This window comes from Rutidosis leptorrhynchoides, chromosome 8, assembly GCF_046630445.1.
Source record: "Rutidosis leptorrhynchoides isolate AG116_Rl617_1_P2 chromosome 8, CSIRO_AGI_Rlap_v1, whole genome shotgun sequence".
NCBI classification, from domain to species: domain Eukaryota; kingdom Viridiplantae; phylum Streptophyta; class Magnoliopsida; order Asterales; family Asteraceae; genus Rutidosis; species Rutidosis leptorrhynchoides.
Genome location: NC_092340.1, coordinates 46,952,217 through 47,024,305, shown reverse-complemented (window position 1 = coordinate 47,024,305; position 72,089 = coordinate 46,952,217). Strand labels below are relative to the sequence as shown.

General features: G+C 36.0%; 3 protein-coding genes and 1 long non-coding RNA gene across 17 annotated transcripts; 2 read left to right on the top strand and 2 right to left on the bottom strand.

Moving 5' to 3' along the window:
• Positions 1–6,979: 6,979 nt before the first annotated feature.
• Positions 6,980–7,491, top strand: LOC139863364 (uncharacterized). Its single transcript, XM_071852002.1, has 2 exons — positions 6,980–7,166; positions 7,283–7,491. The coding sequence occupies exons 1-2, from the start codon at positions 6,980–6,982 to the stop codon at positions 7,489–7,491; spliced, it is 396 nt and encodes a 131-aa protein (XP_071708103.1).
• An 8,641-nt stretch (positions 7,492–16,132) lies between these two features.
• On the bottom strand, positions 16,133–54,143 carry LOC139861841 (uncharacterized). The gene is made up of 3 exons (XR_011763978.1): positions 54,097–54,143; positions 18,140–18,270; positions 16,133–16,222 (listed from the first exon to the last, which is right to left on the bottom strand). It is a non-coding gene; the product is annotated as an uncharacterized lncRNA (long non-coding RNA).
• On the bottom strand, positions 29,522–30,103 carry LOC139861586 (uncharacterized). The gene is made up of 2 exons (XM_071850022.1): positions 29,829–30,103; positions 29,522–29,662 (listed from the first exon to the last, which is right to left on the bottom strand). Exons 1-2 carry the CDS (start codon positions 30,078–30,080, stop codon positions 29,537–29,539), a joined length of 378 nt encoding a protein of 125 aa, XP_071706123.1. The 5' UTR covers positions 30,081–30,103; the 3' UTR covers positions 29,522–29,536.
• Positions 54,144–60,034: 5,891 nt separating the features above from the next.
• LOC139861249 (RNA cytidine acetyltransferase 1-like) lies at positions 60,035–62,736 on the top strand. Of its 14 annotated transcripts, none has more exons than XM_071849576.1 (5): positions 60,077–60,839; positions 61,048–61,076; positions 61,202–61,251; positions 62,073–62,149; positions 62,253–62,732. In XM_071849576.1, the coding sequence occupies exons 3-5, from the start codon at positions 61,242–61,244 to the stop codon at positions 62,577–62,579; spliced, it is 414 nt and encodes a 137-aa protein (XP_071705677.1). In that variant the 5' UTR covers positions 60,077–60,839; positions 61,048–61,076; positions 61,202–61,241; the 3' UTR covers positions 62,580–62,732. The 14 variants fall into 14 exon arrangements, 13 of the variants coding, with proteins under 13 accessions (XP_071705677.1, XP_071705678.1, XP_071705679.1 ...); XM_071849577.1 differs by having other exon boundaries at positions 60,078–60,536; positions 61,038–61,076; XM_071849578.1 differs by having other exon boundaries at positions 60,078–60,536; positions 61,035–61,076.
• Positions 62,737–72,089: the final 9,353 nt, after the last annotated feature.

Genomic DNA, 72,089 nt, shown 5'->3' with positions numbered 1-72,089 from the left:
TTGTACGCAAGGACGTTCGAAAATCCGGAACCGGGACCAGAGTCAACTCTCAACGCTCGACGCAACGGACTAAAAATTACAAATCAGCTATGCACATAAATATAATATAATATTTAAATAATTCTTATAATTAGTTATATATTATATTTATTTATTAAAACGTCGACAAGCTTGTGAACAAAAACATGTGAGCTGGTACCTACCTCCATGCGATCGCATGGCCTGGAGGCACAAAAGCCATGCAATCGCATGGCACACTTTTTCAGCTCAGGTCCTATAAATTTCGCAGTTTGGTGATGATTTTAAACATCTTTTTCTCTTCATCTATCAAACGTATATATATATATATATATATATATATATATATATATATATATATATATATATATATATATATATATATATATATATATATTATAATTTTAATTTTAATTTTAAATTCTAATAATAAGGGTATGTTAGCGAATGTTGTAAGGGTGTAAGTCGAAATTATGTCCGTGTAACGCTACGCTATTTTAATCATTGTAAGTTATGTTCAACCTTTTTAATTTAATGTCTCGTAGCTAAGTTATTATTATGCTTATTTAATGCCGAAATAATCGTGATGTTGGGCTAAATATTAAAATTGGGTAATTGGGCTTTGTACCATAATTGGGGTTTGGATAAAAGAACGACACTTGTGAAAATTAGACTATGGGCTATTAATGGGCTTTATCTTAACTAAATGATACCTCGTTAATTTAATATATAGACTTATAATTTGACGTATTTATATATAACCACATACGCTTGACTGGGCACGGTGGGCGGGATATCAATAAATACCAATAATTGTTCATTTTACCGGACACGGAACTGGATTAATAGTTAATAGACTTGTTGAAACAGGGGTGGATTACATTCAAGGGTAATTGGTGTAATTGTTAACAAAGTAGTAAAACCTTGGTTTACACGCAGTCGATAACCTGGTGTATTCATTAAACAAAGTATTAAGACCTTGTTACAATTCGAATCCCCAATTAGTTAGAATATTTGACTTCGGGAATAAGAATAATTTGACGAAGACTTCCGCATTTTATGATTATGACTGATGGACTATTATGGACAAATCCGTATGGATATATTGAATAATCCAGGACAAAGAATAATTAACCCATGGGAATAAACTAAAAATCAACACGTCAAACATCATGATTATGGAAGTTTAAATAAGCATAATTCTTTTATTTCATATTTAATTGCACTTTTAATTATCGCACTTTTATTTATTGTCATTATATTTAATTGCACTTTTAATTATCGTACTCTTTAATTATCACAATTTTATTTTATCGCACTTTTATTTATCGCAATTTCATTATCGTTATTTACTTTACGCTTTAAATTAAGTTATATTTATTTTTAATATTTTACATTAGGTTTTAACTGCGACTAAAGTTTTAAAATCGACAAACCTGTCAGTAAACGGTAAAAACCCCCCCTTTTATAATAATAATATTACATATTTATATTTTTGTATTTTTGCAATTATAAGTTAAAACTAATATAGCGTTGAACTAGTTTAAGTCTCCCTGTAGAACGAACCGGACTTACTAAAAACTACACTATTGTACGATTAGGTACACTGCCTATAAGTGTTGTAGCAAGGTTTAGATATATCCACTCTATAAATAAATAAATCACTTGTGTAAAATTGTATAGTATTTAATAGTATTTCCTTGTAAAATTAATAGTATTTTATACCCCTTCGCTTTAACATCACTCATCGATAGTGGTGGCATGGCTTTTCTTGCCCATGTTGTTGATACTCGTGATGAGCCACCACCCATTCATGAAATTCCGGTGGTTAGTGAATTCGAATACGTTTTTCCAGACGAGTTACCGGGTGTTCCGGCGGAAAGACAAGTTGAATTTCGCGTTGAGTTGGTTCCGGGGGCTACCCCCATTGCTAAAACTCCTTATCGTTTAGCGCCAACGGAAATGCAAGAGTTGTTAAATCAAACCCAAGAGTTGCTTGAGAAGGGTTTTATTCGACCGAGTGGTTTGCCATGGGGCGCTCCGATTTTATTCGTAAAGAAGAAGGATGGTAGTATGCGGATGTGCATCGATTATCGGGAGTTAAATAAAGTGACGATCAAGAATCGTTATCCATTACCTCGGATTGACGATTTGTTTGACCAACTCCAAGGTGCAACGTATTTCTCTAAAATCGACCTACGATCCGGCTATCACCAAATGTGGGTCTGTGAGGAAGATATCGAGAAAACGGCTTTTCGAACGCGTTATGGGCATTTTGAGTTTGTGGTAATGCCTTTTGGTCTTATGAACCGAGTGTGCCAACCTATGTTGGACAAGTAGGTGATTGTGTTCATTGACGACATACTAGTCTACTCGAAAAGTATGAACGAACATGAACGTCATTTGCGCGAAGTATTGAAGACATTACGAAAGGAGAGGTTGTATGCTAAGTTTTCCAAATGTGAATTTTGGCTAAGGGAGGTTCAATTCCTTGGCCACATTGTGAACAAAGACGGTATTCAAGTAGATCCGGGGAAGATAGAGACGGTGAAGAGTTGGGAACGACTGACTACGCCTACGGAAATCCGAAGTTTTCTCGGATTGGCAGGTTATTATCGTCGGTTTATCCAAGACTTTTCTAAGATCGCTTCTTCGTTGACGAAATTGACGAGGAAGAACGCGAGATTTACTTGGGAGAACGAGCAAGAAATTGCTTTTCAATTGCTAAAAGAGAAATTGTGTCAAGCTCCGGTGTTAGTGTTGCCGGAATGAGTGGAAGACATGACGGTTTATTGTGATGCTTCGTTAAATGGGCTCGGGTGTGTTCTAATGCAAAGAGGTAAAGTCATCGCTTATGCCTCTCGACAACTAAAGGAACACGAAACGAGATATCCGACTCATGATCTTGAGTTGGCGGCGGTTGTGCATGCGTTGAAAATTTGGCGCCATTACTTGTATGGTGTCAAGAGTACGATTTATTCGGATCATAAGAGTTTGAAACACCTCTTCAATCAACGAGATTTGAATTATAGCCAACGTAGGTGGATGGATGTGGTGAAAGATTATGATTGTGAGATACTTTATCATTCGGGCAAGGCGAATGTGGTCGCGGATGCGTTAAGTCGAAAGAGTCATCACCCGGCGTTACGATTGGGATTGTTACGTATGATTATTACTAACGATTTTCTTGAAAAACTTGGTGTGATTCAAATAGAGGCTTACGTTCACAACAAGCATGCGGAACGAATCATGGGGCAATCGGAATTCATTACTATGGGCTCGCATGGGTTGTTGTCTTTTCAAGGAAGAGTGTGGGTGCCTAAGATGGGTGAATATCGGCAAGTGCTACTTGATGAAGCACATAAGTCAAAGTATTCCATTCATCCGGGCGCGACGAAAATGTATCTAGATTTAAGAAAAGATTATTGGTGGCCGGGCATGAAACGTGATGTTGTGAGGTATGTTGAGCAATGCGTCACGTGTTTGCAAGTTAAGGCCGAGCACCAAAAGCCGTATGGTAAGTTACAACCGTTGGAAATCCCGAAATGGAAATGGGAGCACATTACCATGGATTTCATCACAAAGTTACCTAAAACGGCGAGAACCCAATTTGATTCGATTTAGGTTATAGTTGATCGATTGACGAAAAGTGCTTTGTTTCTTCCCATTCTGGAAGTGATATCGTCGGAGACCTTGGCTAAGTTGTTTATCAAGGAAGTCATCTCTCGACACGGAGTTCCTATATCGATTATTTCATATCGAGATACTCGTTTTACATCTCAGTTTTGGGAAAAGTTTCATGAAGATATGGGTACACAATTGAAATTGAGCACGGCGTATCATCCTCAAACGGACGGTCAAACCGAACGTACGAATCAAACTTTGGAGGATATGTTACGGGCGTGTATTATTGATTTTGGTGGTAGTTGGGACGAGCACTTACCTTTGGTGGAATTCTCGTACAATAATAGTTATCATACTAGTATCGGGATGCCACCTTACGAGATGCTTTATGGGCGAAGGTGCCGAACTCCGATTTGTTGGGGTGAAATTGGTCAAAGAGAAATCGGGAGTGCCAATTTGGTTTTGGAGACGAATAACAAGATTGATATTATTCGAGATCACTTGAAGAAGGCTCAAGATAGACAAAAGTCGTATGCCGATAAACGTAGACGAACGATCGAATTTCAAGAAGGTGACATGGTGATGCTTAAGGTTTCGCCATGGAAAGGTATTATTCAATTTCGAAAATGGGGAAAGTTAGCTCCTCGGTTTATTGGGCCATTTAAGATTTTAGCTCGTGCTGGTGAAGTCGCGTATCATTTGGAATTACCCGAAGAGCTTGCGGGGACTCATAATATTTTCCATGTCTCCCATCTCCATAAGTGTCTTGCGGATGATTCATCTTGGGTACCATTAGACGAAATTGAGCTAAACAACAAGTTAGAATATATTGAGGAGCCGATTGCCATACTCGATGAGAAGGTCAAAAGGTTGAGAAACAAAGAAGTGAGGACTTTTAAAGTTCAATGGCGTCGGAGTAAAGGTTTCGAGTTTACGTGGGAGCCCGAAGAATTCGTGTTAGTTTATCTTCCTTCTTGTCATGCGGCTTGGATCGCGAGGACGCGCTCCGATTGAAGTGGGGGAGGGTTGTAATACCCGTTTATTTGTTGCGTACATAAGTGTAATTAAGATACTTGAAGTGGGGTTTTGTTGTACATCTTAAAAAGGGGACAGATTCTGATCTGGGGGATCTGCGTGCCGTGCAAGTATATGGCGCGCCACGCCAGTAGCATGTGACAGATTCCCTTCTCTTTTTAAATTAGATATTTTGAGGGCTTTTGGTAATTATACATGGGGGCCCGAATTAAAGGCTCTAGATCAGTTTTGGAGCCTCATTTACTCCATTTCCATCTACCTTATCACTTTCCATTAAATCCTAGAGAGAGAGGGAGTTCTAGAGTGAGAGAGCTCCATTAAAGGAAGAAGGAGGTTGAATCGGGTCTTAGTGTGAGTTCTAAAGTCGTTCATCTAGTCGCTAGCTACGTGGTGATTGTGTTGGTAAGTTATAAAACCTAATTTCTTACTTTAATTGTATTAAGGGTTAGGGTTTGGGTAGTGTTGCACATAAAACCCATTTGTTAGTAAATTGGTTGTTTTGGGTGAATTTAGGTCATGTAGACCTAAAGATGATTAACTAGGGTTTTTTGAAGTATTAATTGATGTTTATGAGCTTAAATTAGTTAGTTAATTACTAGCACACCTGGAGATAAGTAAATGGACGTTGTGTGGGTTGGTGGATGACCCGAAATGGGTGTGTTGACCTTAATTTGGTCAAATGGGGCAAAATGGACCTAAGTTAGTTAATGTTGTTGTGTAATGCATAAACCTTTGTTGAAATCCGTTTTAAACCTAACTTGGCTAATGATTAGGGTTTTGGGGATGTTAACCCAAATATTAGGGTTAAGGGTGTAAATGGGTCGAAATTGCACCATGGGTCAAGATAACACTAGAGTGGAGTTTTAATTGGTTGACCAACTTGAGTTTGTGATTGATTTATGTATAATGTAATAGGTACGTTACATTGAAGATTTCCGAGCTTGATTATCTTTCACAAGAGATTTTAAGGTGAGTGGAGTAATTATACGTATGTGTATATGACGCGTTTATTTGTGGGTGTTATGGCATGAACCATCGAGCCGGTAGTACCATAACATGTGTGCGATAAGATGTGAACCACGAGCCGGTAGCATCGAGTGTGAACCACGAGCCGGTAGCACTATAAACTAAATGTGAACCACGAGCCGGTAGCATCGAGTGTGAACCACGAGCCGGTAGCACTATAAAATAAGATGTGAACCACGAGCCGGTAGCATCGAGTGTGAACCACGAGCCGGTAGCACTATAAAAGAGTATGACTCAATTGCGTATGGTGTGAACCACGAGCCGGTAGCACCATAGCGTTTATGGTTAACCATATTGAGATTGTCGATTATTTAGCATATTGTTTATATATATATACATTGTGTTGAGTATATGCTAATGCGGTTTTGTGTTAATGTACGACTTGTTAAGTGTTTTGGGTACGATGACATGCTAATTGAGTTACAAGTTCGTATGAGGTATTTGGTGAATGTAATTGCAAATAGATGAGTTATATATATGTATGTGTAATTATTGCATTCACTAAGCTTTGCTTACCCTCTCGTTGTTTACCTTTTTATAGGTTCGGTTGTGGACAAGGGTAAGGGCATCATCTTGGATTAAAGATCCCGTCGTTGTTAGAGAACGCTTTTGGGATATTAGCTTTTGGAGTTTGACCGAGACTTGGGTAGTTTAATCCCAAACACCATGCTCGTAGTGTAGTTTGGTACTTAAACTTTTTGATGGTCGAAACTCATATTTAGTATTAAACTCGTAAAACAGTCGATGTGGGCCCCGCTTTGTAAAACTTATTTTATGTTTGAATAGTGTTAGTTTTACATATTTGAATATGTTGTTAAAAGCGTTTTGTCTAATTATGTCGGGAAGTGGCCAATCTTTTTCGCATTTCAAGGCTTTTTGGATAGACCAGATCGGCGCGCCGCGCCATTAGCTGAACAAACAAAATGTTTTTTTTTTTATATTTTCCGCGGGTTCGATGGTGGTCTGGTTTGGGTTGTTACACTATTTCTTTAATCGGTTTGCGATATAAAATAATTGCAGATATTCTAGCCACTCGTCTAGCTACTGTGGTGGACAAGGTGATAAGCCCGGAGCAATCCGCTTTCATTGTAGGAAGACAGATTTTAGATGGTCCCTTGATGCTAAGCGATATCATATCAATGTACAAGAAACGAAAGAAGAAATTGTTGATCTTCAAAGTTGACTTCGAAAAGGCGTATGATTCCGTGAGCTGGAAATTTCTTGATTACATGCTTGGAGTGTTGGATTCAGATCTAAATGGCGTGAATGGATTATGATGTTTCTCAAGTCATCAAGGTCTTTGGTGCTTGTTAATAGAAGGCTGATGAATGAAATCGCTATTAAGCGGTGTTTAAGGCAAGGCGATCCGTTAAGCCCTTTGTTGTTTATAGTAGTTATGGAGGGGCTCCACATTCTTCTAAAGAATGTGGTTGAAGCTAATTTGATTCGGGGTACGGTGATGGGTAACGGGGATGTAAATATATCTCATTTATTTTATGCAGACAGCGTCATTATTACTACCGAATGGAATGTGTCAGACATGGAAAATGTACTACGGGTTTTCCATATTTTTTTGCAGCTTCGGGTTTAAGATTGAACGTTGCGAAATCACACATTCATGGAGTTTCAACGTCAGCTGATGAGGTAGCTTTCATGGCTACATGTGCGGGTTGTGTTCCGGGTGAAGCTCACTTTCATTACCTTGATCTTTTGTTGGGTTCTAATATGAACTTGGTAAATAATTGTGATGTTTTGATTGAGCGGTTTAAAAATATATTGGCTTCTTGAAAAGCTAATATTTTATCTATTGGCGGAAGGTTAACGTTGGTAAAGTCGGTTCTCGAATGCCTTGGTCTTTTTTTTTAACAGCGATTTTTTGGCATCATTAGATCATTTCTTTCAACGACCCTCATCATTTGCACGTAACACACACATTCAGGTGGAAACCCAAACCCGATCGACGGTACCCGGGAACACATCCATTCGGGCAGTGGTTCCAGGTAGGGGTCTGTGAACGAATCCGGTAAAACCTCCCTAGTATTTATTACTTATCCATCTTTAAATGCCCGGAAAGTGTTCTAAACAAATTAGAATCTATTCGGGCGTCATTATTTTGGGGTGGTTATGGTGCTACGAGAAAAATGACCAAGGCTTGTTTGTTAGCGGATAGGCTTGTTCATGGCTCGTGGAACTGGAGTTCGTCTTGTGAATTGGGAAGTCGACATGAGTCCCTGTTTAGTGCCATGCTAGCGGAAATCTTGTCGACTCGGTTGGTAGATATTGATGATTCATGGTTATGGTCGTTTGCATCGGATGGGTGTTTATGGTTCATATCACTAAAGCTAAAGTAGATGACTTAATGTTGCCTTCTTTATCTCCCGCTACGAGTTGTAATAAAAATATTTCTCGCAAAGTTAACATTTTATTATGGCTTATAGGGGGTGGATCGTTTACCTACAAGGTTGAACCTCTCGGGTCGCGGATTGGAGATTCAAAATATTATGTCTCCAGTGTGTTCTCTTCGTGTAGAATCTCAGGACCATCTCTTTTTCGAGTGTCAAGTGGCGGTACAGGTGTGGACTAAGATTATGAGGTGGTTAAATTGCAGCATGCCGGTATTTAACTCACGGTCGGACTGGATGCTATGGTACAAGCATTGGAGTGGATCAGAAGAAGTCAAGACTAAGGTGTCTGTTATTGTTGTTGTTTGCCTTTGGATTCTTTGGAGATTCAGGAACGGGATTGTTTTCAATAATCTTAATATGAAGAAATCCGAGATATTTGATTCTATATGTATCTTTTCTTATTATTGGATTAGATATAGGGGAAAATGTAATATGTCTTGGATTAATTGGAACGTAATGCCCTTGTAAGTGTTGTGGCGGCCTCTCTAGAGTCTTTCTAGAGGGTTGGGCTTGAATGAAATTTTGGCCGTTCTAAAAAAAAATCAATTTGCTCCCATGGTATCAAATGCAAATCACCAAGTGATTTGAAGATCCGCCATTAATTCCGTCGACCTAAACTTTATCCGGCCACTGCTACATCCAACTCCGATCAACTTTTTCTTCTATCACAAAGTCACTACACTTCAATCCTCCACACTTCCACAAACAACCTAATTCATCTTATTCATCTACGAATCCATCCTAGACCTAATTTTTCAAATTGATTAATACTTGTAACATCAAACATGCACAAAACGAAAATTGATGGTTGATAAAGATACAAATTTACCAAATCATCCACTATTTCTCCATCAACATAATCATCGAGGTTTAATCCTGAACTCGAAGAAACCAATAGCTGGTTCAGAAAACTACAGTACATGAGAAGATCAATGACTATTGCTCTCAATGCTAAAAATAAGCTACAAACTGTAACTAGAGAGTTCATTGAACCAGATGCAAACTCAAGAAATAGAGCATTGTAGATTGAACAAATTTTTCTAAATTCTCAACACTATAACAGATCAAATAGGTAATTCTTCTAACTTTGTGAGTTCTACTGCTGCTTTATGAAAGAATTACACGAAAACTATTCTCAACTTGATGGTCATAAAATTTATCAACTATCAAATGACATTGCAAAGCTGAAACAAATTGATTGTACCGTGGAAATCTATTAGCAAAAACTAAGGTTTTTGGGATGAACGGGATGTTTTGGAATCACCTTATGTCTGCACATGTCAATGCAACTGTGAAAATGGCAGAACAAATGGTAAGAGGGATCAAAGAAAACGTCTCATGCAATTCTTAATGGTTAAACCCAAACAAGACAAACATCTTAACTCATTAAGCTTAAAACTATCTTGGATTAGCACAAATAATAGTAACTTGAAGGTTAAACCCAGGCACTATACAATAATTTACAATCTGCATGTTTTAAAAAATCAAGAGTGGTTTTAATTGTTACAAGCACATAAACGGCCTGTCTCGATTAGCATAAATAAATTACAACTTTAAAGTTAAACCCAGACACTATAAGAATGGATTTAATTTAATTGTCGCCAGAGGCATCAACCACCGTTTCGCTTGACTCGTGACGCTTAAGCACAGGATGCTGCTAGCACTTCATCTGCAATATCAAAATATTTAATAACATAACAATTAACAATGCCCCATTTATTTCTGACTTAACGACTAGCTAGCTACTAAAAACACTTAATTTATTGAGCCATCAAAGACGAACATTGTTTATTTTTTTGCTTTTCAGAAGCTGATCACATAAAAGTAGAAAACAAACAGAACTTAATAAGATGACAAACGGGCCCCCCAAGCCAAATGCGAAATGTAAGAATATGTTGATTCGAGCTCAATTACATCTTTTAACTACAAAAATCTTACACAGAATGATAGTAACTATGAAAACTAGCCAATCACAATGTAAGAGCAGATTAAATGTTTAACTGAAGGTTGTTCGATAAAAGTCACACTTGAGTCGCATTGATACTTACACTTACGGTAGCGCTTGAACACACATGCCGTTAACACTTCATCTGGTAGGCCTATTTTACACCAAAAACAATATGCCATCATGAGCCAAAAGTAATTGCAGATTATCCACAAATTGAGTCTATAACTAAACCACTTTATAAATAAATATAAAATACAAAAAATGCAAAATTTAACTATTACACGAGAACCAGAAGCAACACTCGCCGGTCTTAGGGTTCAAAACCTTGAACAGCGTCTCACGTGGGTCCACACTGACTAGCTTCATATACGCATCAGCTTAAGATATGACATTTTCTTCATATGTTAGTGTTGGAAATAGGAGGTTATGTATATTATTTGTGGAAGAGATGATTGATGATTTAGAAGTTTTATTGATCTTGAAAGCTTTTCTTTTATTGCTTATTGAATTGCTTTGTTGCTTATTTACAAATGAGGGGTGAAGCCCTCTATTTATACTACTCAATGGAGTAGTCTAGAACTCTTCATCAACTAATATCTAGATATTTCATAAGTATTTTCTAGACTTAGATATTTTTACATGATTATTCTACACACATTAACTACTACACATTACATGAAGTTTGTAGATATTGGACTACAATCTTGATCCATATACTTGTATACTTGCAAGCCCATATCCAAAACAAATAGCCCAAATCAAGTTTAGTTTCCAACAGCCCCCCTTAAACTTGATTTCTTCACTCCGAGCATATTCCGTATTCTCTGAAAAGTCTCGTGTTTTAGAGGCTTTGTGAAAATATCAGCAACTTGGTCATATGACTTCGCGTACTTTATTTGCACCTCTTTATTTGCAACACACTCCCTGATGTAATGGTATTTCGTATCGATGTGTTTGCTTCGATCATGGAAGACTGGATTCTTTGCTAGAGCAATCGCAGACTTGTTATCCACATATATCTCTGTAGCTTTCTTTTGAAAAAACTTAAGCTCATTTAGTAACTTCCTGAGCCATATTGCATGACAGGTGCACGATGTTACTGCAACAAACTCGGCTTCACACGTTGATAGAGTCACAATGGGTTGCTTCTTCGAGCTCCATGTGAACGTCGTGTCTCTCATATAGAACACGAAACCACTCGTACTCTTACGATCATCTATGTCTCCAGCCCAATCACTATCACTGTATCCAACTAACTTGAAGTGATTAGAAGGCGAATAAAATAGACCATAGTCAATCGTACCTTTGATGTAGTGAAGTATCCTCTTGGCCGCCTTCAAGTGATTTATTGTAGGTGCTTCCATGTATCGACTTACTAGTCCAACTCTTAGAGAATATCTGGCCTCGTATAGGTTAGGTACCTCAGACTTCCAACTAAACTCTTATATTGTGTTGGGTCCACCAAGTATCCTTCATCATCTTTTGACAATTTGAGATTGCAATCCACCGGTGTGTTCATTGACTTGCAGTCATTCATCTTAAACTTCTTGAGCACCTCATTTGCATAACCTTCTTGGGATATGAATATTCCTTCTTTCTTTTGTTTTACCTCGATCCCAAGATAGTAAGCCATAAGACCAATGTCGGTTATCTCGAACTCCCGAACCATTACTTTCTTGAACTCCTCAAACATTTTGGGATTACTACCGGTGAATATCAAGTCATCCATGTATAGGTACACAATCATAACATCTCCTTCCTTGCTTACTTTGGTATAGAGAGCATGCTCATGTGGGCATTTTGTAAAACCATTCTGTTGGAAATACTTGTCTATCCTGCTATTCCATGCTTGAGGCACTTGCTTCAACCCGTATAAGGTCTTTTTCAATTTTAGCACCTTATTCTCTTGGCCTTTCACGATGTATCCCAAAGGTTGTTCTATATAGACTTCTTCTTCTAAGTGGCCATTAAGGAACGCAGATTTGACATCCATTTGATAAATCTTCCAATTATGTTGAGCCGCAAGTGAGATTATTAATCTTATAGTTTCTAGACGAGCGACGGGAGCAAATACCTCGTCATAGTCTATGCCGGCTCGTTGACTATATCCCTTCACCACCAACCTTGCCTTATATCTTCTACTTCACCTTTGGAATTTTTCTTGGCCTTGTACACCCATTTTACACCAATAGCCTTATGTCCCTTTGGTAGTGTGGCAAGATTCCACGTAATATTCTTCTGGATTGCTTGAATCTCCTCGTCCATGGAATGTTTCTACTTTTGACTTTTTACTGCGTCTTCATAGCTTATTGGCTCACAATCGGCAAGAAGGCAGGACAATGTTAGATTCTCTATAGGCTGTGTTACCTCGTACAACTCCTCAATGCTCCTTGTGTGATGTTGTAGCCTACTTGATTCTCCTCCTGATGTTGGTGTCACTTCATTAGGTGTAGTGGTTGGAGTACGTGGAGAGTGCGGAGATGATGTACTAGAAGGTTCTTGAACTTCTAGATATTCTTCGTTCCTTGCAGTACTCTCGAATGGATAAGGGAGAAAGTCATAGTTCTCCTCTTCGGGAACATTCCAATCCCATGTTGCTTCTTCATCGAACACCACATCTCGACTAGAGATTACTTTACCGGTCTTGGGATTGTATAACTTGTAACCCTTCGAACTTGAGTCATAGCCCACGAATATGAGTTTCTCGCTTTTATCATCGAGCTTCGTCCTCTTCTGATCTGGCACATGAGTATATGCCACACTTCCGAACACTCGAAGGTGTGAGATGTCGGGCTTCCTTCCACTCCAAGCTTCAATGGGCATTTTGTTCTTGACGCTTCTAGTGGGCGAGCGATTTGCAAGATAGATCGCACAGTCTACTGCCTCAGCCCAAAATTCCTTAGGAATCCTTTTGCTCTTTAACATACTCCGGGCCATATCAAGAATGGTCCTATTTTTTCTTTCTGCAACACCATTTTGTTGAGGTGAATACAGAAGAGTTAGAGGATGTCGTAACCCATTGTTGTCGCAAAATTCCTTGGATTTGAACTCTCCTCCACGATCGGATCTCATCGCCTTTATGGTGAGACCACGTTGATTCTCCACAAATGCTTTAAACTTCTTGAACATTCCAAAAGCTTCCGACTTCTCTTTTAGAAAATAGACCCATGTCTTTCGACTAAAATCATCAATGAATAGAAGAAAATATCTATTTTTACCAAAAGATGGTGGGCTTATGGGTCCACACACATCCGTGTGAATAAGTTCTAGAGGTTTCTTCGCTCTACTAGAAGTTTCTGTTGGAAAACTGTTTCGGAAGTGCTTTCCTAGAAGGCATCCCTCACATATTTGATCCGGATGATTAATTGGAGGCAAACCCTTTACCATTCCTTTACTTGATAATAATTTTAAGCCTCCAAAATTTAAGTGCCCGTATCTCATGTGCCAAAGCCAAGAATTATCTTTGAAACAAGCTTTTAAACATCTTGGAATGTCATGTTGAATATTTAGCATGAACATCCTATTCGTTGACATTGGCACCTTAGCAATCAAACCTCCTTTTTGGTCTCTCAGATAAAGACTACGATTTATCATGTGAATATCATAGCCTTTCTCTAAGAGTTGTCCAATACTCAGTATATTTGTCTTCATATTGGGCACATAATACACGTTAGAGATAAATTGATGCCTTCCATTTTTCAAGCGGATGAGGATCTTACCTTTGCCTTTAACTAGGACTTTAGAGGAATCTCCGAAGGTGATATTTCCACTTATTACCTCGTCTAACTCCACAAACATATTTTTGTCACCGCACATATGGTTGCTTGCACCCGTGTCGAGATACCACAAATTTGATTCTTCGTTATCTTCAACTTTGCATGCTAGTAACAAAGTGTTTTCCACGGCTTCAGTATCTTCTTTTGCAAAATTTGCTCTTTCTTGCACGTAATTGTTTGACTTCTCGCATTCCGAAGCATAGTGGCCAAATTTATGACAATTATAGCATTTGGTTTGAGAATTGTCATACCTTGGCATTCTACTTGTGTAGCCTCTCCCGCGACCTCTTGTCGGGTGAAAATCTTGACTTCTTTCTTCATTTTTGTAAGAACTATAACCTCCACGTTTGATATATCCTTGCCCTCGTCCTCGGCCACGTACTTGACCACGACCTCGTTGACTCGTTTGATGAGTCTTTTCACTGTTCTCTTCCTTGAAAGAGAGTTTTGCTTGTAAAGCTTGCTCCAAAGGCTCTTTACTTTTCTTATTAAACCTCTCTTCATGGGCTTGTAGTGAACCCATGAGTTCATCGATAGTCATTGATTCTAGATCTTTAGATTCTTCAATGGCTATGACTATATAGTCGAATTTTGAATCTAATGATCTAAGAATCTTTTCAATGACTCTTACATCACTTAGAGTTTCACCATTCCTTTTTAATTGATTGACAACCGCCAAGACTCTTTTAAAATAATCAGAGATTGATTCTGAGTCTTTCTTATTTAAGGATTCGAACTCACCTCGTAGTGTTTGTAGTCGAACCTTTTTCACCTTATCAACTCCCTTGTGAGAATTCTCCAAGATTTCCCATGCTTTCTTGGCGGTGGTTGCACTTGCAATTTTCTCAAAAGCTCCATCATCTACACTTTGTTGGATGATGGAAAGAGCCTTTTGATCGTTGGTCTTCAATAACTTTTTCTCCTTGCTGAGAGAACATTTTTCTGTAGGTTCCTCATAGCCTTCCTCCACAATCTCCCATAAGTCTTGTCCACCTAGGAAGGTCTTCATTTGGATGCTCCATCCATCATAATTATCCTTTATGAGGCGAGGAAACGTGATGACATTGTTGGCCATCATCTTGTCGAACCTAGCTCTTGATACCAATTTGTTGGAAATAGGAGGCTATGTATATTATTTGTGGAAGAGAGGATTGATGATTTAGAAGTTTTATTGATCTTGAAAGCTTTTCTTTTATTGCTTATTGAATTGCTTTGTTGCTTATTTACAAATGAGAGGTGAAGCCCTCTATTTATACTTCTCAATGGAGTAGTCTAGAACTCTTCATCAACTAATATCTAGATATTTCCTAAGTATTTTCTAGACTTAGATATTTTTACATGATTATTCTACACACATTGACTACTACACATTACATGAAGTTTCTAGATATTGGACTACAATCTTGATCCATATACTTGTATACTTGCAAGTCCATATCCAAAACAAATAGCCCAAATCAAGTTTAGTTTTCAACAGTTAGCCATTTATATAACAATGTCTTCAGATGTTAGCCTAACTGAATATCATGTATTTCCTTACTATTGTTACATTTACCAGACCTACTTGTTAAAAACATTTCTAATACCGCAGTTCGCATATCATTTACAAAGAAAAAATGAAGTTTGAATTACGAAAAGATAAAATTAAGTTTGACCAATTGTTAGACAGTCAAATTTAAATTGATAAATACAAAAACCGAGTTTTAAGAATATCTTGACTATGACTTAAACAGGTAAACCAAACGCAATCAAACTGGATTTGATTGTATACTATAAGATATGACCATAGTTTCACTTGATTCACCTATTTCCTCACGGTAACGATTGAGTACGGATGCGCGTCATCTAAAATACTAAAAAAAAAAAAAAAAAAAACTAATACCATAATAAGTCAAATGTGATACACTGATATGTATAAATAACTTCATTTGAGCTCAGTTACATCTTAAGTAAAGTTTATCTTCACGGTAGCACTTGAGCACACATGCGGTAAACGCTTCATCAGGTTTACCTATTAAATAACCAAAACAATAATATCATCATGAACCAAAAGTAATTTCAGATACGATTTGAGCGGTGGTAAAAAAATGTATAAAAACCCAAAGTACAACGGTTACACAATAACCACAAGCAGCACTCACCAGTTGCGGGATTCAAAACTTTGAACACTGTCTGACGTGGGTTGGCATTGGCTAATTTCTTATACACACTAGCTTCATGCTTGGTAGCAAATTAACCATAGTTAGTTTTTTCAGCCTACGAATTACAACGACTGCTTAAGATCAGGGATTTAGTTTGCTTACCACAAGCTGCTTCTGATGTATCTCTTATACTTCCCGGACAAAAGTTCGAAGTGACAGGACCTGTTCTTTCGAACCAAGCTGCTCGACCTAAACCAACATAATAATAATAATAATAATAATACTAATAATAATAATAATAATAATAATAATAATAATAATAAAACAGAAATTTTCTGGCCTACGGAGGACCCTCGCAGCAGGCAAGTAGGTGTCTTTCCTCCTAATATTGCTCGGCCTTTAAATGGTGTTAAGTTGCTTGGGGCCCCCGCAAGTTCCGATCCTGGTTTTAGTAGTGAACTGGTGATGCAAAGGGTGACCAAGTCCATTGCGCTTATGGATAAGGTTGCTAAGCTTGATGATCCTCAGTGTGAGTTGTTGTTGCTTAGGGCATGTACGGGAGTTTCTAAACTCTACTTTTCCTTGCGTACTTGTCCTCCTAGTATATTTGAGGCGGCTCAACGCGCTTTCGATGGAGCCCTTCGATCTTCCTTGGAGCGTATTGTTACTGCTTCAGGGCCTGGGTTTGGTGATTGGCAGTGGCGGCTTGCCACCTTGCCATTTGCATTTGGAGGGCTTGGTGTTTATTCTGCGGGAGATGTTCGTCATTATGCTTTTCTGGCTTCTCGATTACAGTCTGCTGGATTGCAGACCAAGCTCCTACGTCATGCGGGTATTGTTGGTCTTGGTCGTGCTTTTGAAGATGCATTGGGTCTGTTTAATGAAACGGTTGGGTTTGATATTTTAGTTAATCCGAGTGAGGTCGCTGCCCCAATACTCATGAAGAAATTGGCAGATGTTTATTTCACAAAGGTTACCGCTTCTGCAGAATCCACTTTTTCGTTATCTCCCCGACAATCGGCCTTATGGAAATCACAGCAGAGTGATCACACCTCTGCTTGGCTAAGGGTAGTCCCTATTTTGGGGTTGGGTCAGACGATGAACGCAAAGACTTACCGATGTGTGTTGTGCTACCGGTTAGGTGTTCCATTGTTCTCTATCTCGACGGCATGCTCTGCCTGTTCAAGGGTTTTTACTGGGGATATTTTCGGGGATCACGCGGTGTCTTGTGCTGGTATGGTGGGTATTAAGCATCGACATAATATTGTCCGGGATTCCCTTGTTGATGTTTGTTATCGATCTGGGATTTCAGCGAGAAAGGAGGTTGACATTGGGTTGTCTGGAGGGAACGATAGGGCCCTCAGACCTGCAGATGTGTTACTTTATTCCTGGGATTGTGGTCGCGATGTTTGTATTGACTTGACAGGGTCTTCTCCTTTGACACAGTCTGGGCTTTCTGACTTTGTCCCTGGACGTGCTGTGATTAATGCGGCTCGTCGGAAGCGGGTCAAGTACGAATCTAGTTGTCTGGCTATTGGTTATGGTTTCATTCCTTTCTCATTTCTTCCCTTGGGGAATTAGAGAAGGAGGCTGTTTCTTTGCTAAAACGGGTTCAGAAGAGTTCGATGGCGCAAGATATTGGTGCCGGTGATGCTGCTCATATTTTTACTAGGATAGGTTTTGCTATTGCTAGAGGTGTGGGGGCCCAGATTGTCTCTAGGCTTCCCACTAATTTTTTGTAAGTTTTAAAACTTTTAAGTTTATTATAATAATAATAATAATAATAATAATAATAATAATAATAATAATAATAATAATAATAATAATAATAATAATAATAATAATAATAATAATAATAATAATAATAATAATAATAATATTTAATTATTATAATGATCTAGTAGTAAACTGATGCATTATAATAAATTGATTCAAATTTTAGTTATTACATAATATCAAATTATACCACCTAGCCTTTGACTGAGTGGTATGGGGTACTCAGAATCCCGTGTTCCGGGTTCATGTTGATGGTTTCCTCTGGTGTTTTGGATATGAACGAGTGGATGGTCTTTCACATCGCGTTCGGTCCCGTCAGTAACTACTAACATAACATGGTGGTCTAAAAAACATAATATCAAAGACTGGAAAATTAAAAGTGATAATTACGCAATATTTCGATTTCTGGATCTTCGGTGATAGGCTTCGGTTTGATCACGTTTTTATGAAGAGGCGGGCAAGGACCACGTGGCGGTTGCACTACTCGTGTGATACCCATACTATTTTCCATCCTTTTGTTTCTGAATTGATCAAACAACGGGTGAATATGTTTGGTGACGATTATTACATTGAGCAACACCAACTATACTTATTAGGTCACTGTGGGAAAGTAATTAATAAACTAATAATCTATAATTTAAACTTAATTTATTTGCCGCTTAATTCAAATAAGTCAAAAGTTATATAACACTGAAATTTGTAACTTATTCTTAACTACAATCATAACTACTTCTTAATCGAACAACAACAGCGAAAAAAAACTAAAACATAAACAGATTACCAACTAAATTCATCCTAGCTCCTCTCGGTATAGCCTACTACTCATGTTCAATCCAAAAGTTTTACATTATGGATAAGCAAAATATTAGGCTTATATATCTCAAATATACTAAAAAAAGCTTGGTAACGAAATATGATTTCTGTACAACAATTAATCAGTAAATTTCATGACCAAACCCTAAATCCAATAAACATGATGAAATATTCAACAGAAATAAATGGTATAGATACTGAATTGAATTTTAATGAAAGAAGAAATAAAAAAATACCTATATAATTTTTTTTGCAGAACTAGGACGTAGACTGACACGAACAAAAAGTGCAGGTTGTTTATTTAGTTCCACGCAACATTTTATTTTATTTTTCAATAAAAGGATATTACATGTGGCCCAATTATAGCCTAATTCCAAATACCCACAACATAATATACATACAATTGAAGTATATAACCTGTAACGATCTAATCTAAACTTAGGGTTCAACTGAAGCCCAAGTGAGAAAATATGTCTTCAATTTTTTGAATGTGAGCTTTCAGTTGAAGCTCAATTCCAAATGGCACACAGGAACGAACGAATCTTATTAAAAGAAGATTAGACCGCACATGACTCAAGTAATATTCCGTAACAACAGTATCTGAATTCTATTGTAAACGATTAGCATGTTAATTTTTACTTATTTGGTATGACGTGACTCATTAATTATTATTAGTAAGTTCAAAATCAATTGTTCATCCCTCTCTATACTGATGGCAGAGAGATTGCTTCCGAGGGACATTCGGCCAATAAAAATATGATAACAATAATAATAATAATAATATAAAAATCGATACGTACTTGAGTAGACTTTCGATAAAAGATCTTCAATACTACTTGTTAAACTTGTAACACCATTCACATCTCTAGCTGGGGTCTTCTCTCATCAATTCATGAGAAGACCAATTGAGGTAATGCAAAACCTCAATTTCTCCGTCGTAACCACCTTAGTAAACATATCGGCAGGATTCTTCTTACCAAGGATTTTCTCCAAGAATAAAGTGTGATCATTTATATGTTGTCGAATAAAATGATACCTTATCTTGATGTGTTTCGTTCGACTATGAAACACTGGATTCTTCCCAAGATGAACCGCACTTTGATTATCACAATACAAGACGCAATAGTCTTGTCTTTTACCCAACTCACCTAAGAAGTTCTTCAACCACACTAGCTCTTTAGAAGCTTCCGCAATAGCCATGTATTCGGCTTCTGTGGTTGACAAAGCAACACTCTTTTGCAATCGAGATAACCAACTAATCGCCGTCTTCCCCATTGTGAAAACATAACCCGTAGTGCTTTTCCCCGAATCATCACATCCACCCAAATTAGCATCCGCATAACCTCTAAGTATGAGATTGTTTTTGGAGAAACACAATCCCATATTAGAAGTACCTTTCAAATAACGAAGCAACCATTTGACCGCTTCCCAATGCTCTTTTCCCGGATTAGACATATAACGACTTACAACTCCCACTGCTTGAGCAATATCGGGTCTTGTACAAACCATGGCATACATAATACTACCCACGACCGATGCATATGGAACCTTTTCCATATCCTTCTTGTCTCTTTCCGTCTTTGGTGATTGACTTTTCGATAACTTTAAGGTGCTTCCCAAAGGCATAGAACGGGCCTTTGAATCTTCCATGTTGAACCTCTCTACTACTTTCTCAATATATTTGGATTGAGACAAGTATAGAGTACCCTTCAAATGATCACGCACAATACTCATGCCAAGTATTTGCCTAGCACCGCCAAGATCTTTCATCTCGAATTCTCGGGAAAGTAATCCCTTCAACTTGTTAATTTCGGACATGTTTGAACCTGCAAGTAACATGTCATCAACATACAACAATAAGATTATGTAAGAAGACTTGAATTTCTTCAAGTAGCAACAGTGATCCGCTTCACATCTTAAGAAACCAATCTTCTTCATAAACTCGTCAAACTTCAAGTACCATTGCCGAGGTGCTTGCTTCAACCCATACAAACTTTTCTTTAGCTTACGAACCCACTTCTCTTTACCCTTTACCTTAAAGCCCTCGGGTTGCCTCATGTAGATCTCTTCAACAAGATCACCATGTAAGAATGCAGTTTTTACATCTAGTTGCTCAAGATGTAAGTCTTCGGATGCAACCATAGAAAGTACCAAACGGATAGTAGTCATTTTAACTACCGGTGAAAATATCTCTTTGTAGTCAACCCCTTCCTTTTGTTGAAATCCTTTGACTACCAAACGAGCCTTGTACCTTTTCTTGCTATCCATCTCATTCTTGATTCTATATACCCATTTGCTTTGCAATGCCCTTTTATCATGAGGTAACTTCACTAGTGACCAAGTCTTGTTCTTCTCAAGTGATCCCATCTCTTCTTTCATGGCAAGTTCCCATTGTATGGATTCTTTTGTTTTTCTTGCCTCCAAGTAACTTTCGAGTTCACCATTCTCGGTATAGAGTAAGTAGTTTGCTGATGGAGAATACCTAGGATTAGGTTTGGGCACTCTAGTCGAGCGTCTTGGTGTAGGAGTAACCGGAATGGTTGGACCGGTTTCATTTGTGTCCTCCTCATCACTAGAACTCGCACTATGTTCGGAATCATCACCGCTTTCCGAATCATCCCCATCATTAGCATTTTCCGACGCCTCACCGTTATTTAGCAATTCATTGTTCCCCGTACTCCCACTAGAACCTGCAAGATCATCAATAGAAACATCGTTAAAAGTAACTTGACTCGGTTTAGGATTCCCCTTTCCTGTTTTCCATAGACCGAATCTTCATCAAAAGTAACATCTCGCGAACGAATTACTTTTCTAGCTTCGTTGTCCCAACAACGTGTGACGATCGCTCCAAATCCATATGGACGAACACGTCATTCATTGATTTCATTGCGAGGTATTTGACCTCTATGTGATACATTTTGTAACATTGTATTCGTTTGAAAAGGTATTTCATAAATGAATATATAAATTCCAGGTTTTTAACATCTGATGATTCCTACGTATAGACAATCACCATTTAAATGGTTTACAATAATACATCTGTTGACAATACAGTCAAAATAAGATACATGGTAATGGTTTGGTGAATGCAAGTTTCTTGTATATAGCATGTATGACTCCAAGCACATATCTTGTATCACGTATAAGCAAACAGCGGAAGACTTCTAGAAACCTGAGAATAAACATGCTTCAAGTGTCAACACAAAGGTTGGTGAGTTCATAGTTTTAATATTACACATAATCCGTATATCAATGTGGATTACAAAAGTTCAGTTGTTTTATTCAAAACGTTTATCAATAGGTTTTACATAAAAGGTGGATCACAAGATTTCAGTTGTTTCATCCGAAACGTTTATCAATCGGTTCTACAAAATTGAGCACCCTGGTAACTAAACTTTAACGTTTATATAATTTGTACCCTTTGTATAATCATCTTAATAATACACGCAAACCAACGTGTACGCTTCTCAAATAGCATACGTCCGTTAAAAGGCTAGCGCTCTAGCTCGGACGGGGATATCAAGCCCTATGGATCCATATACTACTACTCGCGCCCACCAGTTCTTATAACTGGCAGTTAACAGTTACCAAAGCTAAGGGATTTTCGGTTCAAACTCAGTGTAGAATTTAGTATGTACTTGTATCCATTGCGTTTAAAATAAAGTGCATGTATTCTCAGCCCAAAAATATAGATTGCAAAAGCAATTAAAAAGGGAGCAAATGAAACTCACGCATATAAATATTGTATATCGGTTAATAAAGCATTTGCATGTATTCTCAGCCCAAAAATGTAGAGAGTAAAAGGGATCTTATGAAACTCACACAAAATCAGTTTTAGTATTTGTATCCATTTAGTAAAACAGTTTATAAAACTGCGCATGTATTCTCAGCCCAAAAATATAATTTGAAAAAGGGATCATATGAAACTCACAGTTTAATATTGATATACAATATTGCAGGAAAGCACGTAGACGCATTGGAGATAATAAGCACGAGGTTTGATTCACAAAAATATACCCCCGAACATTACCCATAACCTCCTTGGCAATAACCCATAATTTCCTTAGCTCTAGCTTGCTCGAAAACTCATTTTTGAAAATTACTTGGACAGCACTCCGTCGTAATATTTTATGTACATTATTATTTTTGTATCGCAAAAATAATAACATTAATAATAAAAATAATAAGATTAATAATAATCTTATCTTATTAATAATAATAATAATAATAATAATAATAATAATAATAATAATAATAATAATAATAATAATAATAATAATAATAATAATAATAATAATAATAATAATAATAATAATAATAATAATAATAATAATAAATAATATTACGGAGTATATCTATATTTGTGTATGTGTGTGATTATCTCGAGCCAAAAACTACAATTTATAGAACCTGGCCTGAAATCTGGAGTCATGCGACTCGCATGGAAATGGCCTTCTGGCCATGCGACTCGCATGAGGACCAGGGACAGCTCACATTGTTTTGGCTCCTAGCTTGTCGACATAATATAAAATAAATATAAATATATAAATAATTAATATAATTATTTATATATTATATTTTATTCTTGTGCATAGTAGACTAGATATTTTTGGTCCGTTGCGTCGGGCGTTTCTTCTTGACTCGGGTCCCGGTTCCGGATTTTCAGACGTCCTTGCGTACTATTTTATATCGTGTACTTTGCGTTCCGCAACTTGTACTCTTGTCATTTTTAGACGTTCTTCATCAATAATTTGAACCTTTTTAATTGTATCTTGTACATTTGAGCATTTTGGACCTTTCCGTCTTCAATTCTTCGTTTTCACCTTTTGTCTTCGCACTTATTAAATATAAACGAATATTACTTGAATATGGAACAATTACAACTAAAATCCTGTCTTTCTTGGGGGATAATGCTATGAAATATATGTTCCTTTTTAGCCTTATCAATAGCCTTAAATTATCCCTTAATTATATCACTCAAAGTGTATCTTAAACTTTCGAGTGTTTTGGTCATTTACTTCTATAAATCATCGTCTCGCTATTTGTTAAAATACATTTTTATAATAGCGTTTTACTGTAGCAAAGTCAAATTTTACTGTAGCAAAGTCAAATTTTACTGTAGCAATTCACTGTAGCAAAGTCAATTTCACTGTAGCAAATAGTGATTTTCGAAAACACTGTAGCATTTTGAGTAATGTGGCAATTTGAAAACACTGTAACAAATTAGTGTTTAACTGGTTCATCTTAAACGCTTTAGTTAACTTATCTAAATATCAATTGAATCAATAATCGAATGTTACTATCGTTTATTATATATATGTATATATCTTTTTAATATACATAAATCAGTTTTTAAATACACATTGGAAGTTATTTATAAATAAATTTTAATAATAAATATTTCAACTTATCATATACATTCAAATAGATATTTAAACCAATAAGTTTAATGTACGGTATCAAACAATTAATACATTGTTACCTTTTCATGTTATAGTATATATGTATCTATTTACATATAATTGTTCGCGAATCGTCGAAAACAACCGAAGGGTATTTAAATATATAAAAGTAATTCAAAAATTTTGAGATTCATTTTTACAGACTTTGCTTATCGTGTCGGAAATGTTAATCATACAAAGATTAAGTTTAAATTTAGTCAGAAATTTTTGGGTCATCACACAACGATAGCCCATTTCATCCGACCCGTAGCCTATGAAAGTACACTTCTTTGACTTAGCTTCAAGCTTGTCTTTATCCGCATCTTTGGTCTTCACATATGCATTACACCCAAAGATCCTAAGGTGACCATAACTCACCTTCTTACCTTGCCATTCTTCCTCGGGAATTCGGAAATCCAACGGTGTTGAGGGTCCCCTATTTATCAAATAAGCCGCCGTGTTAACCGCATCCGCCCAAAACATTTTAGGCAAACCGACATGTAGTCTCATACTCTTAGCCCTTTCATTTAACGTACGATTCATACGTTCGGCGACCCCATTGTGTTGCGGTGTCTCCGGTACCGTTTTCAACATTCTAATACCAAGCTTTGCACAATGGTCTTTAAACTCAAGACTACCATATTCCCCTCCATTATCCGACTTCAAGCTCTTGACTTTCAAGTTAGTTTCATTTTCTACCATAGCTTTCCACTTCACAAAAGTATTAAATACATCGGATTTAGCTTTAAGAAAATAAACCCATACCTTTCGAGTGGAGTCGTCAATGAAGGTGACATAATAGCGAGAACCTCCATGTGATTCTACATTGGTTGGACCAAACACATCCGTATGAATGAGCTCCAATTTCTCCAACTTAGGTGCATTCCCTGATTTCCCAAAGGTCACCTTCTTTTGCTTCCCATATACACATGGTTCGCAAAACCCAAGTTCTACCTTTTTCAAATCCGGAATTCTCCCACTCGAAACAAGCATCTTCATACCCTTCTCACTCATATGCCCGAGTCTTCGGTGCCATAGAGTTGATTCGGACACAACATTAATCGTAGCAACCACCGTGTCTTCATCAAACACTTCAACCATATAAAGAGTTCCCCTTTTATGTCCACGACTACTACCCTTAACCACCTTCCATTGGCAGTTTTCAAAAGTAACTGCGTTACCTTCATCATCTAATTGACCAACCGAAATAAGTTTCCTTTTCAATTTAGGAATGTACCCTACGTTCTTCAAAGTCCAATTAGAACCAAGAGTAGTCTTCAAAACAACATCTCCAATGCCCTCTGTGTTGAGTTGCTTGTTGTCCGCCAATCTCACCTTGCCTTGATATGAACGAAAATTCTTCATCATGCTTTTGATATGAGTAGCATGAAACGAAGCTCCCGAATCCAAAATCCAAGACTCCATAGAATTTTCAACACTATTCAAAAGTGCATCATCACTTTCCCCTTCGGCTAAGTTTACACCTTTCGCGGAACCATTTTTGCAATTCCTTTGAAAGTGCCCCTTTTGATTGCAACCCCAACAAGTAACTTCACTTCTATCCTTCGATGAATTCCTCTTCTTAGACTTCTTCCTACCCTTCTTCTCACCGCGTTCAAATTTTCTACCACGGTTGTCGGTACTTAACAAAGAACCGGATGTCGATTCTCCCGAGTTTCTTCTACGAGTATCTTCACCAAGAATCAAATCCCTTATAGCTTCAAACGCTAGCTTAGTAGTTCCCGTAGAGCTACTAACCGCGGTAACCGTACCCGACCAACTTTCCAGTAATGATGAAAGCAAGATAAGTGCTTTTAGTTCATCATCAAACTTAATCTCTACCGATTCAAGTCTTAAAACGATATTATTAAATTCATTGATATGATCCGTTGCACTCGTACCTTCCTTAATCTTAGTATTAAACAATTGACGCATGAGAAATACCTTATTTGCAGCTGTAGGTTTCTCATACATGTTAGAGAGTGCTTTCAAGCAAGCAAACGTCGTCTTCTCATTCACAACGTTGTATGCAACGTTCTTAGCAAGTGAAAGACGAATAGCACCCAAAGCTTGACGATCCAAAAGCGTCCAATCGGCATCGTCCATGCTTTCGGGCTTGGTCTCTAACAAGGGTTGGTGTAGCTTCTTTTGATACAAGTAATCTTCAATTTGCATCTTCCAAAAGCCAAAGTCTCTTCCATCGAATCGGTCGATTCTAAACTTCCCATCTTCCGCCATCGTTCCCTTAACGAAACCTTGTGCTCTAGATACCAGTTGTTAGGATATTAGGACCCAAACAACACTAGTAATTCTACAAGACTACTAGCCGAGTAGTGATTCTATCAGGATCACTCAAACCCACTTAATGAACGAAAGATAATAAATGCGAAAATGTAAGAACGACACAAGATATAACGTGGTTATATGCAATCGGTGTGATTGCTTTAGTCCACGGACCAACTAGAGAGTGTTTATTACTGAGAATCTGTATTTGGTGTGTTACAATTGCATACAATGAGTTCTACATATAGGAGAAAACAAGAACACCATGACAACTAGCTAGGAATCTTCATCATGACAAGTAATCATCTTGTTTACCAACTAGCCATGCTTTCCACCTTGTAATGGCATGATCACATCCCTAATTTTAGGTGTAAAGTGATTAACTTTGCACCTAAAGTGAAAGGAGGCCAAAGCATGCTCGGATGTAAAGGTTGCAACTTGCCAACTTGCTGCCAGACACCAGATGCGCCGCATCTGATGTGTGATGCGCCGCATCACTTGCTTTTCACGTTCCAGATTCATGTACCAGCACTCGATGCGCCGCATCGAGATGGTGATGCGTCGCATCTGACCCCTGATGCGCCATATCAGCTCAATGCTCCGCATCAATAAATCTCGGACTATTTTGCTCGATGAATGCGCCGCATCCATGTCAAGATGCGCCGCATTTGACTGCTTCACGCTTCCCGAAATCTGCAAAATCCGTGCAAGTGTTGGAACAGTTTTTTTTCTTTTCGTTTTGTATAAATGTCTCCATAATCTAACATTTAAGGTCGTTCTTCATGTCTGCTACACAAACAAGCACTACAAAAATATATCGGTTTTTTGACGCTTATTACATTGATTTTTTACGCTTAAGATGGCAAGAAATAAAAATCTTGACGCTTCTTTCATGTGTGGAAAATATGAGTGTCAGAAATAGTTTGAAGTTTGTGACACTTTGTTGTATCAAAAACAATTCCTTTTTTTGACTATTTTGTACGTTAACATGGAATCAGTTTTTGACGCTTCCAAATGTTAGAAAGCATCTCAGTTTTTGACGCTTCCCATTGTCAAAAAGCTATATTTTTTTTGACGTGTCCACATGTCAAGAAGCTAAATTACATCACGTGCTTGACTAATTCTACTTTGACACTTTGACAAAGCGTCAAAAACTTAAATTCACATTTTTAATATATTTAATATATACGGAATATTAAATATGTATTATAATTATATATTGTATAATATACTAAAAATCATAGTAGCAACATCTGGATTATATATGAACTAATCTATCAAAATCTAAAAAACTAGTTACATATATATAAAACAGAGAACGATTTTGAATTTGGTTTACAGATAACGATTTTGAAACAGAGAATTACATCATAACAAAACAACCCAATTTCATCTCATAACAAAACAACTCAGTTTCATCTCATAATAAAAGCAACCCAAATGTCTTAAAATCTCCTTTACAAAAATTCACCATCTTTATTGTCACATAACTGCATCCCACCTTATTACCCTGCATCAAATAGACAAAAAAATTAAAAAATGTCTAACAAAGAATATATAATAAAATGTGAACTATCAGAATAGAAACCAAATAGTCAGAAATTAAGCTAGTGCAATGCAAATATAAGCAAACTTATCATCCTGAGAAAAAATTTCAAATATTTAGGCAAATCTAAAACTCTTAAAAATGTTAAAAATTTAAAAATTTTAATTGTATAATAATACAATTAAAAATAAAAATACATTTAAAGACATTGTGAACTAGAGAAAAGTTTACGCGTAATGCTCAGGGGTGACATATCAGCAACTTGGCTGGTCAGATTACAGGTCAAAATGGGTTTAGCTTTGGCTACAAGTGACTTTTGACCTGCTTATCCAGTTTGACCCTTTAACACATTTCATGTTTGCTAATTTTCTATGGTTGACCCAATTTGTAAATTAAAAAAAATGGATTAGGTATAATGGACAGAAATCAAGGAACCAAACCTTCTTTTCCTTCTCCAAAATTTCTCTTATTGGACAGTGGGCAGCAGTCACACAAATTTTCTCAAAATTGTCCAACCATCTATTTAGTGAAAACTTTGAAGCTAAGCAAGTGCTTTCAAAAACAATTTCTAACCTGAACAATATGTGACCTGCAAAGCTCCTCGCCTAATCAATTCTAACGCGATGCACCACTAGTCTGAAAAACACAAAACAAACAAGAAATTCAGATCTACGAAAAACACATAACAAGTTACTCAAAGTATCTAAACCATCCGGAAACTGAGCTGTGAATATTTGACCTAGTGTATCTAAACATCTATTTTCATTTTTCAGTAAGACAATCAAAGATTAACAAAGTTACCATTTAAAATCATGTAACAAGACAATCAAAACCTAAATGGTGTGCTTGATCCAGAACTCATTTTAACCGACCCAAATCCGACCCAACCCAATTGCCAAGAATAAAAAAACAACCATGGAAGATGGTCATGAATAGGAACATTTATAAGAGTTAAAAAGTCTAACCTGTGTTCCCGATATTTCTCCCCGTAAGCTATGGAAGATATCCCCCGATGTAGAAGCACCATATGCGCCTTGAAAAGCAGTTCTAAACACCCTAAGCTCTCCTGTACAATCATCAATTTTTTTTTCCATAATCTTCATCTGCCTGCTTTGCATTTCTATCTGTCTGCTTTGCATTTCCATCTGTTTTCTTTGCATTTCTATCTGGTTATTTTGATTTTCAATCTTTTTGTTTTGATATTCCACTTTATCCAACAAAAAACGATTTTCTCTTGTTACAACATCACCCCGCATTCTTCTTAAATCAAACGCAAATTTAGTAACTTAAGTTTTAGTCACCCCAGGCCCATATAGACGAGCTCGTCCAGGCTTATTAGGACCCATCAACTCTATCATCACTTCTCTTGAAATATCTGACTGCTTTTCGGGATTCATAGGTTCGGATTTCTCAAGAGCCAATACCTTTTTTGAAATTCGAGCACTTGCTTGTTCCTGAAAATTCAAAAAGTTCAAACAACAAGAGATTAACTTTATTTCAGTGTACAATGATACCTTGCTAAAAACTATATATAAATGTACTTTACATACCACGAGCTCTCTTGATGTGTCTGTAACATATGACCCATCTTCTTTTTCATAAACAAATTTATAGAACTCAAGATCATTAGGCTCTCTATTGTATTTCAACTTCTGTAAATGAAACAAAAATAGTAATTTATGAGCCAAACATAGTTTACACAAATTATACGGGTACAAGGTGTGTTTGGTAACTTACAAACTCATCTCTCTTCCGTGCAAAGCTGCAACCACCAGTAGTGTGATGATGGATTTGATCCGCCCTTGCTCTCTTCCCACAACGTGATAGTTTCTAAAGTTCATTTATTGAAGACAAGTTAGTAAAATTGAAAAGTGAGTCTTTCAACTAAACTTTATTGTTTGAATGTGGTTGATAACCACATTCAAAAATCATTTTATTTCAGTAATTACTTATTAAATTATACCCAAAAGTTAGGTTGATATAGATCATTTTTTACCTTTGCAGTTTGTGATCGGAGATGTAATTTATACAAATTCCGTTGAGAATCTGTGAAGTTAGGTGGTGCTTCGATCAAGTCAAGTCCTTCCAAAAGCTCATCTTCTGTATATACTCTACCATGTGCAACATCATCAGCCATGTAATTAACTTTGTTTAATTCTTCAGCAACTGATTTAAACAACTTCTTCTTTAGATTATGTTTTACGCTCCTAAACGCGTGATCCCAATTAGCAAAAAGGACTCTATCCATATTTTCACTTTGAGGTAAGCTGAATCTTCGCTGCAACAGTATCAAATATTAAAAACAATATATTAGGTCAAACAATAAGATCAGTACACAACATGTATCCTCAATTCAACAGTATTCTCAATTCAGTAAGTACTAAGTAACTAGTAATAAGTAACTAGCAACTAGCAACAGTATTCTCATCTCAATGAGATCAGTAGTAACTAATTTTACAAAATATAAATTTTTTGACCTAGCTTTGACTTAAAGAAACAGAAATGCAGAGGAGAGTATGTTGACCACAAAGGCAGATATGATAGTAGTAACTGATGCTCCAATAAATCCCTCCCAAGTCTTCAATGGAGTTTTCCCAAAAAAGAAGCCAAAGAAGTAGGCAGCACAATTGGATTGTAGGAACCTGTTTTACAATTGGATTGCATATAAATTTAGTCCATGCACAAAGTTTCTCATCTTAACTAGTGATATTAACATCTTCATCCACAGAGTACTAGTGATATTCACTATCCAAATATTTAGAAACATCAGTAATATATATAGTGCATTTACCTTTTAATTAAATCAAACTAAATTTCACTATATTTGTAGTTCAATCCACATACCTTGGTTTCTTGCTCCAAGAGTCAGTTACGAATCTCAGTGATCAAGCAAAATCGGTGTTTCGATGTATGAATTCGCTGTGGATGTAAACCTGGCAACAGAAACACCTGCATTCTATCAAACATTTCAATAAAACTTTATTTAATACACTTAAAACTTTATTTAAACACTTCAAGCACAATATTCTTTATTTAATACATCAAAACTTTATTTAAACTTCAAGCACTTAAATGGTAAATACACTGAAGTACATATATATATTCATATCTCATTATCTATCCTACGCAAACTCGTCTCATTAACATCATCGATCATTGGAATATAAGAAGGGATACATTGAGTATACGAGTCATTATCATCCCCATTTACATTGGTACCCATGTCATATGTATCCCTTGGCTTAGTCATAATTACATGTGACCATCCAATGTCTTTCATATCATCTATGTAGAACACTTGCTTAGCTTGAGAGGAAATTATATAAGGATCGTCGGACAATTTTTCACCAGTATGTATTAGGGGTCTAGAGAAATTCACAAGTGGAAACCCATACTTATCTTTCTTTAACCCTTTTGAAGGCCTAATGTCAACCCAATCACAATGAAAAAGCACAACTTTGTAACCGTGGATATATTCTATCTCGATAATGTTATTGAGTTTGCCATAATAACTCCCTCCTTCAGCTTCAACACTAACTCCTGAATTTTGAGTCTTCTTTGACTTTTCACGTCTCGTTGTAAGAAATCTAAAACCATTCGTGATAAATCCACTACATTGTCTAGCAATAGTGCTTGGACCCATAGAAAGGGATATTAATTCTTCATTAAAATTGTTCTTTTCTAATAAAGGGACCTACCATCATTTAATAAGGTTGTTAGTTTTATGTTCTACATTTTGAAAGTTATATAAAACTAAAACTTTATAACCTGATGTTTAAGCCACGTTGGAAATTCCTCAACAAGCAATTTTTCCATTGTCTTTGAATCTATTTCTTTACTCATACCAGCTTGTTTTTCGTTCAAAAAAAGACTACAAGAAATAAACACAAGTTTTATACTCTATAGTGACACAGTAGTAAAATTTTATAACACTTCATAAACAATTAGGTTAAAAAAAACTTACTCACGAAAAGGTGAAATTTTACTATGGTTTAGTAACACATAGCGATGTGCTTGACCTAACGACTTGCTATCAAGCTCAATAACCTCAACCTTACCAATCTTACGACCACTTGAATTAAACATGTACTTCTCTTTACCAAGATTGTTTTCATCATTCCTCGGAGGGCGATTAAATGGAGTTTCTACACCTTGAAAATATCTTGAACAAAAATTAAGACATTCCTCTTTAATATACCCTTCTGCAATTGATCCCTCGGGTTGAGCCTTATTTCGAACGTATGATTTTAATTGCATCAAGTACCGTTCAACTGGATACATCCATCTGTAATGTACCGGTCCACCAAGCTTGACCTCTGAAATCAAGTGTACAGTCAAGTGGACCATGATTGTGAAAAAACTAGGGGGAACAATCGCTCCAACTCACATAATGTTTGCACAGCTTGATACTCCATTTTTTCTAATTCACTAACATCAAGAACTTTAGAGCATAACCCTTTGAATAAGTAGCAAAAATCAGACACTACCTTAAATACTCGAGATTGTGTTCTTGAAAGCATGGAAATTCTTAAAGCAATCGTCAAAATGTCTTGCATTAAAATATGACCATCATGACTCTTAAGATTAATAAGCTTACGGTCTTTCAGATTTACACCCCTTGAAATATTGGAAGCATATCCATCGGGAACTTTTAGTTTTTTCAATACTTGTAAAAAATTGGACTTCTCTACATTAGACATGGTGTAAGATGCTGGTGGCAAGTATGTCTTCTCGTTAGGAAGTTTTTGAGGGTGAAGGGCATGTCGTATATCCATTTCTTCAAGATCTTTGCGAGTTTTTTCGTTATCTTTAGTCTTCCCATCAATATTTAGTAGAGTCCCAAGAAGATTATCACAAACATTTTTTTCGATATGCATGACATCTAAGTTATGTCTAAGTAAATTATACTCCCAATACGGCAAATCAAAAAATACACTCTTCTTTTTCCACAATTGATTTTCACCATCAATATCTTCATCTATAAAACTCTCTATACCCTCGAATGTGCATGGCTCTTCATTTTCTATATCCATGTGAGGATTATTTTTTAAACAACCAACATCATCCCTTGTCCTCTTATTGGATTTATGGAACTTTCCATACATAAAGCTTGAATTAGTTAACTGTTTTAAAATATCTGACCCTGTCAACCCAATGGGAGGCCCTTCATTCTCTATTGTACCATCAAATTGATCCTTTTCAAATCGATAATAATGATTTTGGTCCAGCCATCTACGATGTCCCATATAGCAAAACCTTTTCCCATGCTTCAACCAAATTGAGTGAGTATAACTCGTGCAACATGGGCATGCAACACGACCTTTGGTGCTCCAACCAGATAAGTTAGCATAAGCAGGAAAATCATTAATTGTCCACAAAAGTGAAGCTTTCAACTTGAACCATTCTTTAGCAAAAGATTCGTACGCATCTACACCTTCCCATAACAATTTTAACTCTTGAATTAGAGGTAATAGATAAATGTCTATATCATTGCCGGGACCTTTCTCCCCTGGAATAATCGATGAAAGAATAAAAGATTCTTTTTTCATGCATATCCAAAGGGGGTAGATTATAAGGAATTAGCAAAACAGGCCATGTACTATATGACGTGTTCTTGGTACGATAAGGGTTAAATCCGTCACTAGCAAGACCAAGCCTCACATTACGAGGATCTGAGGCAAATTCTGGATACCGAGCATCGAAGGCCTTCCACGCAAGACCATCGGCCGGATGTCTTAACTTTCCATCTTTAGTTAGACCTGTACTATGCCACCTCATATCCTTTGCAGTTTTCTCTGACATAAATAACCTTTTTAGTCTTGGAATTAGGGGAAAATAACGAAAAACTTTAGCTGGCTTATTTGACTTGTGTGATTTTGAACTTTCAGTCATTTCACCCCCGGTATCACTTACATATCGTGGAGTTTTACACACGTGACATGATTGTTGACTTTTCCTTTCTCCCCAATACAACATACAATCATTAGGACTTGCATCTATTTTCTCATAACCAAGTCCTAGATCTTTGGTTAATTTTTTAGCTTCGTTCACAGATGATGGTAGTGAAGTAATATGAGGAAATGTGTGCCTTAAAAGTTCTAGTAACATACCAAAAGCCTTGTCGGATATTCCACCCGCACATTTGATATGGTACAAGTGCAATGTAAAGGACAAATTGGAATACTTGCAACCAGGGTATAGTTCTTTGTCACATTCTTCTAACAGCTTTTTTTTATGTATCACCCATAACATTGTGATCATCACTTTGGTCGGGTTCACTAATATCTCCATCAACAGTTGGATCTATTTCTTGTTCATAATCAGAAGGCAAAGAACTTACACCTAAGATATCGTGAATTAAACCTCTTATGTCATCTTGACCCAAAGACGTTTCTTGAACAATACGCGAATGAGATAGTGGTGGACATTCCACATGTTCCCCATGAAACGTCCATGTTGTATATCCCGTTAAAAATCCAGAACGAAGCATGTGAGCATGAACCGTATCAATATTATGCCATTTAGAATTGCAACATTTACGACATGGACATACAATTGATCCTCTAATAGACTTAACACGAGCAAAATTAATAAAATTCCGCACTCCATCTTTAAAAGTGTTGCTTTTTATTTGAGCTTGAATCCAACTTTTGTCCATTATTTTATCTTAATTACCTATAAATGTATGATTACCATAATAGCAAATTAGTACTATATTTGATCACTTTATATCAACATTAATCTATAAGAACAAAATGACTCAGAACAATGTGTTCAACATATGCAATCAAAATGACATTCAATCAAAATGCGAACACAATGACTCGAATACCATAAAGTATCCTGCTATAGCCTGAAATTCAAACAAAATAAATCATATTGACAACCTACTGCTTTAAACTGTCCCCTATCAATAACTTCTTACACACTGTTAAAAAAACAAGTCAAACAAAGAAAAATCTAAATATAAAGTACACTAAAAAGGAAAGAAAAAAACTAATTTAAACTGAACAAAATCAATAAATCATATTCAATTAGGTCAAGGACTCAATTTTTTTCAGTTAAATCATTCACAACCCTAACTGAAAGATATAGTGAACAAACTCACCTGCTAATGAGAAAGCATGCTTAAGTCAATCGGTGAAGAAGCCAATATTTAATCAAGCAACTACATATTTATTCCAATCAATTAGCTTCTACGTTAATGTCAATCTGATACCTCGCGCACCACAAAGTGTCCTGCTACAGCCTGAAATTCAAACGAGAAATAAATCATATTGACAACCTACGTATGAGATAATTTGATTGATGAATTGATAAAACCGTAACTAATTGATTGATATAATGAACTCGTCAAAACCCTAACTCACCTACGAATGAAATTAACGCTTGAATCAATCGGTGAAGAAGCCAAACAAATCGTGCATTTGTAAATCGATGTAAATAATCGAGAGAGAAGAACAATTAAGCGTGAATCGATTGAACGTATAAAGGATGATGAAGAAAAAAGGATTAAATGAACTATTAGAAAGGAAAAAGTGATCAAATAAACTTGTAAAGGAATCGTGGGTCAGAATAAATTTTAACGGGTCAAATTATATCCGGTCAAGCCCATGGATATTTTTGACAAAAGTGTGCGTCAAAAATAAAATATATTCAATTTATTTCTTTTAATTTTTTTGACGCTTCCAAAAGCCAGGAATTACTTCTATTTTTAACACCTGAAACTGTATAAATTTCTTTAACATTGTTAAGTGTCAAAGATATCTCATATAAATGTCAGTAATTCCTATACCATCATAAACGTTAAAAAGTATCAAAAACTTTCGCGCTTGTATAGAGCGTTAAAAAATAACTGTCAAAAACTTAAACATTTTTTTGTAGTGATGTCCAGATCCGTAATGCATCAGCCAATTTCCATTCCTCATGTAGTGGAGTGGTGTTAATCTCCAATAATATTTAATATATTTCGGATGAGGAGTTAACGAAATCCACTTTTCCCAACATCGGCCGTTCACATCCATCATGCATTTTTCGACCCTCCACATATTAAAGGCGTCATAATACACAAATATGACAAGCCGCCCTTGCATCATCTTAATTACCAATTCATAGTCTAATCTTGGATATCTTAAAGAGGGAGTTGCTATCTCTATCCACTTTTTGGTAGTTAAATCGAATCTTTTAATTGAATACGAATGCGGACTTAATAATTGTCCTTTTTTTTCTATGAAATAAATACTGTTTTCGCTCAGCAGCGCATAAGATGGGCATGGGATCATACCATTAAAAAAAATGTCTACCTTCATCCAAGAGTCGAATTTCAACGAGTATATATAAACATTATTAGAAATTGTAACACGTAGAAGCTGGTAATCGTCTTCAGAAGAGTTGTACGATAATGATAAGCTGGCTCTCTTAGTGATTAAAAAACAATCTTTTTGAGAATTGTTTTTTGACAACATCTTATAATCACCTCTCATAGGATTCCACAATATAAAGTCGTCGTAATAATTACTGCCATTAATATTACCCATTATTATTCCAACGCAAACAAGTCCGTTCTGAGATGCTAGAAGCTGTATGTGTTCACGATTGGGTTCGAATGGAAAAGTTATATATATTGGGCTTATCTTTGCTATGGGCTTATTTAGGTTGGCCTGCTTTAATAAATGGGCTTGGTACCCAGTCTAGGTTTAATGTTTAGTTTGTTTACGTTGCTGTAGGTGTAGAATGAGTCTAGCGATTCCTACGGTTTGTTTCCTTTATTTTTGGTTAACGTTTGAGTCTGTAGAACGTGGTGTTTGATCGTGTCTTGTACTCTGCCATATATATATGGCTTATCAGTTGTTAATAAAAGGCATCGAGTGTTGTTTGCCATTACTCTAATATTACCTTTTGTTTCTACAAGTGGTATCAGGAGCAAACATTGTGTGCGATCAGATTCAAAGAGAGAGTGTAATGGCGGAAGAAAACAGCCATTTTCAGACGACTTGTGTGCCCAAGTTTGACGGGGATTACGATCACTGGTGCTTGTTGATGGAGAACCTTCTCCGGTCAAAGGAATATTGGCAAGTGATTGAAGAAGGGTACACTGAACCAGGAGATAGGGCAAAGCTATCAGAAACTGAACGTATCAGTGATGATGTAGCGTGAGGGTACGAAATACTATTATTTTTACTAGGAAATACTACAAAATATGACACAAGTTTTATTAATTTACGGATGGGATATACCTAAACCTTGCTACAACACTATAGGCAGTGTACCTAATCGTAAAGTAGTGTAGTTTTTAGTAAGTCCGGTTCGTTCCACAGGGAGCTGGTGAAACTTACTATATTTTTAACTATATTTATACAAAATATATATAATTATATAAGTAGTAATATTATTATAAAAGGGGGGTTTTACCGTTTAATGACCGGTTTGTCGATTCTATATTTTAAGCGTAAAGATAAATGACGATAATTAAAGTGCGTAAAATAATGACAATAAATAAAATGACAGTAAATAAAATTGCGAGTAATAAAATGACAGTAAATAAAGATACGATGAGAAATATAATAAAAGAATTATGCTTATTTAAACTTCCGTAATCATGATGTTTGACGTGTTGATTTTAATTTATTACCATGGGTTAATTGTCCTTTGTCCTGGTTTATTTGATACGTCTATCTGGTTTTTGTCCATAATAGTCCATCGGTCATAAATATAAAGTGCGAGTATCCTCGTCAAATTACCCTTATACCCGAAGTCAAATATTCCAACTGATTAAGGATTTAAACTGTGACGCAGTTATCACTTCTGTCAACAATTACACCAGTTATCACTGTATGTAATCCACCCCTGTTTTAATTAGTTTATGAATATTAATTCATCCACTTGATCAGAATGAATAATCAATTACCCAACCCAATTGATTAATTAAATGATTATAACAGATTCCATATGAACGTCACTAAATAGGACAACCATAATCATTATTAATTATTAGGATAATTAATTTGAAGATAGGTTCGACAGACTCCAATGAGTTGTCACTCAATTAGACAATACCCCCCATCTATTAATAGTCAATAATCCAATTTCCACAAGTGTCGGTCTTTTGCCCAAACCTTAATTATGGTCCAAAGTTCAATAACCCAATTTTAGTAATTAGCCCAACATCATGAGTACTTCATTTTAAATAAGCATAATAACGACTTAGCTACGAGACATTAATGTAAAAAGGTTGAACATAACTTACAATGATTAAAAATAGCGTAGCGTTACACGGACAGAATTTCGACTTACACACTCAAACGATCTCTATCATAAATCTTATTATTATCATAATTTAAAATTAAAATTAAGATTATTGTTATATCTGATTACATTAACATTATGATAGAGAATTATAAATATAGATATTGATATTTGATAGATAGAAAAATAAGAAAAAGATAGAAGAAGAAAAAAAAAGATCGGAAAAAAAAAGTTCTCCCCTTCATCGTAATACATCGTTCCTTTTATAGGAAAATTAGAATTCAAATTTTCATTTACGACCCCTGAACTATGCTCAATTAACAACTTTTTATTATTTAATATTATTCTTATTATGAATTATTTAAATATTATATTTTATTCTTGTGCATAGTTGACTCGTAATTTTTACACCGTTGCGTCGAGCGCTGAAAGTTGGTTCATGCCTCGGTTCCGGATTTTCGAACGTCCTTTCGTACAATTTTATATCTTGTACTTTGTGTTTTGTAACTTGTACTCTTGTCATTTTTAGACGTTCTTCATCAATAAATTGAACCTTTTGAATTGTATCTTGTACATTTGAGCTTTTTGGACGTTTTGGTCTTTCAAATCTTCGTTTTTGTCTTTAAATCTTCATTTTCGAGCGATTTGCGTCTTTCGTCTTCGCACTTATTTATTTAACTATTACAACTAAAAATAAGGAAATTACATTTAAAAACTTTACATATTGGAACGATATTGCTACAAAATATATGTTCATTTGGAGCACTATCAAATATCCCCACACTTGAGCGTTGCTTGTCCTCAAGCAATACAGAACTTGAAATAAAAACATACATGAATCACTTTTTTATTCATCACATTTTGTACATCAGTGATTTTGATATAGCGGTATAAACAATGACAGTAATGATGGTTAAAGGTGGGTGTGTCATCCACAGTTGCCTCGGGTTTAGGTCAACGACACTTGCAATCAAATAGCCGATTTACTTTCGGTTTCCAAAGCAAAGTGCACATTTGAAAGGCGGTTTACAGTCCCACATGACTATAAAAATTTAGATCCTTTAAGGAAATTGGATCTTTATGAAAACATTTGATCTTTTGAAAATTCAAGCTAGATTTTACCCTAGATAAGTTTTCTGATTTGATCCACCATTGGTGTTGCAAAATATATTTGTGGATCAATATTTTGGCTAAAAACATTTAGGTTTGTGTAATCCACTGCTATCCCGGTATCGGAAAGCACACATCCAGTTTACGTGTTCCGTATATTACCTTTCGGCAAACTACCGTCCGGTTGTAAAGGAAAGCGATGAACAAGAAACTGTTAAGGCAATGTCCCGTGACATGCAGATGATTATGGTCTTTTAACGTGTCGGATGCTAGAACTATCCTTGGTAGGAGCGATAGTAAAGATCATCCTATGATTTTTCGGTCTGGCACAAGGTCCTGTCTCCGACCATGCTATGCAACCACCGTTCTTACGGTTGACACCCGATTTGGTTCAGGTGACCTAATGAATTCCAGGTGAATTCCTAGGATTTTACGTTGCATTGAAAATGGGTTTTCAGAAAACAAATCGGTTTGTATTTTTGATCAAAATATTTTCTCGTTCAAGCTCGAGTTTAGATATCATTGAATTCCATGAGTTTGAATTCTCAATCTTTAAGGTCAATCTCAAGGATTGAGTAATATCAGTCTTAAAAGCTGATTTTTAATCTTTAAGGAGATTATCCTTTCTGGGGATCTGATTCATTAGTCTTATCAAGCTAATTTGCACGGTGCCTCCCCATTGTACGAGATAAATCCTTCTCATGGTTAGGATAAATCTGACCACTTGGCGACCCTGTTTGATGCTGAGGTCCGTGGATTTCCTGCTGATTTTAGAGATGACTTTTCTAGATTTTTCGTCAACCTACAGCTGGTCTGGACGACAACTTCATGACCTAAATCAAGAAGCGCGTATCTTTTTCGGAAGACTTTACTTCCTTCAAATGATGGAATTGATTCATCGTGTAGATCCATCTCTTCTTTCAAATGTATTACAGTAAACCGGGTAAAACTGATTAGTATCGTTCAAAGCAAAAGTACCTGCAATAATCTTGTACAAAAATATGTGATATATGTTTTAAATTGAATAACTTGGTACATTCTTTCCACACTTAGTTTCTTTCTTTGTCTTTTTATTTTCTTCTATTTCATTTTAAATGATATCAAGCGTTTTAGGGTGTTTCTCAATTTATGTCCTTTCCGAGGTAACGAAAATTTCGGTATTATCACCTAGTTTTCATCGTTCATAAATATGTATAAACATGATTTTGAGTTCATTTAATTGAAAATTTTTCAAATTTTCACAAAATTTGGCAAATAAACTAAGTATAAACCCGAGAGAATTTATAACCCTTCCCCACACTTGAGATCATGCAATGCCCTCATTTGTATGAAATCAGACTATAATTATAAATTCATGAGGGTGATTAGTGTAGAAAAGTGATTAAAAATACCCAGTTTGTAAGCATATTATTTTACATCACATTTGATATTTTGCGTCTTGTCAAAATCAGTAGCTTTTGCTGAACTTCATGACAGTCTTTGAAAGTGCGCTGTTTTACCCTGTTTTGTACATAAGATAAAATACAAACATATATACATATTTTTGAAGTTTGGTTTATAACCTCACTTTTCAAAAATTTATAAAGTATAATATTTTTGGCATACTTTAAATCAATAAAATTAAAAATAATGATAACAAAATTTGTCGCCCCGCCCTCGGGTAAAGTAATTTCGGCTCAACGACCTAGTCTTTAACTCACGACGAGTTTAGAAATCATTTTTTAAACTTAATGAATTAAAGTAAATTTTGTTTTTAAAATCACACAAAACTTAAAAGCATATTAATTTCATATAAAACCTAAAAAAAACAAAAATTCAGAATGGGGGGAGAAAACTAGTTCTTTAGTGTCTGCTAGCGGAAAAGACCAATCGAATTCCATTCTCGGAACTACACGAGAACAGAACAACTAACTACAAACAGCATTTTCTTTTTAGAATATTTGAATCTCCTCACACTTAGGTAGATGTGGTGTCGAAATTGTGATTAACTTCATCGTTAATTTCTCTTGGTCCATAATCAACTTGCATATCCGTGACTTTTTCTTTAAGCCATTGGTCGGATTCCTGTGTAATATCCACAATTTCAACTAGTTTCTCCTTTTCTTTAGGTGATAGATTGGATACTAACCGGTTACATAACTTAAAGTTCCCCTTGGTTCTAGCATCGCGAATCCGTTTAATAAGTTTCTTCATTGAACTATTAATAACGGGATTATTTAATTTCGTATCAACAACGGGGTTCTTTGTTATCAAGTCATCATTAGGTTTTACTTCATTTTCCCCACACTTAGGCGTTTTATTATTATTAAGCACTACCGTTGGAGTTGGTAAAACAACATGGTTGTTACCAATCGTTTTTGCTGGTTCAATGGTTTTGGTTGGTGGAGATTTAGACTTTCGAATCATAAAGGTGATCGATTTGTTACCACTACTAAGTGTCATTCTTCCATTTCCTACATCAAATAACGCCCCGGTGGACGCTAAGAATGGCCGACCTAAAATTAGAGGAATGTTTGGGTCCTCTTCTATGTCAATGACAATGAATTCGACTAGAAAGGTTAAATTACCTACTTGAATGGGTAGGTTGTCAGCAATTCCAACTGGGTGCTTAATGGTTTGATCAAAGAGTCGAACACTCATATCCGTTGGACTTAACTTACCTACACCTAATCTCTTATATAAGGAAAGAGGCATAACACTTACACTCGCACCTAAATCTGCTAGTGCATCATACATGACACAATCACTAAGTAGACAAGGAACAATAAATTCACCCGGATCACCTACCCTAGGTGGAGGTTTTGGTGTAACTGTCTTCACCGGGTTTATATTTACGGCTTTTGTTTCTTGCACTTTCTTATTCTTTTTCTTCTTCTTCTTTCCAGAGGTATCACAATCTTTATTACCTATCACTTGCTCATACTCAACTCCTTTTCTTGGAAACGGGATGGGTGGTTTGTATGGTGCCACCATTGGTTTTACATACTCGGGTGGTGGTGGTGTAACTTCTTCATTGTTACTCTCATCTAAAACCTTCCCATCTTCTGGTGCTGGTTTTTCAGAATTCGTTGAAACCATATTAACATTCTCATTCCGAGGATTTACTTCAGTATTACTCGGTAGCTTTCCTTGTTCCCTCTCACTCATCATGCTAGCAAGAGTACCTACGTGTTTTTCTAGATTCAAAATGGAAGCTTGTTGAGTTCTTAATGACTGATCAAACCTCTCGTTCGTTTGGGTTTGAGTTTCAATAAATTGTGTTTGAGATTCAACTAGCTTAAATACCACGTCTTCCATATTTGACTTTTTCTCTTCGGTTTGTTGTGGTGGTTTATACAAGCCATGTCTTTGTGGATTGAAAGTGTTGTTTTGAGTTGGTTGGTTATTCGAACCTTGTTGGTTATACGAGTTGTTGTTGGGTCCGTTTGGATTGTAAAGAATGTTTTGATTTCGATTGAAGTTTAACTTTGGCGGTTGATAATTATTTCCAGGCCTTTGGTTCATATAAGAAATATTCTCTCGTTGTTCCATCGTTGGTTCAATGTGACAATCTTTCAATAAGTGTGGTCCACCGCATTGCTCACAACTGATTCGTATTGCGTGAATATCTTTATTCATCTTTTCCATTCGTCTTTCGAAAGCATCTATTTTTGCGGAAACGGAATCAAAGTCATGGCTAGAATCGGCTCTAGCCGCTTTAGATGATCGAAAGATATCTTTTTCTTGGTGCCACTCATGCGAGTGGGAGGCTGTGTTATCAATAATTTTGTAAGCTTCAGTTGCGGTTTTCTTCATAATGGATCCACCAGCGGTTATGTCGATGTCTTTTCGTGTGGCGATGTCTACGCCTTTATAGAAGATTTGTACTATTTGAAAAGTATCTAATCCGTGTTGAGGACATCCTCTCAACATCCTTCCGAATCTTGTCCACGCCTCATATAATGTTTCATTTGGCTTTTGCGCGAACGTAACAATTTCTCCTTGAAGTCTCACGGCTTTAGATGCCGGAAAGAATTGTTTAAGAAATTTTTCAACTAAAACATCCCATGTGTCAATCGCCCCTTCAGGTAACGATTCTAACCAATCTTTGGCTTCTCCCTTTAAAGTCCAGGGAAACAACATGAGATAGATCTGCTCATCTTCCACTTCTCGGATTTTGAATAGTGTACAAATTCTTTTAAACGTACGAAGGTGTTCGTTTGGATCTTCATTCGGCGCACCACTATATTGGCACTGATTAGTTACCATGTTTAGAATTTGTCCTTTGATTTCATAATCTGGAGCATTAACTTCTGGCTTAATAATGGCGTGACCTTGGCCCGTGCGTGTGGCTCTCATTCGGTCTTCCATACTTAGAGGTTCTAGATTTTCCATGATTGGAAGTGTTGTATCTGAATCACTAGAGGTTTCTGATTTAATGGTTTCTTCCTCAACAATCTCTGTTTGAATGATTGGTGGTTCCGGAGGAAAGTTTAATGGTTCGGGATCTACAAACCGTTCCTGAATATTCTCCGGATTCTCAATTGTGAGGTTTGTTTCAAAAACTGGATTATCGGAAATTTGAGTTTGAGGATTTGGTCGACTTGATGACGATTCTAAAGAAAAATCAACGGCGGCGATATTCGTTAAACGATGTCTTGATCGAGTTACAGGTGGTGAACGTATGACCGGCGGCGAACGTCTTGCTCGGTGCATTCACTGAATATCCTATTAGTTTTTAAAAAGGAAAGAAAAATTATAATAAGTTATCCAACCAATAGACTTTTCTGATTTTGCCCACGTTTCGAATAGCCAAAAGATGCAGCAGAGGGGCAGGATTCGTTTGGTCTCAATATAATTGAGGACTGTTTGGCTCCAATAACCCGGTCCACGTACAAATCCAACTATTACTACGAACCAGAAAATTTTGATGTCTATCAATTTAACCACTTAAAATAAATTTTCGTAATTTTAAGAAATTTAGAGAAGAAGTAGAAAAAAATTCTAAGTCCTAAAAACTAGAATGGCGAGAAATAAGAAAGAAATAGATTGCGCGTCGAAAAATGTCGAAAAATAAAAGGTCGAAAAATAGGCGTCGAAAAATAAAAATAAGAAAGTAGTGCGAAATACGGCGTCGTAAAATTCTAAAGCACCTAAAACTTAGTCTAAGGAATAAGCACTTAAGGGATTTTACGGCAAAGCCTAAAAATTCTAGAAGTAAAAATAACTATGGCAAAAACTAAACTTAATACTAAAAGTTGCGACTATAGTCTAAAAATCTAAAGGTAATAAAACTAAAAAAAACATTTTTTTTTTTTTTTTTATAGAAAAAATATAATTTTTTTTTAATAATTTTTTTTTTTTTTACGTTTTTTTTTTTTTTTTTTTACGTTTTTTTTTTTTTTTTTTTTTTTTTTTTTCGTTTTTTTTTTTTTTTTTTTTTTTAAATTTTTTTTAAAAACGATTTTTTTTTTTTTTTACAAAAATTTTTTTTTAAAACGAATTTTTTTTTTCTTTTAAAAAAAAAAACGATTTTTTTTTTTTTTTTACACAAATTTTTTTTTTTTTTTTTTTAAAAACGAAAATTTTTTTTTTTTTTTTAAAAAAAACGATTTTTTTTTTTACAAATTAATAATTTTTTTATAATTATAATTTTTTTTTAAAACTTTTTTTTTTTTTAATTCATTTACTATTCATGAATAGTAAATGAAAATAAATTAATTAATTTACTATTCACATGAAAGCGACATGATAGCAATTATTAATTATAAGTTACATAATATACCCCTGAAGTATTTAATAAATACGACTTTTTTTTTAAAATTTACGTAAATTTTGATTCTTAAATATTTTTATATTATTATATTCTATTTCAATATTATTATATTATTATATTCTATTTCAATATTATTATATTATTATATTTTATTTCAATATTATTATAATTAAAAATATAGCGTTTTAGCGCTCCCCGGCAGCGGCGCCAAAAACTTGATGATGTAGCGTGAGGGTACGAAATACTATTATTTTTACTAGGAAATACTACAAAATATGACACAAGTTTTATTAATTTACGGATGGGATATACCTAAACCTTGCTACAACACTATAGGCAGTGTACCTAATCGTAAAGTAGTGTAGTTTTTAGTAAGTCCGGTTCGTTCCACAGGGAGCTGGTGAAACTTACTATATTTTTAACTATATTTATACAAAATATATATAATTATATAAGTAGTAATATTATTATAAAAGGGGGGTTTTACCGTTTAATGACCGGTTTGTCGATTCTATATTTTAAGCGTAAAGATAAATGACGATAATTAAAGTGCGTAAAATAATGACAATAAATAAAATGACAGTAAATAAAATTGCGAGTAATAAAATGACAGTAAATAAAGATACGATGAGAAATATAATAAAAGAATTATGCTTATTTAAACTTCCGTAATCATGATGTTTGACGTGTTGATTTTAATTTATTACCATGGGTTAATTGTCCTTTGTCCTGGTTTATTTGATACGTCTATCTGGTTTTTGTCCATAATAGTCCATCGGTCATAAATATAAAGTGCGAGTATCCTCGTCAAATTACCCTTATACCCGAAGTCAAATATTCCAACTGATTAAGGATTTAAACTGTGACGCAGTTATCACTTCTGTCAACAATTACACCAGTTATCACTGTATGTAATCCACCCCTGTTTTAATTAGTTTATGAATATTAATTCATCCACTTGATCAGAATGAATAATCAATTACCCAACCCAATTGATTAATTAAATGATTATAACAGATTCCATATGAACGTCACTAAATAGGACAACCATAATCATTATTAATTATTAGGATAATTAATTTGAAGATAGGTTCGACAGACTCCAATGAGTTGTCACTCAATTAGACAATACCCCCCATCTATTAATAGTCAATAATCCAATTTCCACAAGTGTCGGTCTTTTGCCCAAACCTTAATTATGGTCCAAAGTTCAATAACCCAATTTTAGTAATTAGCCCAACATCATGAGTACTTCATTTTAAATAAGCATAATAACGACTTAGCTACGAGACATTAATGTAAAAAGGTTGAACATAACTTACAATGATTAAAAATAGCGTAGCGTTACACGGACAGAATTTCGACTTACACACTCAAACGATCTCTATCATAAATCTTATTATTATCATAATTTAAAATTAAAATTAAGATTATTGTTATATCTGATTACATTAACATTATGATAGAGAATTATAAATATAGATATTGATATTTGATAGATAGAAAAATAAGAAAAAGATAGAAGAAGAAAAAAAAAGATCGGAAAAAAAAAGTTCTCCCCTTCATCGTAATACATCGTTCCTTTTATAGGAAAATTAGAATTCAAATTTTCATTTACGACCCCTGAACTATGCTCAATTAACAACTTTTTATTATTTAATATTATTCTTATTATGAATTATTTAAATATTATATTTTATTCTTGTGCATAGTTGACTCGTAATTTTTACACCGTTGCGTCGAGCGCTGAAAGTTGGTTCATGCCTCGGTTCCGGATTTTCGAACGTCCTTTCGTACAATTTTATATCTTGTACTTTGTGTTTTGTAACTTGTACTCTTGTCATTTTTAGACGTTCTTCATCAATAAATTGAACCTTTTGAATTGTATCTTGTACATTTGAGCTTTTTGGACGTTTTGGTCTTTCAAATCTTCGTTTTTGTCTTTAAATCTTCATTTTCGAGCGATTTGCGTCTTTCGTCTTCGCACTTATTTATTTAACTATTACAACTAAAAATAAGGAAATTACATTTAAAAACTTTACATATTGGAACGATATTGCTACAAAATATATGTTCATTTGGAGCACTATCAATCAGTGTCGATGCGTTGAAATTAAAGGATTTGAAGGCACAGAATTATTTGTTTCAGTCAATTGACAAACATATTCTTAAGACGATCACTCAAAAGAATACGGCTAAGCAAATATGGGATGCTATGAAGATGAAGAATCGGGGAAATGCTCGTGTTAAACGAGCTCAACTCCAACGTTTAAGAAGAGACTTTGAAATGCTGGAGATGAAATCAGGAGAAACTATTGCTGCATATTTTGGAAGAGTCATGGTAACAACAAATGATATGCGAAATTGTGGGGAAACTATGCAAGATGTTCAAATCGTGGAGAAAATTCTTCGCACACTAACAGACAACTTCATACATGTTGTGTGCTCCATCGAAGAATCCAAGGATCTTGATACGTTAACTATTGATGAGCTTCAGAGCTCATTACTGGTTCATGAGCAGAAACTTCTAAAAAGAGTGTCAGACGAACAAGTTTTGAAGGTGGAACATGACACTGGAAGGGGACGAGGAAGAAACTCATATGGACGTGGACGTGGTCGTAGACGTGGTCGTTCACATACTGACAAGAGTACATTGGAATGCTATCGATGTCACAACATGGGACACTTTGCATACGAATGTACTTCTGGGGAACGAGTTGCAAACTACACAGAGTTTGATGAGAACGAAGAATTGTTGTTGATGGCAGCTGTAGATGCTGAAAGGAAAGCATCCAAAACAGTATGGTTTCTGGATTCAGCTTGTTCAAATCATATGACAGGGGTAAAAGATTGGTTTGTGCGACTAGATACAACCTATAGTCACACAGTGCGGTTGGGAAACGACTTGAGACTAAATGTCCAAGGGTTAGGTGATGTTCGTATCACCGTGAATGGAATAACTCAGATAATTTCAGAGGTTTATTATGTTCCCGAGCTCACATCTAATCTCATAAGCATTGGTCAGCTTCAAGCAAAGAAGGTGAAGTTTGTGATGAACAATGAGACTTATCAAGCATATCATCCTCAACGAGGTCTCATTATGACCTCTACGATGACAAGAAACCGCATGTTCCCAATATATGCATCCATCACACCATCACTAGAAAGGTGTTTGAAAGTAAGCAGTGAGGAAGAAGATCAGATATGGCACCAACGCTTTGGCCATGTGAATTATAAAGCATCGAGGACCATGAAATTCAGGAAGATGGTTGATGGGTTACCACACTTGGCTCAGAAAAGTCAAATTTGTGATACATGTGCTATTGGTAAACAAAGACGTGAAGCAATTCCAAAACAAAGCAAATGGCGAGCCCCTGAAAAATTACAACTCATCCATACAGACCTTTGTGGGCCAATAACTCCAGCTTCTCAATCGGGAAAAAGGTATGTTCTCGTGTTTATTGATGACTATATGAGAAAAACATGGGTATATTTTCTATCACATAAAGGAGAAACGTTTGAGTATTTCAAGAGATTTAAAGCATTGGTAGAAACAGAAACTGGGAAAAAGGTGAAGTGTTTACGAAGTGACAGGGGAGGAGAGTTTACTTCAAACGCTTTCAATGATTTCTGTGAATCAAGTGGCATTAAAAGACAATTAACGGCATCTTACACTCCCCAACAAAACGGAGTAGCTGAGCGACGTAATCGAACGATTATGAATATGGTACATTGTCTTCTCATTGATAAATCTATGCCTCGTTTTTTCTGGACAGAAGCAGTAAAATGGGCATCTCACGTACTCAATAGATGTATAAGTAGAAGCTTAGATGACAAGGTACCAGAGGAGTTGTGGACAGGTGCAAAGCCTAGTGTAAAACACTTTCGAGTTTTTGGTTGTGTAGGTTTCGTTCATGTACTTGCACAAATGAGAACTAAGCTCGACGATCGCAGCCACAAGGGTGTATTCTTGGGTATCAGTGTTGAGTCTAAAGCTTATCGTTTATATGATCCGGTTGAAAAGAAGGTTTTTATTAGCAGAGATGTCGTGTTCGATGAAAAAGAAAAGTGGGATTGGAAAATGACTGATACAGAAATTGGATCATTAACAGTGGAAGAAGAAAGTGGCAGTTCACAAGTGATAGAGGAGGAAATTTCACCAGTGTGTCATCTTCAAAATAATAATAATGGAAGTACACCAGAGGCCACATCAGATGTTACCTATGAAGATCAAGTACCCACAAATATCGAGTCAGCTACTGTTGAAGGCACACCACAACCGGAATCATCTACTCGGTTACGTAGAGCACCAATTTAGATGAAGGATTACACACCCGGTAATGATCTATCAGATGAAGAAGCATTGGAAGATGAAGTGGGCTACGCTATGTATAGCTCAGTAGATGATCCTGTTACTTATGAAGATGCATGTAAAGAAGAAAAGTGGGTCAAAGCAATGGAGAGTGAAATATTAGCCATTCAACAAAATGAAACATGGGAATTGGTGGATCTACCTGATGGTGCAAAACCAATAGGTGTAAAATGGGTTTATAAAACCAAGTTGAATGAGCATGGAAATGTGGATAAGTATAAGGCACGACTTGTTGTTAAAGGGTATGCGCAAAAGAAAGGTGTTGATTATAAAGAAGTTTTTGCACCGGTAGCGAGATGGGATACCATTCGCACGTTACTAGCTGTGGCTGCAAAACATGGTTGAACTATCTTTCAACTTGATGTTAAAAGCGCGTTCCTACACGGTGAGCTAAAGGAGGTGGTTTATGTCAACCAACCAGCTGGGTTTATCAAAGCAGGTGAAGAAACAAAGGTGTATAAGTTGAAAAGGAAAGAAAAAAACTACTGCTTTAAACTGTCCCCTATCAATAACTTCTTTCACACTGTTAAAAAAACAAGTCAAACAAAGAAAAATATAAATATAAAGTACACTAAAAAGGAAAGAAAAAAACTAATTTAAACTGAACAAAATCAATAAATCATATTCAATTAGGTCAAGGACTCAATTTTTTTCAGTTAAATCATTCACAACCCTAACTGAAAGATATAGTGAACAAACTCACCTGCTAATGAGAAAGCATGCTTAAGTCAATCGGTGAAGAAGCCAATATTTAATCAAGCAACTACATATTTATTCCAATCAATTAGCTTCTACGTTAATGTCAATCTGATACCTCGCGCACCACAAAGTGTCCTGCTACAGCCTGAAATTCAAACGAGAAATAAATCATATTGACAACCTACGTATGAGATAATTTGATTGATGAATTGATAAAACCGTAACTAATTGATTGATATAATGAACTCGTCAAAACCCTAACTCACCTACGAATGAAATTAACGCTTGAATCAATCGGTGAAGAAGCCAAACAAATCGTGCATTTGTAAATCGATGTAAATAATCGAGAGAGAAGAACAATTAAGCGTGAATCGATTGAACGTATAAAGGATGATGAAGAAAAAAGGATTAAATGAACTATTAGAAAGGAAAAAGTGATCAAATAAACTTGTAAAGGAATCGTGGGTCAGAATAAATTTTAACGGGTCAAATTATATCCGGTCAAGCCCATGGATATTTTTGACAAAAGTGTGCGTCAAAAATAAAATATATTCAATTTATTTCTTTTAATTTTTTTGACGCTTCCAAAAGCCAGGAATTACTTCTATTTTTAACACCTGAAACTGTATAAATTTCTTTAACATTGTTAAGTGTCAAAGATATCTCATATATATGTCAGTAATTCCTATACCATCATAAACGTTAAAGAGTATCAAAAACTTTCGCGCTTGTATAGAGCGTTAAAAAATAACTGTCAAAAACTTAAACATTTTTTTGTAGTGATGTCCAGATCCGTAATGCATCAGCCAATTTCCATTCCTCATGTAGTGGAGTGGTGTTAATCTCCAATAATATTTAATATATTTCGGATGAGGAGTTAACGAAATCCACTTTTCCCAACATCGGCCGTTCACATCCATCATGCATTTTTCGACCCTCCACATATTAAAGGCGTCATAATACACAAATATGACAAGCCGCCCTTGCATCATCTTAATTACCAATTCATAGTCTAATCTTGGATATCTTAAAGAGGGAGTTGCTATCTCTATCCACTTTTTGGTAGTTAAATCGAATCTTTTAATTGAATACGAATGCGGACTTAATAATTGTCCTTTTTTTATATGAAATAAATACTGTTTTCGCTCAGCAGCGCATAAGATGGGCATGGGATCATACCATTAAAAAAAATGTCTACCTTCATCCAAGAGTCGAATTTCAACGAGTATATATAAACATTATTAGAAATTGTAACACGTAGAAGCTGGTAATCGTCTTCAGAAGAGTTGTACGATAATGATAAGCTGGCTCTCTTAGTGATTAAAAAACAATCTTTTTGAGAATTGTTTTTTGACATCATCTTATAATCACCTCTCATAGGATTCCACAATATAAAGTCGTCATAATAATTACTGCCATTAAAATTACCCATTATTATTCCAACGCAAACAAGTCCGTTCTGAGATGCTAGAAGCTGTATGTGTTCACGATTGGGTTCGAATGGAAAAGGCCGACTCGGAGTTAAGTCAGCATCAGGTTCTTCACAGTCCAAGATGCGAAAGCTGCTAGGTGTTTGAAATGAGAATACAATAAGCTTCGAGTGGTTATATATTTGGTTATTGTTCATGTGACGGAGATGAATCTTGGAGAATTTCGGAGATGATAAGTATGATTTCCATAGCTTACAAACACGCATAAAACGCGATACAGATTTCACAGGTAACCTTGGAAGAATGTCGCATAATATTATCTCAACTAGAAGCTCCCCCATGGATATATTTGATCTGATGCTTAAATTGTATGAATTAGGTACGGTGAATATTTTTAAAATATTTATTCAATTTTTCTAACTTGGGGACCAAGTCTAACTCACGTGGTATTCCAAAACCTACAGAAAACATAAAAAAAAATTGATGATAAACCCTTTTTAACAGGTAAACCATCTTGATTACAAAATTTTCAGATTTGGATAGTATCAAATGTGGCACACGATGCATTTAAATGGATCGTGTTCAGGCCCATTAGCCAATGATCGTCACATAACCCATTACCCATGACCCTACTAATCACAGACAAAACAAGATCGACAGTGACCCATTCATTTATATCTCTATACATAGTCGATAGACAATGGATCACTGTTGTCACTTTTCTTTTGTTGTTTTTAATAGGCATTGTATTTTTAAACAGCATTGGGCAACAATTAAGTATGAATCAGATGGAAATCAACAACTATTTTGCAATCATCAAATAAGATTCAACATCCATTCAATGATTCGTATACTACTATAGCATCAACAAAGATGCAATGAGTAACCACATAATGCAAAACAAATAGGCAAACTAAAAAAAAGAAAAAGAAAAAAAAAAAGAAGATGAAAATAATAAACGCAAGCACAAAGCACAACAAAATCACTATAAAGAAACAAAAACTAGCATACCGAAAAGCATACTTAATCGAACAACAACAGCGAAAAAATTAAAACATAAACAGTTAACCAAATAAATTCATCCCAGCTCCTGTCTGTATAGCCTACTAATCATGTTCAATCCAAAAGTTTTACTTTAGGGAGTTGATCCGTACACCACTTGTTTTTTGCCATACACCACCAAACTACAATCTTTGACTATTTTACCCTTTCTAACTCAAGGCCCTTTTCCCTAAATTAATTATGAGAAAGGGTAAAATGGTCCAAAATTAAATTTTTGTGGTGTATGGCAAAAAGTAAGTAGTGTACGTATCAGCTCCCTTTACTTTATGGATAAGCAAAATATTAGGCTTATCTATCTCAAATATACTAGGAAAAAAAAAAAAAAGCTTAATAACGAAATATGAATTTTGTACAACAATTAATCAGTAAATTTCATGACCAAACCCTAAATCCAATAACAAGATGAAATATTCAACAGAAATAAAAGGTATGGATACTGAATTGAATTTCAATGAAAGAATAGGTAGAAAATACCTAGACCTGGCAAAATGGACCCAAAGTCTTAAAAATGGGTCCATTGGGTTTACTTTAAGACCCAAATGGGTCCAAGCACATAATATAACAAATATCTTAAAGATCCAAATGGGTCCAATCACATAATACAAAAATTACTTGAAGACCCAAATGGGTTCACTTCAAAAGATTTGTTTTTCGGCGCGCATTTTTCGGCGGCCGTTTTCGGGGCGCTTATTCGGCGCGCGATTTCGGCGAGCGTTTTCGGCGCGCGTTTTTATTGGGCGATTTCGGCGCGCGAGTTCGGCTCGCGATTTCGGCACGCATTTTCGGCGCGCGATTTCGGTGCGAGTTTTCGGGGGCCTTTTTGGGCGCATGTTTTCGGCGCGCGTTTTTCGTCGCTCGTTTTCGGTGCGTGTTTTCGGCGCGCTTTTTCGGCGCCGTTTTCGTGGCGCGTTTTCGGGGACCGATTTCGGCGCGCGTTTTCGGCGCGCTTTTTCGGCGGCGCGATTTCGGCGCGCGTTTTCGGCGCGCGTTTTTATTGCGCGTTTTCGGCGCGCGATTTCTTTACGCGTCTTCGGAGCGCGATTTCGACGCGCGATTTCGACGCGCGTTTTGGGCGTGCAATTTCGGCGGCCGTTTTCGGCACCCGTTTTCGGCGCGCGTTTTTCGTCGCCCGTTTTCGGCGGCGCGTTTTCGGAGCGCGTTTTCGGCGCGCGATTTCGGCGACCTTTTTGGGCGCGGGTTTTCGTCGCGCGTTCGTCGCCCGTTTTTCGTCGCCCGTTTTCGGCGCGCGGTTTTCGGCGCACGGTTTTCGGCGCGAGATTTCGATTCGCGTTTTCGGCGCCCGATCTCGTCGGGCGATTTCGGCGCCCGTTTTCGGCGGGCGTTTTTGGCGACCGTTTTCGGGGCTCGTGTTCGGAAGAGATACATCAAAAAATACAAACAAGAAAATTTTTACTAGCCCGACCCAACCGACCCGGGTCTTGACCCAACCCGACCCAGGTCTCTACCCAACCCGTTCGACCCATTTTAATTCTGACCTGTTTCGACCCATGACCCATTTCGACCCGAACCCATTTGGTCTTTGACCCAACCCGACCCATCTCGACCCGTTTGCCAGGTATAATTTAAATACCTGTATATTTTGCTTTGCAGAACTGAGATTGTAGACTGAGAGAGACGAACAAAAAGTGCCGGTTCTTTATTTATTTCTACTACTAGGGCAATATTTTAATTTTCGATAAAAGGGATATTCCAAGTGGCCCAACTATGGAGTAGCTAAATTCCAAATGGCCCACAAATTAATTCAAATAAAATGCAACAATATGCCGAAATCACGCATCGCATCACGCATGTTACGTATAGCTTGGTGTGTGATACATGATCACCGAGCACTAAAGTAAAAAAACACGTGGTATCGCATCAAACATTAACTAACTGGGAACACGCATGGTGCGTGTTTTTTTTTCATAAGGCGTCTGATTCAGTTTTAGAACTCACCCGCACCAAAAATCCTAGAAAACACGCATCAAATGGTAACTTCAACCTAAGGTCGTGATTATACCCTTTTACCCCCTTTAACACGCAAACATGCACCAAAAAGCAAACATTCACGTTTAAAATTGTTGATCGAGCGAAAATCCGTCAAATCCGACCTGTTAAAGTAGTTGATCAATAAACCGGATATTTCCACGTCTTCCACAATGTCAAATATTCAGGTATAATCAAGATTCCATTTGTTTGATTCATTATATCTAGCATATATACCGTCGAACAGTTGGTGTGCGTTTAAGTTATTTTGATTTCTGAATCAATTGCGTGCGTATATTTAATATATATTAGTAGTGGTTGTTCTTTAAATGTTGTTGATGTTGTTTAATCTTAGTTTAGATGTTATGGGTTGGAACAAAAATCGAAACTCATTTTTTTGGTCGTTAACGCGTCACAAGGAACCATCACGCACAAATCGACAGCCGACACGCACTTTGTGTGTGGTGCATGGTTAAAACTATATTTTTCGTTTGGTTGATGCTCGTCGCTATTTGTTTTCATGATAAACGTTATATACCGGCTGAGCTTACCAACAACGATGGTATGCTAGTTGAACCAGCAACGATGTTCGGTTACCACGCATCACACATCGTGTGTGATGCGCGATGAAAGGGCATTTTTGCAATTATCGTAATTTGAGAACATATTGTTAAACACTTTTAGAAATGGGGGCATTTTAAGTAATTTCCCAAAATGTAATTGAAGCTTAAATTTCGTGTATAATTACCGTTTTACCTGTGACCATCTAACAAGGTTTATTTGAAGCCCGACTAGAGTTGTGTATGGTACGGGACTTGATTAAGGTAACTCGGTTCGGATTCGTCTCCAATCTTATTTTATATTAAAAAGTCAGATCGAGAACACATAATATAATAGGTTTGGTCCGGTTCTGAAAAAATTACCATTATGTTTCATAATCATATGATATATAAGAAGTCTACGAATATCACATAATAAAAAATTAAAGCAAACTCTTCATACATATATGGAATAATACACGTCTTGAAAATTGAATTTTATGCATTGTTATAATATAGGGCCCGAATGGCCCAAAAAGGTAACATAAGTTACCAAATTTGACAATCAAGGTAACCTACAAAAAAAGATGCCCGAAAAGGATTTCAATTTAATTTTTGCGCAAGAAAAGGATTGCATGTTAAAAATTTTTAAAATTGAGGTAATATCCAATGAAAAAATAATAATCTAAAATCGCGAATTACTTCAAATTGAAAGTTGGAACAGATTCGTAGTGCTTCAATTAGCATTTGTTGTGAAGCAAGTTCATCCAAAACATCACGAAATACAACGAATCGAGATGAACAAGTCGTTTGTGTTCAAACGACTTGTTCAACTCGATTCGTTATTTTTCGTGATGTTTTGGATCAAGTTGCTTCACAAAAAATGCGAATCGAAGCACTACGAATCTGTTCCAACTTTCAATTTGAAGTAATTCGCGATTTTAGATTATTATTTTTTCATTGAATATTTCCTCAATTTTAAAATTTTTAAACACACAATCTTTTTCTTGCGCAAAAATTAAATTGGAATCCCTTTTGGGCTTACACGATTTGGGGGTTACCTTGATTGTCAAATTTGATAACTTTAGTTACCTTTTTTTGACCATTTGTCCTATAATATAACATAAATCAATTGACAATTACTATAAAAGCTATTAACAAGAGTGATTCTCGCACTCTTATTCGTTGAGTTACTGTTCACCCACTTTTTTTTATGCAAGACTAAACAAGTAAGACCTTTTGACCATTAAATGAATTAATAGGTCTTCTAAAAGATCCGTGAACAAGATTATACGCATGGATTATTTCAAAGATCCGTTCATAAGATTATACATATTCATTAACTAAAAGATTTGTTGATTATTACGAACCTTGTTTAGGTTCTCGGTGTCATATGTAAGTGGTTAAACTCATTATCCTTATATACTAATCAACACCACTTCAATAAATCCCCCAAAACGACATCTTAACCTCTCTTTAAAGCCCTCTAATTTTTTCCCCTTCCCTTCCAGCATCTTCATTCTCTTCCCAAAATATAAACACTTCGACATCATCATCTTCCATCAATCAACCCTCACAAACATGAGCTGCTACAATTTCCACAAAAGAGAAAACCAAATGGGTGCTTAGGGGAAGAAAGGAACACAAATATACGTTTCATCTATGGAGTTCTCAACGACGGCTCCTTTAACCAATTCCGATTAATTCGTCATTGCATACGTTTTCAATCTGTTTTAACCTTCTCACCATGTTTTTGCAATGAAGAACTACTTTCCCATTTTTTTAGTTGGTGGAGGAGTCAACGTAAAAATTAGGGTTTGAGCGATTGATCTCAAGCCGTTAATTCTATTGTTGCAGTTGTCGTCGGTGCAGCCACTACCTTCCTAACCGCTCGCTGGTATCCTACTGCCTTTTTGTTATTTAGTATCATAATTATTAATTTTAATGTAGTGTTACTCACTGTACTATTGTCTTTTTAAATTTATGATGTTTCATGTGTTTAATTAATTCAATTATTGGATCTGTATTTAGATGATTATTTTTTTCTTTTTTGGGAATTTAGGAGAAGGTTTGTTATGGTTTTACAATATCTTTTATGACTATTGTATCTGTTTTTAGCATGAGTTGTGTTGTCTCAGATCATGTAACCATAAAGCTATTGTTGTGTTAACATGTTGAATTGAAGTAACATTGTGTGTATGACCTTCTAGAGTTTGATAATTTGTCATGTATCATAGTCCAAGATCTTTAGGTGTTCACAATTATCAAACGCATAAAAAGTTAATTTACTTTTGATTTACTAAGTCAAAATAAGTTTAATGAACTATTGATAATAAAAGAACACTAATTTGATGCGATGATTGTGGGTGGTGTTGGTGATGGCTTAGGTTGGACAATGGTATGTCGTTTGTCATTTGGTGCAACTTTCTCATCTCTTGGGTGATGGCTTGGGTTACAGAACTCTAAGTGTGAATGGAGACAGATTCCTTCATTACATTCAGCAACTTTATAAGTTGTTCTGTGGTATCCGATTAGCACTTGACTAGAAGATCGCATACATATACTCCACATATAGAACCAACATGTATATGAGTTGATCTATTGAATTACACATACATATTGGTTCACTAATAATCGACTTTTTGAATCTCACTAACAATTCTTATGTCCCTTATAGAATATTCATATATGACTGTACGTGCAATTTAATGAAGATATTTAGTTATTGCTTGATGTCAAAATATTCGTGAGAATTATATAAAGTTAAAGTCAAACTTTTCATTATTTGTTTGTTTTCCCTTATAATGGAATTTATTAGTTCTATTTTTCTGAAAATACAGGCGTAGTTGGAGGTCGAACTTTTGAAGTCTTAGAAGGAGCTGAGTTGGAAGAACTGCTTCTACAGCCTACCAACTGCCATGCAGCTCCAACAAAAAATCATGTACGGTTGCTATACTAATGTGCTGCATTGTTGTATTTTAAAAAAAAAACTTATATTATTTATTCACTGTGCTTGATGTTTGTTAGCTGATATTGTTTATCTGCATTATTTTGGATTTGCATAGTTGTTTTGGTAGTATTTTGTTGCTAAGATGTTCTTTAATTATGTTATTGGTGTATCTGAGGTAATTATTGTCTTCTTTTGTTTATTTTTGGTTGTTTCAGTTCGGGTGAAAAATACTTCCATTACTGTTTTTTTTGTTATAATAATGCCACCCAATAAAAAAAAGACTCATAACAACTCTGCCAAGGATGTCTGCCCATCCATTGCTGCTGCTGCTACAAGTTGTGATGGTTGTGCAAGTTTATTAGACAACTATAATTGTATAAGGTTATGTTCTATTTATAGTTTAGGGATACTTAGTGTAATTACACCTTCTATATATAGAAGGCACAATACTCTGAATAATACACACAGAACTTACAAGTTCAATATCTCTCTTCCTCTATTCTATCCTCTATTATGGTATCAAGAGCTGTAAAGGCCTAAGTCCGGCAACTATTCCGGCAGCCACTATTCCGGTAACAATTCCGGCAGCTACTATTCCGGCAGCAGTTCCGGAACAAAAAAAAAAAAAAAAAAAGTCTCAGCCGCTCATTCGCTATTAAAGACATGGGTAACTTGTCTTATTTTCTCGGGATTGAAGTCACAAGGAATGGTAACGACATGATCCTATCACAATGCAAATACATACATGAACTTTTGGAACGCGCCGACTTATCTAATGCTAAACCGGTTTCATCTCCCATGACAACCAACGCAAACCTTGCTCTTGGTGATAGTGCAACATTTGACAACCCCGTTCAATACCGTCAAATTGTAGGTGCCCTTCAGTATGTTACATTGTCTCGACCGGACATCACTTTCGCAGTCAACAAAGTCTGTCAGTACATGCATTGTCCCACGATAAATCATTGGTCAGCAGTTAAACGAATTCTCCGTTACTTACAGGGCACTGCCAATTATGGGTTACGATTTATACACGGCTCCGGAACAGTGCTTCATGCCTACACTGATTCCACATACAACTCACTGACTAGCTTCTCTGATGCTGACTGGGCAGGTTGTCCAGATGACCGTCGATCCACGGGAGGATATGCTATATATCTAGGTTCAAACCTAGTATCATGGTCTGCACGAAAACAAAAGACTGTCTCTCGATCTTCAACAGAATCTGAATACAAGGCCCTAGCTGACACAGTTGCAGAACTAACATGGCTTCAAGATTTATTACGTGAACTTCGTGTGCCTGTTAAATCAGTTCCTACCTTATGGTGTGATAACCTTGGCGCTACGTATCTCTCAGCTAACCCAGTCTTTCATGCACGTACAAAACATGTAGAAGTTGATTTTCACTTTGTCCGAGAAAGAGTTGCTCAACAAAAACTTTCAGTTCAGTTTATAACTACTGACGATCAGATTGCTGATATCTTCACCAAGCCGTTGTCCTCACCAAGATTTCTTCTATTACGATCCAAGCTACAAGTCGTATCCCGCCCTTAGCTTGCGGGGGAATATTAGACAACTATAATTGTATAAGGTTATGTTCTATTTATAGTTTAGGGATACTTAGTGTAATTACACCTTCTATATATAGAAGGCACAATACTCTGAATAATACACACAGAACTTACAAGTTCAATATCTCTCTTCCTCTATTCTATCCTCTATTAAAGTTCATGACAATGTGTTCATTCAACGTCTGAATGTGCATTCCAATGTCAACTAACTACTACTTCTCACTCAGTGCTATAGATACTTTACCTTTTGTTGAAGGTGCAACTGTTATGTAACCCCATTTTCTTATTTTGTATTTTCGTATTAGAACGACTTATTTGTGTTTTAACAAGTTGTCTTTCTGTGTGTAATGTAGTTCCTGGTGTTCGCCCTATTGTCTTTGGCTGCTCATTCTAACATTACAGAGTTTCAATAGAATTTGGCACATTCATTTTCATCAGACCTGCCATCAAAGGTATTTTTTACAAATTTATCTAACCATGATTATCCTTTTGATTGTGTGATCTTTGGATAATTTCTGGCTGTTATAACTGATTTGCTTGGCTACTTAGTATCTTTTTATTTTTCATGTTTATCTAGTTGCGAGTAAGTAATGTTTGGTTAATACATGTAGGTAACAGCCGAAGTTTATATTCTTATATGTTAACCAAATAATAAAGCAAATAAATACAGTCTGCTACAAATTTACAGGGGCGCAATCCAAGCTTATACAGCTCACAAAGATCATTGTTTTTACAGTAAGTTGGTGAGGTTATGTGTTTTATTAAATACGAGTACTTGCCTTATTCGAGGCTATTTCCATTTGGCGAGAAAATCTTAATTGAATGGGCAATTGGTAGGTGAAATCTTAGCTGGATAGGTATAATTTATGAAAGTCCATATGGCAAACTATATAGGATGCATCCAGGATGTTGAGAAAATCAGAACGAGTGGTAAAACACAAGAAGTGCAGAAACTACGATGATAGATCGACATTATAAACCTCAAGTAAGAAACCATTTTACTAACAATTTTGCAACTACAAAATCGTAACTACAACCCCCAACAAAAAACCACTTAATATTGTCCTTTCACATCCAATGATAATGTCGTACAACTAACACTACGGAATGACCAACCAACGTCATTCGACATCGATACTTACAATTCGCTTCAAGGGCCGATTATTGTCGAGGCAAGTGCGCGACAACAACTATAAAAAACGTCTAATTCCATCCACTACTGAACATAAGACAATCCTATTTAAACCCTCCAACAGAATTGAAACATGACATTACTCCATGCCTACAGGTTACAAACTTGTACTTATCATTCATATTAATATTCTATTCACATGTGATTATTACTGCTCTGTTTATAACCACCATATTTTTGTAACAAATGCCAACTGCTGATATAGCTAGGAAGTTTAATAATAATGAAACTATTTTGCAAACATCCTTGAGTTATTAATCGTTTGTATAATAAACTCTCATGTAAACGAAGGAGGGGAGAGCAGGCAGCAGTGTGAAGCATGTTCTACTTCGGGTGCGTCTATTGTTTGTGTAGATGGTGATTTCCCACTGACTGGTCCTTCAAACCATATGGATATATTTGTATTATTGTGTTATATTCTTCCTGTCATACTGGATTGCGATATTTTTGAATTGCAGGTAGTGCTTTACCTGTTTTCGATCGTTACATGGAACACTTATGGTACAAGGTATGTTTGTTGTTTTCCTTTCAGTTGTCCTCATAATGATGAACATTATGTTTTATGAGCAATGGTACGGTTGTCATTTGTCTATTTGTAATGTATTTATTTTCTTCGTGTTGCTGTCTTCACGGGGTAACCAATTTTTATTATGTTATTGATGACTGCGAGTGAACTGCCGTTATTGTGGTGTGATTTCTTGGTATGAGGAACGCCTAAGATATTCATCAAATAGTTAGATTTTCAACTGTTGTAACTTTTAGTAGCTAAAAGTAGATGTATTTTATAGATGTAACCAGCTGCAACTACACATAAACCAGTACGACATAGGTTATTTTGGTTTTTGCTGTTTCTAGGGATTCTTCTCATTCCTCTTACAATAATAGCACCGAAACACACCTGCAGCAACGCGCGGGCTGTTCCAATTCTAGTTATGTAAATGGATGTAATGGGTCATTCGGTGGCATAAATTGATTATATCTCCATGCAAATTTCTTGCACAAAAATTTTGTATGTTTAAAGAACAATTAACTATCTTTTTTTGGACTGTAAGTAATGAATTTTATTTAACTATCTTTTGAAAACAATTTATTTTCTTCAGAAAATGATGAATTTGGATAGGCAACAAATAATGTTGTGTTACCTGGAAGTCATGAGGATGTTCCACAAATATTTAGATTTTGAAACAGTTTAAGTCAACTCTACCCCCGGTTAAAGAAGTAAATAAGAAGTTTGATTACCAGCATTCGTCTTATTTCAATTCCCCAACTTTTGAATATGCGCCGATTTGTGCTTGGTAACCAAAACTTGCTTTGTTGTTTCTATTGTAGATACATTTTTTACTTTTTGCTTGCATCACCTGATTTCAGTGGACGAGGATCTTGATGAAGCGCCAAGGAAAGTCAAGGTTTGACCCTTTCACGAAATCAGTTGGTTAAATTTGCCTTTTATAACGTATGTTGTCAGGATTTTTGAAACTTCACGTATTTGGCATGTGATACAATGTTTAGGATGACTTCAAGGTGCAAAGTGAAGGTTTAATGAATCCGGAGTATCTTCAGAGATATGCAATTGCTGATAAAGATGCAGAATCTGAGAGTGCTTTACAAAATGGTGGCGTAAAGATACCTTCAGGTGGTGTAATTAGCGTCAAGTCTAGCAAAAGCAAGGCAGAAAAATACTTGAAGCCAAATTTTTTTTTGAGAAAAACAAGGATGGAAATTCTTCCAAATCATAGAGGAAGAAAAACAGAACATCTTAATCTAAGTTGTAATTTTATTGTTCCGATTAAGTTATTGGGCATCCACAGTTTTGACTTAACCATAAATGGTATTTAAAATTGTTTGTGAACCGACAAAGGCAGAACTTAGCTTATGTTAACAAAGATTAAATAGTGACCGATTGCTATATAGTTAAATGTTCATGAACTTGATTGTTTGTCATCTTCAACCTAGATGTGTTTGGGAGATGATATTTTCACAATCACTTTTATTTTTTAAACCAGTTTCGTTTGGGGGTTCGCATCCTCATTTCTGTGGTAGTGATTTTTACTTTTATCTTTTTACATAGTATAATTGTAAGAAAAAAAAATCACTTTTAAAAACCTATGCATCAAGAGGTAACCAACTACTACTTACGGAGTATATTTAAATGAGTGAAGAAATTTGCAAGTGGAATTTTAAATCTTCTATAATAATGAAGAATGCGATTTTACAACTAATCAAATTTTAAACTATAATAATTGGTCAACAAACAACCCTAACAATTCAATTTTGGTCGAAGATTGAGTAATTTATTCATCTTCTTATTATTATAAAAAATTTAAATTCAAAAAACTCGTTTAATTTGCCAAAAAGTATATAATATATATATTCACATATCTTATTTAACCTAGTTTTGAACTTGAATTTGATTTGACACGAAAGTTTCACACATGTAATAGGTCAAAGACATTTGTTATTTGGTCTTTTGAAGAAGGTTACGATAATGACAAGAACCAGAAACCACACCAAACAAGTGTTATAATTTTCTTTTTAAAAATCATGATAAAAAAAGGCACACAATTTGTACAGTAGTTTCACATCTAAGTTGAAAAGATGAGTGTCACTCTAATCTTTTCTACTGCATTTCCAAACCGGAGATGATATTTTCGCAATAATTTCTACTTGTTTCAACTAAATTTTCTAAAATGCCATTAATGATAAATTTACATAATCTTTATAAAACTTTTTATTATAAGTTATAGAGGGGTATTTTAGGAAAAAATGATGAAATGATGGTGGAGGTTTTTTGATAAACTGCTGAATACATATTTCGAAAGTAAATTGAAACCGGTTTTAAAAAAGAAGGAAATGGGGAACCGGTCTCTATTCCTAACTTTCAGAACCGATTTTCCTGAAAACCCGGTTTCAATATTTAGAGACCGGTTTTTTAAAAAAACTGGTCTCGTTTCTCCGCAAATTTTTGAAGTGAATTGGGCGGGAAGTGAACCTGCTACAAAAATTAAAACCAATTCTGCATATAGTGATATAAAACATAGACTTCTTCAATTCTCAAGTTTATTTCTTTTGTTCTAAATTTGATTCAGATATTCACTTCTAAGATTCAAACTACCAAAGAGTTAAACTTTCATAAAACCGATTCAGGTGATAAACTTTCAGATTCATATATGTTTTTCAAGTTTTCATACTTTTTCTATTACATAATTTTTCTATGAATTATTATTGTATGAATTATACTATTTAACATAATGATATAAAACACGGACTGATATGATATAAAACAGAGATGAAGGTGGATGTGATGATGATGAAAAACAGAGATGAAGCTATGGTGGTCGATGATGATGATGTTGTGGGTGATGAAGATATGGTTGATGATGGTGATCGATGATGATGGTGATGATGATTTGACAAATCAGTTGATGAAGCTGATATGGTGATCGATGATTAAGATGTCGTGGATGACGAAGATATGGTTGATGATGGTGATCGATGATGATGATGTATAATAACTTTTTCCTTTTAAAAGAAATAAGAATACAAACCGGTTTTTGTTAACAAACCGGTTTCAAAAGTTAAGTTTCGGAACCGGTAAACCGGTCTCAACTTTCTAAACCGCTACCTTTGCAAACTGGTTTTGAAAGGCCAAAAAACCAGTCTCTAATCTCCTTTTTTGTAGTAGTGAATGTTACTCATAACCCTAATATTATTATTAGTAAACTCTTGTTTTATTAAGCCTAAGTTCTATAAAATCTATAAAGTCATTCCCTATTCTAACACTCTAACTGAACTTCTATCCTTTATATCAGCAGCTATCACTTTAACAATTTTTTCACTAAACTCTTCATATTATATATTATATATTATATACTTATATCTAAAAAGTAAAGTGGAAATGAATAGTACTATTCACTTTTTCACTTTTCGCAAACTTAACCCCCTAACTTTCATTAAAATACAAATCGAACTTCTCACTTTATACGTATATTTTTCCCCAAATTTCACAAACTTACCCCACTTTATACCTATATCTAAAAGGTAAAGTGGAAATGAACAGTACTATTCACTTTTCCACTTTTCGCAAACTTAACCCCCTAACTTTCATTAAAATACAACTCGAACCTTCTACTTTATACATATATTTTTCCCCAAATTTCACAAGCTTAACCCCCTAACTTTTATTAAAATACAAATCGAACCCCCACTTTACTAACTTTTTTTTTTTACTAATATTCAATTTTCACAAACTTAACCCCCTAACTTTTATTAAAATACAAATCGAACCCCCACTTTATACGTAAAGTTTTTTCAAATTTCACAAACTTAACCCACTAACTTTTATTAAAATACAAATCGAACCCCCACTTTACTAAATTTTTTATTTTTTTTAAATAAAACCCGAACGCTAAAAGAAGCAACTTTCACAAAAGTAACAACCCTTCAATGTTATGTCGAAAAAAATTCTTTTTTACAAAATAGATCAAGATTTTTTTTTTAACTCGCATTCAAAATGGAGCCTCCGGCGCGAAGCGAGGGCTCCAAAACTAGTTTATCACTAAATAATACTCCAAAATATACCCATAAAATATACGAAGTAATAAGTACAAGTTATAATAAATAGAGTACTAAATGAAAAATGCATCGATCCCACTTATCATACTCAATTGAACGTCAAGAGTGTGGCTAACGTTTACTTTAACTTGGGTTGTCCCAATCTTGGTGAATTGTTGGCTTGCTTTGACGAGTCATTTAACTAAAGATATGGATATGAATGATTAAGGCCACTTCCTATTTGTATCATTGTATGTCATCAGATACGTTATTGGGCGCCAACAGATAACCCTGATTGGCAACAAATAGTTAGTGGGTTCGCCAGCCATGCTTGCAACGAGGCTCAACCGGTGGATGTGGGTCCCACAATTTTATTTTCCTATTTTTTTATTGCTAGTAAACATATAAACTAAAAAATTAAAATAGTTGTTAATATATATATATATATATATATATATATATATATATATATATATATATCTTTTTTGAAAGGCAATAGTCGGCATCGAATACTCTCATTTGCCATGCACGCGCACACTTTTGGAAGGAAACCCGAATCGCATTGCAGGAACCCAATCCTTAAATCATCCCGAGGGACAGGCAGACCGGGTTTGAATCCTCAATGGATCCTGGAGAAAACTCCCCTGAGGTTAATCTGGAACTCTGATGTGACGTTCGTGTTCTCAACTTATAATAATATAAAAACAATGATGAAACACTTAACCAATTAACACAAACGTCCGGGCAACAATAACCCGATCATTATAGCAACTAGCAAGTATTCAAGCAAGGTTCGTTCCACATGGAGCAATTTAAATGACTCTCAAAGTACTAGTAATTATCCTAAGTTGGTTGGGGAGGGGGGGGGGTTAAGAAAGATTTGATTGTTGATTAAACTAATATTAAACTAAAAGAAAGATTAACAATTAAGAGAGAAACGTGTCCACTTGATTATTTCACCTTTTGCCATGGTTTACCCAACTCATTCAGTACACAATAATGTTTAAACATATAGTTTCATTTCCATTCGTCAACTTCCATAAAACCTCAATCAAATGAAATTCGTTAACTCTCGTAGACTCATTTCAAAGATCAAACTATGTTTTGAGTGAAATCATTGAGACATTGGTTTTGGATTAAAATCCACTAAAATCCTTTAATTATCAAAATCCCTTAAGATAATCAAACACTATCATGTTGAATAAAAGCCAATTGAAAACCAAACCAAACCAAGAATCCAATCCCTTGAAATCCCCAATTTGTTTGTCTAGATCACCAATGGTGTAGAAGTACAAATTGCTTCACTAATCAAATTCCTAAGAAAAGCTATACAACTTATATAATCAAAGTAAAGCTTTCAATAATCAAAGTAATAGGTCTTCAACCAAGCATAATAATCATCAACTCAATCAAACACCCAATTCATAAATTAGGGCAAAATCAAGCATCAAGTTTACAAATCAAGTGAACATAAGTAATATAAGCTATAATCATTGCATAAACAAGAAATAAATCAAAGAAATAACAATCATTCATCATTACAACTAAAATGGAAAAAAGCTACTACTAAAATAGAGAAGAAACACTAAAATGGAGAATGGATGATGGAAATTGAGCTTCAATCTTCTTTGATTTAAAGTTGGGAGCTTGAAATTAGCCTTCATCTTGATGGAATAATGATTGGAAACCTTTTAGGGCTCCAAAACGGCCTAAGGAAGCAGCTCTCTCAACCAAAAATTCCTAAAATTGTTTTTATAGTCGAGATGAGTTTTTGGCTGAATACAGGCCTGGAACGACGTTCCAGAAGGTGAAACGACGTTCCTTAAGGTGGAACGATGTTCTTAATTAAGAACCACGTTCATGATGTAACACCCCGTTTTTCTAAACATGACGCTTGTGGCGTCTTACGGAGTCCAAGAATGAGTATTTGATAGTTTGGATGTAATGAATTGACCACGTTTGACTTTGGGATGTTTTAAAAGTGAAATTGGAGTATATCAGATAAACTGTCAAGTTTGAAGGGGGTTTGTCGCGTTCTGGTGTGTCGCGATCCGTGACAAACAGGGTCAAAATGCGAAACTTCTGATCCATGACTTCTGTCCTTTTGTCGCATTTGAGTGTTATGTATCGCGTCCTGGTGTCGTTAAACGCGACGAAGTGTCGCGAAATGCGACAATTGTCGCTGTAATGACATTTTAACCCATTTTAATGGAATCTTTTGGGGGTTTTTTGGTAATTTCACATATGACTGGTTTTAGAGCCTAAAAACTGATACAATCTTATCCCTAACACATTTATCACTTCTTCATCTACTCGCATTCATTTTAGAGAGAGAGAGATGGAGTGTTAGTGAGAGAAAGCTTACTTTGGGGAAGAAGAAGACCAAATCTCGCATGAGCCCGAGTTTTATAGTTGTTCCCTATGTCTCTAGCTACGTCGTGATAGTGTTTGTAAGTCTTAACTCCGCGTTTTGAGTTTTAATTGATTTATGGCTAGGGTTTGTTCATTTGAGACTTGTAAGACCCATTTGGGGGATTAAATGGGTGAATTTGGGTTAAATTGGTGTAATGAAACCCTAAGGTTTTGTAATCTAGGGTGTGGTCTTGTAATTTGGTGTTTGTAAGTATTAATTGTGTTGTAAATCACTAATACACTTGTGAGTTAGAGAAAGGTGGTTAATGGGTTCAAGTTTGACCAAATTATAAGTCTAAATGTTAAAATGGGTCAAATGGATAATGGTTGACCTAGTTGGGTAAGATGGGTAGGAAATACCCTAAGTTTGTGTTAGTTGGTGTTGTGAGACTTTAATCACTAGCTTTTAGTGATTTATGACAAGTCTTGACCTTTAATGGGCGGTTTTGGTGTGAACGGGTCATTTAATGCAAATGGGTCATTAAATGCACAAGTGTTAAATGTTGATGTTTAGTCCAACTAGTTTGTGTATTGAATGTGTACTTAATGTATTAGGTACCTTGCGTTGAAGCTTGCGGATTTGTTAAATCGTCACCTAGGCGATAAGGTGAGTGGAATATTTATACATGTATGTATGTAGTTTATTTACTCGTACGCGATGTGGGCCTTAGGTGCCACATCGTGAGTATTGGTGTTATGTCACAAGATGGTGACTTATTTATGGTATGGGTGATGAGAACTACGGGTCGGTAGTGTCTTGATAGGTGACTCACAAGTCGGTGACACCCTATAGTGCTACACAAGTTGGTGACACTTAATGGCGCTTCACAAGTCGGTGACGCCACATGGCGTTCACAAGTCGGTGGCCCAAATGTATTGGTGAATGATTCACAAGTCGGTGACACCCTTTGGTGATTCACAAGTCGGTGACACCTTATGATGATTCACAAGTCGGTGACATCATACGAGTGAGACTCGACGTTATTGGTCGTCTACAAGTCGGTAGTACCATTGCGGGGAATGGTTTGATATGTTATGTATTGTTATGTATAAGTATATTATTGTGGTGATCTACATACTAATGTTGTTGCTAGTTGTATGTTTGATGATGCTAGCTAGTTTATGCATTGTTTGCATGGTATTTTGTAAGTGGATGCGTGTAGGTAAACTATATATGTATATGTATAAGTATTGCATTCACTAAGCAATTAGCTTACCCTCTCGTTGTTTATATTTTTATAGGTTGCAAGTGGCGGCTTGGGTTTGCTTGGGGACTAGTGCTTTATGGATTGCTTTATACTTTGATTAGGATTGGTTAACATTCCCGATCACCATGCTCGGTTTTGGTTGTAAAGTGAACTAGTCGGGTCATGAACTATATTTTAGATACGTCAAATGGGTTACGGGTTGTATTCCCATTTTGTAAACTTAATTTATGTATTGTATGTTTTAAAGATGTCTAAACTTAATATTGCAATGATGATGTTTTAGGAAACATAAATGGACTAATGTTGCATATATTATTATGTTAAAAAGGAAAAAAAATTATGGGCCGGAAATACAACGGGTGGGGTCGTTTCAAGTGGTATCAGAGCATGGTCTAAGGGATTTAGATGACTTGAGATAGGCGCCTAGACTTAGACTTTTTGTGTGTGCTATTATGCGGGACTTGTAGGATTACGGGTCGGTTCGGGTTTTAGTTAGTGCCTTAGAGAATAGGTGAACTAGATATGTATTGATTATGTTGTTACTAATCATGTTATTTTGTATTGAACATCTAGCGAGATGGTTGTTGTATTCATGAGCTCGGCATGGCGTGTGAGCGTAATAATAATTCGCGACCATTATTACGGTTGCAAGCCAAGTCAAGCAAGTGATGTACAACAAGTATTGAACTAGATGGGATGTACGAACGGTGGCATATTTTTATGATTGTGAATATTGAACGTAGCGGTGTATGTAATTTATTCGTGTTGCGTTCCTAACCGAGTTCATTTCTTAGAATGAAGACGAGAAACAGACATGACAATGATGATCAAGGCGATGACTCCGAGTTTACGGCTAAGGTTGAGGCCATCTTTAAACGTCAAAAAGTGGAGTTTCTAGAGGACGTTAGAAAGATGTTCCTAGATTCGATTAACGAGGAAGTAGTCGACCTAGTTAAGGAACAAGTGAAGATCGTTCTTCACGAGGATAATGTGGGAATGCGAGACTTCTACTACAAAAATTTCAAGGATGTTCAACCTCCCACTTTTGATGGCAAACGAGACCCACTTATGAGTGCTCGATGGATCTCCGATATGGAGGGGGCTTTCCGTACTAGTGAGTGCCCTCTCGATAAGAAGACGAGGTATGGTAGTAGTATGTTAAGGGGTGACGCCAAGTTGTGGTGGGACGCGAAAATCCAACTCTATGGTGAGGAACAATGTATGGAGTTCACATGGGACGAGTTCAAAGTGGAAATTTTTCAAGGAATACCGAACTTCGGCCGATCTTTCTAGGCTTAAGGATGAGTTGCGCGCTTTGAGGCAAGGGTCAATGAATTTGAACACTCTCAAATCCATTTTCTTATCGAAGACCCAAGTTTACCCGGAGTACGTCGGGAATGACCACATGTTGAAAGAAGACTTTTACCGAACCTTGAACGATCATTACCAAGAAAAGATTAGTAGGAACTCGGTGAAAACTTTTGACGAGTTGTTTGACATGGTGAAGGGTTTCGAGACGTTTGTCTCGAAGGCAAGTGTTTTCGATGTTAGTAAGCGGAAGTTCGAAGCAACGATGTTTTCGAACAAGAAAAGTAAAAGTGCTACCGAAGGTGTCGGAAGTGTAAAGATGAGTGACGCGGGTGGTTCTAAATTCGCGTGTTATAATTGTGGGCAAACAGGACATAAGTCTCGTGATTGTCCGTCGGATAAGGTCACATGTTTTAAGTGCCGAAAGGAGGGACACTGGAAGTCGGAATGTCCCGAGTGGAATAGCGACGGAGCGCGAAGATCTAGCAACACTTGATTAAGGTACTATTCGATTTTAGTACTATCTTTATGCGGGTGACTTTTGGGTAATGATTGACTTTATCCATGTGATGTAGTGGCTAGCTAAGTCGAGTTAGTCCATTGCGGTTTGATTAGCCATGTCGGGTTAATCAATTAGATGTTGGGTGTTGACCAGGTCGGGTTGACCAAGTATGTTAGATTTAACCGAGTTGGGTGAATCAATTGTTGTTAGGTGTTTAACCGAGCGGGTTGACCGTGTGTGTTTGACTTAACCGAGTCAGGTTAGTCATTAGATGTTAGGTGTTGACCGAGGAGGGTTGACCGTGTGTGTTTGACTTAACCGAGTAAGGTTAGTCATTAGATTTTTGGTGTTGATCGAGGCGGGTTGACCGTGTGTGTTTGACTTAACCGAGTCGGGTTAGTCATTAGATGTTAGGTGTTGACCGAGGGGGGTTGACCGTATGTGTTTAACTTAACCGAGTCGGGTTAGTCATTAGATGTTAGGTGTTGACGAATGCGGGTTGACCGTGTGTGTTTGACTTAACCGAGTCGGGTAAGTCATTAGATGTTAGGTGTTAACCGAGGCGGGTTGACCGTGTGTGTTTGACTTAACCGAGTCGGGTTAGTCATTAGATGTTAGGTGTTGACCGAGGCGGGTTGACCGTGTGTGTTTGACTTAACCGAGTCGGGTTAGTCATTAGATGTTAGGTGATGACCGAGGCGGGTTGATCGAGTGTGTTAGACTAACCAAGTCGGGTTAATCATTTGGTGTTGGGGACTTAACCCAGTCGAGTGTAACCGTGATGTGATTAGATGGTTACTTGTGTTGCTCTTCATTAAGTGTTGGCGTAGAAATGGTATGCCGTTCGAGAGGCGTTTACGTTGACCATGTACGTGTGCGAGTAGAGTGACGGTTGTTGACTATCTTTGATTGTGTGTAAGTAACCGTGTTAACGGTTAAGAAGGTTCGAGTTAGGGTGTAAGTCTTGGTGTTCCAAGAGTCTCCTTAGTGTTAAGATGAAAGGTAAATAGGTTAGCTATGCGGCCTAGGTGGTTAGTGACTAGCGGGTGTCACTAGAAAGTTGTGGTCGTTGAGCCGTAATGTTCGTTGGATTTGTGTGACTTCGAGTAGTCAAGTGACGTGTGACACCGAGGATGGACCCCGTAAGGGTCGAGGAACTTAGGATCCTCTTTGATTAAAATATGGTAATCTATCTTGATTGCTATGTCTGATATTTCGCTATAAATTAACCTCTTCCGTTCCATTATTTTTATCACTCCTACATCTTCTTCCTCATTTCATACTTCCCAATAGGTTGCAAAAATGTTAAATCCAGTCCTGATTCTTGATATTTTCCTGACTATCGTATCCTTCATTCTTCTTTTT

Bases quoted from the DNA above. Each gene is read 5' to 3' on its own strand.
- LOC139863364 (XM_071852002.1), top strand. From the start codon at position 6,980: ATGTTTCTCAAGTCATCAAGGTCTTTGGTGCTTGTTAATAGAAGGCTG. The intron at 7,167-7,282 runs GTAACGGGGATG...ATTTTTTTGCAG, and splicing joins GATTCGGGGTACGGTGATGG to CTTCGGGTTTAAGATTGAAC.
- LOC139861586 (XM_071850022.1), bottom strand. From the start codon at position 30,080: ATGGATAGAGTCCTTTTTGCTAATTGGGATCACGCGTTTAGGAGCGTA. The intron at 29,663-29,828 runs GTAAAAAATGAT...AATGAACTTTAG, and splicing joins TCCGATCACAAACTGCAAAG to AAACTATCACGTTGTGGGAA.
- LOC139861249 (XM_071849576.1), top strand. The intron at 62,150-62,252 runs GTTTGACCCTTT...TACAATGTTTAG, and splicing joins AAGCGCCAAGGAAAGTCAAG to GATGACTTCAAGGTGCAAAG.